Source organism: Vicia villosa, unplaced genomic scaffold (assembly GCF_029867415.1).
Source record: "Vicia villosa cultivar HV-30 ecotype Madison, WI unplaced genomic scaffold, Vvil1.0 ctg.000316F_1_1_1, whole genome shotgun sequence".
NCBI lineage: Eukaryota > Viridiplantae > Streptophyta > Magnoliopsida > Fabales > Fabaceae > Vicia > Vicia villosa.
In genome coordinates, this window is record NW_026705137.1 from 371780 (window position 1) to 443868 (window position 72089).

A 72089-nucleotide genomic window follows, 5' to 3' on the forward strand; every position below is an offset into this window, starting at 1 on the left:
AGAACAGGTTGAGCAAGAAGTTCTATTTTATGAAGAAACATGTTAAGATGAAAGATTTCATCATCTGGAGCAACATGTCGGACAAGATGTCCTATGTAGAGTCATTTGACATCGTGACTGTTTAGGCTAGGCTGTTGGATAGGTTCAAGATTTAACCGATGTAGAATATTCTGGGAATATTATGCAGTCCTATGTGACGCTGATTTTAAAGATCTAGAATATTCAAGTCAGAATCAAGAAGAATATGCACTTTCTAACTATGGAGATAAATTAGGAAGGTTATGATTGAAGACCTATTTTTATGCAGAAGTTTCTACAAATTTGTAGCACCTGATATGCTGTGATTTGAAGCCCAAAACCAGTTGGGAAAAATGTTATAAATAGAAGCATTGTAACCTAGGAAAGGAGCCAGTCGAAGATGTAAAAGTTTCATATTATTAGGGTTGAGTTTGTAAGCCACTCGCTAGGAGAGTTAGTATGTGTGAGCCTCTCGAATATAATATTGATATGAGAGTAGGACTGATGTTATAGAGTTGTAATTCTCTATTATTGTTCTTAATCGAAGCTCTTAAGCAAAATCAAGTATTCTTGATTAAGAGGTTCTTAATCTAGTATTTCTTGTAATTGAATAACTGCAGTGATTGGAAGTGAGAGGGATTTCTCATATCTAGGAGGTTTCTAGGTAGAAGTTGCATTGGGTAGGGATTAAGTAAGAAGTTGTAAACCAGAGGTTGTTTAGCTTCAAATTGATACTGCTAATAGTGAATCATCTTCTTGGTTTGGTAGCTCCCAAAGTAGGTATTGTTGTACACCGAACTGGGTTAACAATTCTGGTGTGTTATTTACTTTTCAGTATTGTGTATGTACATTTATATCTTTCTTATGTGTTTTGTTCATATCAGATGTCTCGACATGTCATAGAACATCTGAAGTCTGATATACCAGAATTTCAATGTAAATTGTGCACAACAATCAATTCGTAAATGACATCAACAACTTCAATAATCACATCATTACTTTCTTGTATCAAAACAAATAATAGTTCTTTAAGAAAAATAATAGTTGTAACCTGCACCGGAAAGAAAACGAGATATGGCAGTTAAACACCGTGTTAGTTGGTGAACCTCTTTAAAGTTGGAAGGGCTCCTAATGCCGATGATGGTATGACACTTATCTTGATTAGCCTTTATACCTTTCTTGGTTAACATAAAACCTATAAACTTGCCCGTTTGTACACCAAATGATCACTTATATGAACTTGGGCGTATGTTGGAGTTCATGATTGACTCCATGTTCTCTTTCATATCCGTTGTACTCCATCAGATCACTATTATAAGCAAAAAGTTACCTTAAAATTTGGTCACTATCATAAGCAAAACTTATTAACTTTCAAACTAATTAATGTTTCTATTACTAGTACACCGGTAATTTAATTCAATAACATTTAATGTTGATAGTTGATTCATCAAATATAACTAAAGATATTATAGTAAATATTATTTGATTGTACATGAAATCAAGAAAGTTAATTATACTTAAGTAACTTTTTAATTAGTGTGAAAGTAGTTTTTTTCTTATAATTGTGACTAGGGGAGTATGGCTCTTCCCTTCTTAGGTTTATACTATCATGTCATGGATGTAGACTTCCAAGTTACACCACATTTGTTTTAAGAATACCTCGTCCATGAGTCTTTGATAGATGGCACTTGCGTTCTTAAACCCAAAGATCATGATGTTATATTAATAGTTTTTCTGATAGGACATGAATATTATCTTGGGCGCGTTGAGTGGATCCATGTTGATCTGATTGTAGCTAGAATTGACATCCATAAAACTTAATGTTTTATATTATGAGAATATGTCAATTAGACAATCTATGTTGGGTACGGGATATGGATCTTTGAAGCACACAACATTATGGTCAGTGAAGTTGATGCAGATGCGCCATTTTTTATGACTTCCTTATAAACACTATGTTAGCTAGCCAAGATGTGTATTTTACCTGAGTTATAAAACTTACACTTGTCAACTTCTAAACTTCTTCATCAAAGGTCGTTCTCTTCTCATGGCCTACTTTAAATTTCTCAGAGACACTAGTTTCATAGTGGGATTAATGGCGAGCTAATGGCTTACTACTCTTGTATCTATTCCTGGCATATCAGAGGGTGCCCAGGCTAATATTTATTGGTTTCCATTCAGAATCAAGAAATTACACCTCCTTCTTAACTTGTGTACTTAAACCTTCTTAAGCCATCAATAATATTTCCTCTTCCTCATCAAACCAACATTCATTTTGATAATTTCCTAATCTGTGTCATGTATAGCATTCGACATGATCGTTGTTTTGCCTTCCACGCTACAACAAATAACGCTTTTCATGACGAAGCTTTCACATCATCCAAAAAAAATTGAGGTTTTATTCCGTGTCATATATCTATATAACTTGTTACCTCGATTTTTATAAACACCGAGGAGATATCCCATTCTGGGTAAACAATTCGATATTCTGCGAAGATTTGTTACATACAATGTATTTTTAATATTTTGGGTAAACAGTGTAACCATTTTTTAAAAACAAAATTTAATTTACTCTAACCCCTCGATTTTATTGAAAACCGAGATGATAGTTAAGTGTTTCTTTTACTATTTTCATTCAACGACCTTAAACAAATCTTTATAAATAATAAAAGTGCAGAAACTGATGTTCGAACTCATGACATAATAAACCTTTACCTTGGTGTTTTAAAAATCGAGATATTAAATTATTACTTTTCATAACGCCCTCTGTTATCTCGATTCTTTTGCCGAGGTAAAATGCATTTTACATCCGACGTTAGAAACGTTTTTTTAGTAGTGCCACAGCCTCATTCTCTTAAGTTTGTGTGAATGCTACAACAACCATTTACTCTACCATAATTCAAAATCTTTAGGGCTTTCTCCTTCTCTTTGTGACCCCTCATTTGCTTCTCTTTACAACCCATCAATCGACAATATTGTGACATCATTGGTTTCTTCAATGGAGCACTCCACATAGTTGAATTTTGACATCATCTGATAGAAGAGTATAATAGTTATTATCTATTATTATTGTTATTGGATTTTAGTTGTATTTGGGTCTTTATAGTTGTTGGGCTTTTAAGTTTAATATCCATTTAGAGTAGTATATAATGTAGTCTCATAGAGACATTGAGGAGGAATAAAAAGAAATCAAGTTTATGTTTATCTTTTATTTTATTTACTCATTTTAGTGTTCTTCCCCTTTTCTAGTAGAAACCCTAGATTATTAGTTTGGTAGGAAAATCTTCCTATCAATTGGTGCTTTCATTTCGATCTCATTCCTGCTAAATGGGGTTCTGGCGTAATTTTTATGGAGTAGAAGAATCATCTTGCTGGATCTTTTCAATTGAAAAATATTTTAGAGTCAACAATATTGTGGAGGATGAGGAGAAAATGAAGGTAGTTGCAATGGCAATGAGAGGATGTGCTCTTAAATGGTGGCTATGGAGGATTCAACCTCATCCATCAATGTCTTGGAATACTTTCACAGAAATATTTTTTTGGCATTTTAAACCCAAATGGAGACATTTTTTCATGGAAGTAGATGAGGAAATAGAAGAGGAGGAGGAGGAACTAGATCTGGTTATCGAAACAGAACCACCAAAACCCCCAGACACCTCAACGAACACGATTTTAAAACCACCCGATAACCCAAAATCCCCACCTCAAACGTTGTTGTCGCTGTCGACACCATTGCAGTCCACACCTCCACCCTCGGCGCCATTTCCACCAGCTAAACTTCCTACTTTGCAAACCTCATCTAGACAGCTACGACCATTAAAATATTCAACTATAGTTTCATCTTTGTCACCACTGCCGAAAACACCATTGAAAGCTCCCGAAATCGTCTTACATCAGTCAACGCCGCTGAAACCACCACCTCAATTTAAGGATGGAGTGTTTCATGTTGATGCTAATTTTGCGATTCCGCCAAAACCACCAGATCAGATTGTTGCTGGGTTTTTATGTTGTGGCGAGAGTGAATTCCAAAGGTACACAAATAATCTGTTCTTAATTTTCGCCCATAAACTGTTTGTTAAAATACCCTTGACACCAACTTATGTGAACACCACTCTCTTACAAGAATTGAAAACAACAATTGTTGAGGGAGATGTGGAGAAGTTTTTGCTTTCAAGAAATGAAGCGTTGACGATATGGAAGAGGGTAGGGGAAGCAATTACGGGTATTTTCATGGAGTTGGAGAATCTGATTCGACGAGATCCGGCTAAGGCGGGAGTTCCAGGTGGCGTACTTCACCCGATCACCCGTTACGTGATAAATTACCTTCGTGCTGCGTGTCGGTCACAACAGACATTAGAGCAAGTGTTTACGGACTATGGACATCCATTAAAGGAGTTTCCTAAGATTGATGATAGAATGCATTCATCCCCCCCTTTATCAGTGCAAATGGATTGGATTATGGAGCTATTAGAAAGCAATTTGGAAGCCAAATCCAGAATCTATAAGGACCCTGCTTTGTGCTATGTTTTCTTGATAAATAACTGCAAGTACATTGTTCAAAAGGCTGAAGATAGTGAGTTAGGAGCACTTTTAGGAGATGATTTGATCAAAAAACACACTGCGAAAATTCGGCAGTACCATATGCAGTATCAGAGAAGCTCATGGAATAAGGTGTTTGGGTTTCTAAAATTGGAGAACAGTGGCTCAGTGCCACCTAATGCCATCGCAAAGTCTATTAAAGAGAAGCTGAAATCGTTCAACACAGCGTTTGATGAGTTATGCAGAGTTCAATCTTCATGGTTTATCTTTGATAAACAGCTTAAGGAAGAAATAAGAATTTCCATTGAGAAACTGTTGTTACCAGCTTATAGAAAATTCATTGGTAGGTTTCAGAGTCTTGCTGAAGTTGTTAGACATTTGACGCAAGAATGCCGGTGGGAAATCTACAGATTTTTGCTGGAAGACATAATGGATGCTGAAGCTTATCGAATGCTACGCGAATTATTTTCGAGACCACACACTGACAACATGAAGATCATCAAGGCTTTAATTTATTCACATGAAGACAATTTCCCTCTATATGATGGTGTTTCAAAGAAAAGGGGTAGCCTTGAGGCACTTAGGAGAAATAATGTATTATTTCTGTTTTCAGGCCTGGAGCTTTCAATAGATGAGCTTCTAATACTTGAACAGATCTACAATGAATTTTCTGTTATGATTGTCCAGTCTAAACAGTGGGATCCAGGAGTGGAAGAAGAAAACTGGATTTAGCAATTTGGTTTTACAACCTTGAGGACAAGGTTGTTTTGAAGGGGTTGGCAATGATAGAAGAGTATAATAGTTATTATCTATTATTATTGTTATTGGATTTTAGTTGTATTTGGGTCTTTATAGTTGTTGGGCTTTTAAGTTTAATATCCATTTAGAGTAGTATATAATGTAGTCTCATAGAGACATTGAGGAGGAATAAAAAGAAATCAAGTTTATGTTTATCTTTTATTTTATTTACTCATTTTAGTGTTCTTCCCCTTTTCTAGTAGAAACCCTAGATTATTAGTTTGGTAGGAAAATCTTCCTATCACATAACTATTAATCTCATAATTTGAGAGGTATGAAAATATTATGTAAAAAAAATGCTTATAATGAGAGCAGCATCGCACATTTTTGCAACTTGAAAATTGCAAGAAATCATCCTAATTTTTAGCCACATTCATGCATGTTTAATACAAATAAAAGAAGAGGTATTAGTTGGGAATAAATGTATTATAATTGCTAATACCATGAAATAACATAAGTTCTTAGTAAAGAATATCTAGATAGACAAATCGGGTTACATTTGTATGTTCAGCTTACTCATTCATTCAAGCCCTCCAAAATCTTAATGGGCCTTTCAATTACTATATAAAGTCCAACAAAAAAAACATTTCCTTAATATCACAAACATCTTTTAACCAAAATATCCAATTAAAAACCAAACTATATAAAAACCACACCACATATTTATCTTATCATCATCACATTTCTTCACCAAAAGTAACAACACTTAGCTCCACTATTATCATCAGTAATGTGTTCATCTGTTACTAATGTCTTTGAGACTGGCAAATACACCACTCAGCTACAAACTGTTGATTCTTGTTCATATAAACAACATGGTACAATTTTAATTAACTCTTCTAGTTCTATTATAAGATCTAGTTTAATTATAGTTTAATTTTATGTTTTCTTTTGGTATAAATTTTTTCTCCTAGTTCATGTGTACTAATTTTTTGTATACATGTTAATCAGCTCCACCACCAAAATCTCTTTTGATTGCAACTCCTATTGAAGGTGGAAAATTCCCAATTCTACTTTTTCTTCATGGATATGTTCTCTTAAACTCATTTTATTCTCAGCTTATTCAACATGTGGCTTCTCATGGCTTCATTGTCATTGCTCCTCAGGTTAGTTCCCATTGCACCTTTTGTTATAGTTTCAAAGATAGTAATTTTAAAGAAAATATTTTTTGCACTCTCAGTTGTATACAGTGGCTGGACCTGATATAAGTGATGAGATATATTCAGTAGCTGCAATAACAAATTGGCTATCAGAAGGACTTTGCAAGATTCTTCCACCAAACATAGAACCAAATTTTCAAAAGTTAGCCCTCGGGGGCCATAGTCGTGGCGGCAAGACATCATTTGCTATAGCTCTAAGAAAACTAAACATCACACCTGATCTAAAATTTTCAGCCATAATAGGAGTTGATCCGGTTGATGGAATGGATATAGGAAAGCAAACATCACCACCAGTTCTCACTTATGTTCCTCATTCATTCGATTTCGATATGGCAACATTGGTTATAGGTTCTGGTTTAGGTGATGTAAAAAGGAACCCTTTGTTCCCTCCTTGTGCACCTAAAGGTGTCAATCATGAGAATTTTTTTAGTGAATGTGACAAACCTTGTTGGTACTTTGTGGCTAAGGATTATGGTCATGTTGATATGTTGGATGATGATACTAAAGGAGTTAGAGGGAAAGCTAGTTATTGTTTGTGTAAGAATGGAGAATCTAGGAAGCCTATGAGGATGTTTGTTGGAGGAGTTATGGTTGCATTCTTGAAAGCTTACTTGAATGGTGATAATGGAGAGTTGTTGGCTATTAGAGACAAGAAGGTGAGTGTACCTGTTGAGATCAAATTTGATCATTATGTATGATAATTAGAAAGATGGGAAGTTTATGTTTTTGACATTTTGTTTTACTTGTAAGTCAAGTAATGACACAATAGCCATATCTATACATTTTACATGTACATGAACATATGTGTTTTCTTTTATAAATGTTTTATTTTATAAATGTACATTACAATAGGTATAAGAGGCCCACACAGGGCCAGGTTAAACATAGAAACTGCAATTTTTTTTTCTTTCCGGGGATCAAGTTTGTTACTGGTTTGTCCAAGATTCATCTTATATTCATGGATGAAATTGGTAACTTGAGCAATTTGTCATCTCAAAGTTCGATAGTCCCTATAATCATTGAGTCAAGTTGATGGAAAACTTGTTTTATTCCAAGAAGAATTGGAGTCTAATCGAACATGGAATCACGATTGCTTTGTCTGGTGCAACGTTGGAGCATTACATGTTGGTTGATGATAGCATGCTCAAAGATTTGAAGGTCAAGAATGTCTCTTTTCACACTATAACATTTTTCCTCTTTGACAATAATTATTCACACGCTTGAAAATAATTCATGTTCGATAAACATAAAAAAAATACTCGAGAGTTCTTGCACAAGAAATATTAGAGCTTTACAAAGGTCAATAGTGCATATTTAATTTGCTTGGTCTTCCCAATGAAATTGAGATTCTTAGAATGAAGGAAGGTGAGAATATGGATCAAAATGTGAAAATTGAGAAAAGTTTTAGGTGGATGATGATAGAGAGTATTTTTGATATGGTAGAGATAAAGAAATGTTGAAGATAACCATCGCCTAAAATTTTTGATATGGTGATTATAGTATTTTCAATCAATTGATAGTTATTTGTAAAAAGTTAGCAATTCAAATATCTAGGTTAATATTTAATTGAGGTAGAGTTTTGCAAGTTTGTGTAAAAGAATATTTCAACGTAACTCAAAGTCACGTTTATATAAAGGAGACAATTAGGATTATTATCGATAGGTTGGCTACTATAATTTCCTCTATCTTTTCAACTCAACAAGGGGTTTCATTCATCAGAGACTAATATCTTATTGCATTTTCCTTACCTTTATCAATGTTATGTTACATGAAAAACTTTTGAGGAAATATGAACCTCAAGATTTATATTAAAAAGGTTTTTGATACCGTTGATTGAAAAGTTTTTTTTAATGGTCTTCAGTATTTGGCTTCAATCATACTTTTTGTTCATGGATTCTTACTATTCTTCAATCTGTCATACTTTCTATTTGTATTAATGCGAAGAATGCATGCTTTTCCCTTGCAAATGGGGTGTTAGTCAAGGTGATACATTGTCCCTTCTCTTATTTTTTTTTCTTTCAAAGGATGTGTTTAGTAGATGCATTACAAAATTGGTCAATGATGGAAAGTTGATTCTAATTAATAGCACAAGTGGGAGACGGGAGTCAAGTCCCTTCATGTGTGTTATATGCAGATATGTCATGATATTTTGCAAGGCTATTATCAATAATGTAAATAACCTCATTGACTTGTTCAACAAGTATGGTGCAATCTCAAGCAAACTTATTAATCCATCTAAATTCACTTTCATTGAAGGATCCATCAACCATAAAAGATTAAATATACTTTATGGGATCCATGGATTCAATGTTGGCATTTACACTTTTAATTATCATGTTGTTCCATTTTTAAAGGCTAGCCTATCTTCAACCTATTTCTGACAAGATCAAATTCAATTTGAGTGCTTGAAAGGCTTCTCTTCTTTCTCTTGCTGGAAGAGTTGAACTAGTCAAAGAGTCATTTAGGGCATGTTGATTTACTTTTTCCGTGTCTATTACTGGCATACCAGCCTCCTCAATATCATTGTCAAATGGATAAGGAATTTCATGTAGGCAACTAATATTAATAGTAGGAAAATTTTTATTGTGGCTTGACAAAAGGTTTGTATTCTTACTCTTGAAGGAATTTTGGGTATTAGATTCCTCAAAGACATCAATGAAACCAAAATGATTAAGTTTGGGGTGAGATATGATTAGTTCTCAAACCAAATGGTCTTGCTTTATTAGACCTAGAATCATTATGAAAATGTATTTTATTTAATACCGCATTCACTACTCTTTTAGAGGAGGAACTAAGAGAAATTTTTTCAGATATGAATGATAACTCTAGATGGTTTCTTGATGATGGGAGTTCTATTATTTTTAGTTTGATAAATGATTAGGGGTTTCTCTTTCTAATGACTCTAGTATCGTCCCCAATACTAAGGTGAGAAATTTCATATTCAATTATCAGTGATAAATTATCACTTCTATTATGCACATCATTCCTAGTCTTTGTAAATTGCTAAACAAAATAATTACTCCTAAGGTTAAATATTTTACAAACTTGTTTGACTTCATAGTTTGGATGACTCTCTCAATTTTAAAAAAGCTTATAAATTTCAAAGGTCTCTTGGTCAAATGTTTCCTTAGACCAAATAATTTCGCATAAAGATATCTTATCGTCTAAGTCTATCACTATAAGGAGACTATTTTAGAATAAATTACCTACTTAAGACAACTTGTGCTCTATAGGTTGTGCCATTGTTTCCAAATGTGATCTTTGTGATACTAGCCATGAATCATCTTTGCATCTTATATGCTTATGTACTTTTGTTGGCTACAAGATATCATTGTCATCCTTATTGACACAATTTCTATACACTATTATCTCATCTCTTATGACAAATCTTGGTTTGGCAAATGCAAACTTGTCATCTATACTCATTATAAATATATTTAACACTGCTAAGTTTTGTAGGAACAATTTCATATTTCAAGAGAAAAAATATATATTAGACATTTGATATTAAATCTATTATATCTAACATCTCCCTAAATGGAAATTATACAAACATTCATGTTTCTCCTAACATGGTATAATTTACGAAGATTCATTCTCTTAAGTTTCGTAAGATCAAAGAGATTTTGTGGCACCCTCCACAGGTACGGATTTTTTTGTCATCCCTATCCTCGAGCTCTTCAAAATAAATTGAGGAATATGATGTTATCTTTTTGTTAGCTGGATATTTTCGATGTGTTTTATGATCAGGTAAATAGTTGAATAAAATAAAAGTTGAAGTAACTTAAAGCTAGTTTTTTGACGTTTAGTTCAACAGATCTATATATGGTAGATTTGTTTCGACATATAAGCTTGCAAAAGGTTGATTAAAGTTCCTATAGATACAATCATGATGAGAGACTTAGTGAAATATTAAGTGAATTGATGATGAGTTCGACCAGAAGAAGGATGACTTAAAATCAGGCTAAATAAATGTTTTTTAGCATTATCAACTGGCGAAGAACATGTGGAAACGAGTTAGAGACAAGATGCATGCAGATGAAAACATGTTGATTTCTGAAGAAATGTCTGTTTAAAAGACAGATATTTTAATTTAGTGTAAATAGGGGGTTCTAACAATAGGATCCGTGCGTTCAATTGTATACAAACTCATATTACTCAAGTATCTATAAAGGAGGAGACTCTAAGATCTTTAGCAGCGACGATGCCAAGCGAAAGTTCACAACTTATATGAATAGTAGGGAGATTTTTTCTAAAAGGGATTTTTCTTTGGAATTCGATCATGAAACCCTAGAGCTACCGGCTAGCATTTAACCTTTGTAACATAATAAAATATATTATATTTTACTCCTCAGGTTTATTCCTATCATATGTTAACTTTTTATCCAAACACAAAGCAATTTTAACTTAATTAATTAATTAATTTTGAATATTTTTGTTGATATACTTGTAGTTGTAGTTATTTTGATTCATTGTATGCTGATGTAAGAGACTGTTTTTGTTGTATTTGACAGTGCCAAAGTTGTTGTTGACGACACAAATTGATAGAATACTGCTCGTGTCGGTAACAAAAACAAATTACCATGATGAAGTGGTGTATTTTTGTGAGAAATGCAGCAAGCATGTTCTCAATGCTCTCAAATTTTCACCAAGACAAGTAGTACGTTACCATCCCATATTCATGCATTTTGTATATATTAATGTACAGTTTTTTTTATTTAAAAGTTTTTTATTTTCAAATTAATTTTTAATCTATCTTACATTTTAAATTAATTTCTTTAAAATTATATTTTGGCCACTAAAAGACAGGAACAAATAGTGTTCTCCCTCCTTTTCAAATGGCTTGGATGCTCATGTGGTATTTTCTTTATTCTTATTTAATTTAATGAATAAGAAAAATTACAAAATTATTATTTTTTAATTATAAAAATAATTATGATATATTTTAAAACATTGTTTAAATGAAACTCTTATAGAACTAGGAATTAGTTAAATAATAAATGTCTAACATTTTAATGACCCAGACTGCTTTTCGGGATGATCGACTGATCCCACAAACCAACACGGGTCTTTTCAGCATGCTTTGACCTCACTCGCACGCTAAGTCAAGCACGCTTAACTGTGGAGTTCTTATTGAACGGACTCCCGAAAAGAAGATGCATCTTATTGGTATAGGTAGTACCCATCAATCCTTATAAGTCTTTCTTCAACCATGCAGTCCCATACCTGCACGGTTTTTCAGCATGCTTTGACCTCACTCGCACGCCAAGTCAAACACGCTTAACTGTGGAGTTCTTATTAAACGGGCTCCCGAAAAGAAGATGCATCTTGTTGGTATAGGTAGTACCCATCAATCCTTATAAGCCTTTCTTCAACCATGCAGTCCCATACCTGCACGGCTTTAGGATCCTCTCATTCCGATGTGGCGACCACCCTAGCCCCAATTGGCCCCAGGTGTTTCATGCGGTGCAACCACCCCTCGCCTTCGTTGGCCTCGGGTGTTACAAACATATAATTTTAGTGGAACAGATGAATTTTATATAATTAAGAGTGTGTTGCTTGAACTTTATTTATATACTTTAAAAAAAGTTGATAAGTAGGTACTGCGTGTATTTGGATAACAACAAATGGACATTTAAAGATGTTTGAAGGTTTATGGTAGGGTTAGATGAGTGTTAAATATGACGGATAACTCTTGGTTTCAATTGATAGGAACCATATAACAACCAAATATCTCTTTTTATATCATATGTCTCTTTTGAAACAAAAACCAGACATAGTTTGAGGTGGTTTCTTATACCATCTCATTGAGGGCATTGAAACTGTATTACATGTTTTGATTGATGGATGAGTTTGTCGAAATACCAACTGCACTATAATTTTAATGCAACTCTAAAGTTTAGCATTCCTTTAAAATGATTTTCTCATTATATAAAAAGCATTGTTACATGAGTGTATCAAAACAACTTAAAAATCAATTTCCAAAAGGAAAAACAAAAGTAATTTATATGATAGTTAACTAACATAAAACTGCTTTACAGTTCTTACAAAAACTCTGAAAAAACTCACCATATTATTTTCCATCAAAAGCCTTACCCAAAAGCAAAAGTGGAACAATCCATATCAATGATTTGCTATACCTCATAAACCTTAAAAAACTAAACAATCCCTTGGGATCCAATAAAAAAAAACCCATATTAATAAACAAAAGCACAAAAAAATTCAGGTTGTCTTTTTCTTTTACATCACACACACTAACACTAAAATGTGACTCTTTTCCTTTTTCCTTTTGACTGCCAAGTCCAAGATACTCTTTTTCTTTCCATATCAATGAAAGCATAAAATAACAACTAAGCTTCACATTCTTCACTTTAGTTCACATTACTTTACTTTCACATTCAAAAAAATATTACTAATTTAATACCAAGATTAAAGACACTCACCTCTATCTTCTAGCATAATAAATAACTAAAACTTTAATTTACCCTTTTTACAAATGGATCAAAAGATTTATACCATGTTCATAGTTAACATAAAGCCCTATAACATAACATGTTGTTCATAGTTACTTAACATGTTCTGTTTTTGTTGTTCCTTTCAGCAGATATTGATAGAAGCCTTGAAACACCTTGTGTCCACACATCATACTCTCTTTGATTTCGGCACTCAAACTCGACAATTCCCCGCATTATCGTTTTCAAACCAAAGTAACGACGATTCTCACCACCTTCTAGCAAATGACGGCCCGACCAAGCTGGCATATCCTTGATAACTCCAACTACAACATCTACAAAAATTTCAAAAACATCAAATCAGATTAAACCTATATTAGGTCTTTCTCGTATCAACTCGTCAAAGATCGAACGTGGATGGATCTAACCATGATAAAAGAATGAGTGTGAAGGTGGTTTTGATTAAAGAAGAATCCTTTTGATTTTATTCAAACTTTAAAGAATAAAGAGAATAACTTTCACAAATCCCTATATGAAACAAGACCCACCTCCAAATCAGTTAAAGAGAAGGAGACAAAGACAAAAGTTAATGAAAACTCACTCTTTTTCTTTTTTGTGATGGTCCCAGCAACATGTCTACTCTTCATCTTGAGCATAACCTGAAACAAAAAGAGGTTCTAAAGAGTTAACACATTTTGCAGATTTCTAGGAAACAAAACCAAGTTGATCCCTTAACATCATCTCATCGTACTAAGAGCCATCACTTTAGTCACTTCTTTCCACTATCAGATTCAAACTCATCATTGAAATTCTTATAATTGATGGCCAAATAATTGGTCGTAGTCAAGACCAAGATCCAAAGTTGCATTACATAATTCAAATGAAAAGAAAAACACATTAATATATATACCTGATTTGTTCTGTTTATATAAACTGACACAATTTTCCAATGGAGTTCACCTGCAAACAATTATCAAATCAAATCACTTTCCAACCTTTAATCATAAAAAGAAACATAAATAAACATAGAACATCAACTTATAATGAGATCATAATTCATAAATAACATATAAAACAGAATTTCAACAGCTATACTATAAAACGCTAGAAACAAACACCGAACATGACACTGATTCACAGACACGTGTCAGACACCAGACAAATTTTTAATGTGAAGTGTTGATGATACCTGTGCGTGTGCGTTTGAGAAGCTCGCAACCTCTGGCTAGCAATTCTCTACTACAAATGCCTAAGAAATTATCTTCTGGTGCAAGTTCGCCACTGAAGCTACTATTGGAGCTGCCATTACTGCCACTACCCCCACCGCCATTAACATTTCCATTTCCATTACCATTACCTAACAAATTCTTTTCGACAGGAATTACAGCTGCAATATTCCAGACTTCTTTAAGGGCCCTTGCTTTTAATGTTGCAGCCCCACGCAAAGCTATACAGATTCAATCCATAAACACCATAAATTAATCAACAACTATAAACAATGCAATCACAATTTATTTTTGCTTTTTTAGTTGAGTCATTTACATGAGTTATTTAACCAACATTCAAACTTCCTATCATAACTGCCTAATGATAACATCAAAGAATCATAAATTCATGATGTAGATTAAAGTTTAAAAAAACGGCCGCCACAAAACAGGATCTGAAGGTGTCGATATCAATACTGTTATTCACCGTTTTTATGATAATGTACAAATTGTAATTAATTCACACCTCAACAAGTGTACCGATAAAAATCGCTAAAATCTTTACGCGATCACAACACAACTATGACAATTATTTTATATAAAAGCTTTTTTTTCTATGAATTAATTTAACCTTTCACCAAAATACAAAATTAACCAACATTTCAATGTTTTTTCATTTTTTTTTATTAGTTAAAAAATCATAACCTTTTAGTAAAGATCAAACACCAATCTATAGATAAATTTAAAAAAAAATATTCAGACAGATTTTTTTGACTAATAAATTATTCATATAGTTTGCTAATAAAAAATGAAAAATTGTATTAAAATATAATAAAAACATAAATAAAAGAAGGAGAAAAATAGACTATTTTTAAAATATCATTGATTTTGTCATACTAAAAATTGAAAAATAAAATCATTAGACATGATATTGTGGCTGAAAAAAAAATCATTTTGTAAATTATTTGCATGCCAAAAATAAATAAATAATTAAATAAAAAAATAGAAAAGGAAAAAAAGTAATGCGCCGCATACCCGTTGCCGCAGCCGCCGTCAACGTCATAATATCGCCGGCAGACCTGACGTTCACTGCGGAGCTAACCACCGAGGCAAGATGATCGCGTTCAGCCCCCATAGCCTCCGCTGCCTCAACACACTGAGCAGCCACCAACGTCGCAGCCGACGCAACCGCCATGTCTGTCTTCGCCATATGTTCATCTTTCCTGGCTCCCGACGAGGCAGCCGTCGCGGCAGCGATGGCAGCAACAGCCGCTGCAACACCAGCAACCGAAACCGCCGCGTGAAGTTGAGCATTGTGGGCCCTCGTTTCTTCCTTTTTCTTCTCCTTCCTCTCCTTCAACCACCTCCCCACCGTCTTTCCGCCGCCACCTCCACCGCCGCCGGTGCCGGAAACTCTGTATGGATTATTCAAGCTGGCAATAATGCTGTTGTTGTTGTGGTTGTTGCTCGAACGGTTATACTGCAGAGAAGAATCAATGTAATGGGCCATCATCAATTTTAAAAATTATTAAAAAATCTATTTTTTTTGTAATTAAAATTTGTGGGTGTTTTTGTACTATGTTTTCTTAAGGTAAAGTTGTTACTAGTTTCTGAGATTCTGAACAAAGTAACAAACTTTGGATTGGTAAGGGGTCCATTAGCAATAAATGGAATAAAAGAGGGAGACATTTTAATTTTTTTTTATTTCCTTAATTGCTAAACAAGGAATATAAGGGTAGTTTTGGTTGGTGCTGTACTGCTGTTAACCAATTTTAACAAAGTTGTGGCTAGTCTTGTAAATTTTGTTGCAATAGAAACAAATGAGTGAGTGGTTTTTATATAAAGAGTACAGTACCTATAAAAGAGGGTCTATAACTAAAATATGCATTTTAAAGGCTTAATGAACAATATTCATTTACAAGTTTTCTTATTTTAAAAAAGAGCCTAATAATTTAAAATTGAATCAACAATAAAATAAATAAGTGTGACAATAAGAGAGATCGTCGCAGATTCAAATTCATCTGAATATTTCAATCAGATGTGCCCACAGAACTATCAATTAAAGTGACTTAATTAAATCAAATTTAGTACTAGTAATTTAATTAAGGGGTGATAGAAAAAACAAAAACTGTGCAACAAAAACAAAAGTAATAAAAAACAAAAAACAATTTTTAAAAAAATTGAAGTTATGTTTGGTTGTTTGTTTGCATCGAAGAGAGGAAAAAACAAAAGCAGATTACTACTGATTGCTGTCTCCGGGTGTCATCCAATTTTCGTTTGTTGGTAACAGTGAAAGCTGAAAACTCTGTATAGTGAAGATCAGTGTTCGTGTTTTGTACCCATAATAAACTTTTGTGAAAAACAAAAAACCAAACAAACTTGTCTGTTAAGGTTTTTAATGTCGAATTGAAGCCACCAGTGAAATTAATTACCTTGAAATCATCCATCTCAGAAGGTGAAACTGGTGGGCTATCTGTTAGAGATCCATTCAAAGGTCCACTGCTATGTGATAATCTTCCTGAGGTTCTTGGAGATACCTCTTGCTGAAAACAATTCCAAAAACAACAAGAAGCAATGTTAAACAATGAAAAACAAGAACAAAGGAAAAAACATAATTTGATAGTACTATGTTGCTACATACAGAGTGTGACATGATACGATCTAGAACCATTTGAGAAGTTTCTGAGGAAGCAAAAGAAAAAGGGTTGCCAGAAAAAGTAACATTAGACTCGTCGATTTCTCCAGCGAAATCTTCAAGTATAGCAGCATTTGAAGAACCGTTTGAGAGTTTGTTTGGAGGAGGGAGTTGAGCTGGTGAGAGAGCTTTGGAGACTTCCATGGCGGAAGCACTCCATGAACGGGACAAGAATTCCATAGGGTCACGAGGTGTTTCGGGTTGTTTCATGTTGTTGTTGGAGTGAAATTGGTCGGGTCTCCATTGTTGTTGTGAATTGGATTTGTTTTGTTTTTCCATTTTGGGTTTGATGCGTAGAAGATGAAAGAGTGGTTTGGTTTGATTGTGGTTTTAATAGGAAAAGTGTGGGGAATGGGGAATTGTTTCTAACCGTTGATCTTTTTATTGGATTAATCTACGATTAATGTTTCTCACTTGTAAGAAAAGTACTCCCTATGTCTTTTTAACAATTGTCTCTATTAGAAGAAAGAAAAAGGAAAAAAATGAAATTTAAAATAATATTTACGAATTCTTTTAATAATCATATCTTTTAAAAAAATTATTAAAAAATTAAATAAGTTTTTGGTCCCTATAAATATTGCAGTTTTATTTTTAGTTCCTCCTAAGTTTTGACAACGGTTTTAGCTGATTTTGGTAACGGTTTTTTTTGTAAAAATTGTTGTCTACAGGCAGGGAGGGGTTAAAAATGAAAACTACAATATTTATAGGGACCAAAAACTTATTTAATCCTTTAAAAAAAATACTTTTTCAAAAAAATTATTTGTATAACCAAATTTTGAGGTGCCCTAAGTGTAGGCGTCACCTCCCATGGCGTTATAGTATAAAATTTTGCACATATATGACACCCCATGGCACTTATGTTGTAGAGTTTTGTGCATAGGAGTCATATAGGATGACTAATATGCGTTATTTCATTTTCTATAAATATACCCCATTCATCCACCATTACTTACACATTTTCTCACATTCTCTCTCATTTATTTCTCACATTTTCTCTCATTCACCTTTTTCTCACATTTTCATGGCATCTCCCTATTTTTAAGAGAAATGAACATATTTGTTTCTCTGTTGTGATAACCTAAAATGCTTGGGTTAAATCACTTTGCCCTCTCCATGTCCTCGTAGTCGAGGAATTCACTACTGGGATAATTTTAGTAGGCCTTAGGAAGAAAGATCCATGTGCAATGATATAAGCCAATTGACTCAACTCTTAGGATATATATATATATATATATATATTTATGAAGTCGTCCGAAATAAGCCAAGAAGCCTTTTAAAATAGGGAAGAAGTCGTCAAATAACCGCCCAATTGGGATCGGTTTGTCTAAGATGAGCCATCCACCCACCATATGTGGCTGATGAGATGTCTCGTTAATAACCAGCTAAAGGAATTAGTCATAGTGAAAACCGCTCCCCACTATCTAAGAGTCATGTTTTCCCACATTTTAAGCGATTGATCGAAAAGATAGAAAAACTGAAAACAGATCCTCTCTTGTTTTCTTCCTTCAGTTTCTATTTAGTTTCTATCCTGCTCTAGATTCAAGGGTTGTTGAGCAAGAAAAGAATAATTACCTAATAGAGAGATAGGCATGGAACATAATCTAATGGTCAGAATTATAGCTGAACAAAAGGCAGTAGAAGAAAAGTTGTAGAGGATCCATATCCATAAAAACTAGCATTCTAACCATCCAGTCCTGGCCTAAGAAGCCTACTATATATACCTCATTCCTTAGATAAAAAAAGGAAATAAGATCTTTATAGAGAAAACCATATATAGAGCTTATCACAACTATGTGTGAGCTAACAGTAAACACATTCAAATATCACAAACTCTAGACAAGCCTACAAGCAGAAATACCTCCTCATTATACTTCTTAGCAACTATATTATGTGAGATTTTTAAATTTTAAGTAAAAATAGTAAAAATTAATTTTATTAAAAACTAAATTCTAAGTAAAAATACAGTATAAATGAAGTTTATAGAAAAACCAAAAAAAAAAATCATGATCATATATTAAAAATATCAAATCAAGAAAATCATTTTCAAAAGCACCTAAATTTTTTTTAAAAACCCTAAAATACTCTATATCCAAATTACCTTCTTAAAAACCCTAAATTTTTTAGAAGGATCAAGTCCAATGAAATGGCAAGAGCACATTTTTGCTGCGTTTTCAAGAAATACTGCAGGAAAATAGAAATGTACAGACAAAAGTGCATCATCGCCTTTCATTTGCCGATATCCTTTTAGAGAACTCAATAAATAACACAATTAAGTTGGAACTTTTTTTCTTTTAATATAAGGTATTTTACTTTTTCTTTAAATAGAATTACTTTAAAAAATAAAGTCCGTCATGGGTTGGTAAAATGGTAAACAAATGTAATTACATTTACGTCTTTGTGGTTTATAAATTTAAATAAAAATAGTTTTAACATGAGTAACATCAAATTCTTTTGCTAACATTTTTAATTGATTCGTTCTCCTAATTTTTAGTTTTGTTGCCAACCTTTTTTAATTGGTTTAACTTTTTAATTTTGTGTTTGGGATCTTCTTTTATTTTTGAATGAAAAGAAATGAAATGAAAAGAAAAAGTGTAGAGGTGAAAAATGTGTGATGAAGTTAAGAAATGAATGAGATACTTGATATTTGTCTTTTCGGTAACAAGTGTGAGAGTAGAAGATGAGGGTTTGTTAAGAGAGACGCATGAGACATCATTGTCCTTTGAGCATTATCCGTACGGTACGATTCGGCTGAGACTGCGCCTAAATGTTACTCTCTCCCTCAATCTCATCATAAATATTTTCTTATGGCAATTTTGTTGTTGTTTAACTCAGATTTCGAAGAAAACGATTGTTGGTAATTTGAAGACATGTTAGGTGATAAATAAATTGTAGCAGGTTATTTTTATCCTTCAATATTTAATTTAAATTTAACTACAATTCATATTTTTAATGGCAAATATATATAGAGAGAACGACGACAATGGCGGATTATAGATTCCGACACGGTGAAGTGAAAAGATCTGCAAAGTTAGCACTATAATGTTCAAGTAGGTATGTGATGAAGAAAAGTAAATTCAAATTGTGTTTGAAATCTGTCATGAATTTGATGCAACTATTCTGTTATAATAATAATGCAAGTGTGAGTAATGTGGAAATAGTCTCACATTGAATAGGAATGTGGTGACTTGAACATTTATAAGTGGGAGAATCCACTCACCTATCACCTTAAGGTTTTGGGTGAATAAGTGGTGTGTCTCTCACAAAGGTGTCTAGTCTTACACAATGTACTAATGCTCCCTAGTGAAAAACTTCTCCAACAAATGATATCATAGCTTTTGGTTCGAGAAAGGGACCGACTAACTTGTATCGAAATGCTCTAGAAGAAGTGTCTCGTTGCCCAAGAAGAGGTAACAACAGTACAAGTATAAGTGGGGGAGTATTGTAGACTCACACTTGAGGGGGAGTGTTAGAATAATAATGCAAGTGCGAGTAAGTGGAGAAATAGTCCCACAATGGATAGGAATGTGGTGACTTGAGAATATTCAAGCCTATTCGTCGTCTTTTTTCTTTAGCATTTCATATTACTATATTTGCAAAGTTAGTGCAATACGAGCAAGAAATCACAGAAAACTGTTCATAAATCTCAGAAGAATACACAATCTTCTTGGATGGATCCTGCTTATTCTTCCACTATTTATGCTTTTACTAAAACAAGTGGTCTTGGCGATACTTTTACTAGAGTTGGTCTATCTTCCGACTGAGGAATCTTGAGTCCCTCGGACAATGAAAGAATATGTGACAAGTATGATGGTTGCAACACTCACTTTTATGAGTGCATTTTTTCAACCATGGACCTTCGTCTTCCCTTTACTGCTTTTAAGCTTGAGGTTCTGAAACACTTTGATATGGCTCATTTGGAGCTTCATCCTTTTTGTTCGGCATGCATGAAAATTTACCATTATTGGTGTGAGTACATGAAAGGACAACCTTGTGTGATTTTCTTCTTTCATCTCTTTAAATGTTGTCGCGATTCGCCATCTCGGACCAAGTAGGGGTAGAGGAATACTCTACTTTAAATCGATTGTTCACGACTTTAGACATCTTCCGGAGCTTCAGTATTTTGAGGAGCAGCTCTTTGCGGTATCCCCCGTAAGCCCCGAAGCTCACGCTTCAATTTCAAAAAGCCCGACTAGTTAAGTTTATCAACAATCTGGGATATATAGGGAGAGCGACCCTAGAAACTGGGGTTGATAAGAACTGTTTAAAGCGCCTTATTGACGTCCAATTTTAAATAAGAGCATGCTCTTGGGAGGAGAGAAAAACCATTTTTGGTAAGCTTCGGGTCTTTTCAGGGTTTATGGTATTTTTAACTTGCATGTCTTTGATGTGTATATTTTACTTCTGAATGTGTGTAGAATGCATGGGTAATGAGTAGGAGTTTCATTTTCTGAAGCGCAACATATGGCTAGTTAAGAACGATGTTGTTGTATAAAATCTACTGACTTTACCGAATGCCCCCGACCTAGCTGCTCGCCTTCTATTGGCAGGGTTTAGCTCTCATTCTGTTGAGGGTCTTCAACCTCCTCCTTTAGACGAGGACTGCATTTACTTAGATAACCTTTCTAGGCCCATTTTAAAGGAAGAATTGGGTACTTTGGTCCGGTATACCCTGATGTGCCTCGGCTACCTTATCCCTTGGTGCATCTAGTTATTAGAACACTTTATGGTCTGACTGGTATCACGCTGAAAAGAAACAGATAAAGGATATCATCTGCGGCGTGAAGCTTCAGCGAAGTAGGTACCTGCATGAAGCAAAGAAAACTTCTACCTCTATTTCTAGGGTGAAGGATGTTTTGCTCCTTTTGAAGCTCGTTGGTTCTCTTTTTGACCAGGTGGCTCAACTGGTGAGGGTCGTGATAATGAAGGACGACCAAGCTCTGTTTGTTTTTCGAAGCAGTTTAGGCCCTACTCACAAAGAATTGGATTCCTTGTGTTCTCAAAATTCTTCGTTGACCCAACAACTGGCTAACTTTATGAGTTCCACCCTTGAGGCAGTTTTATAGTTCTTTGGAAATGCTTTGGACCAAGTGGAACACTTTCACCACCCTTTAATACTTTCCAGGTGGAAAATATGGACAGATCCAGCCATCAAAGATAGGAAGACCGTTTCTCTGTGGAAGTAGGCCTATCGGGGCCCTTGTCCACTTTTTTTGTGGTTCTGTTTGACAATAGCTTGTAATATAAAAGTATATAAAAATACTTCTTGTATTGAATTAAATGTTTTTTGTTACCTTCTTGAGGTGTATTTGCTTGATCATGAGTGCAAGGCTCGGGATCTTTATGAACTTACAAGGTCTTCCCTCGTAGTTAATTGAAAGCCACTATTTTAAGGCGTTCTGCATGATCCTGAGTGTGTAGCTTTGGATCTCTATGAACTTATGAGTGAAGGTGCGAGAAACACGAGAAATAGGGGGTTTGAGTTGGGTTACACAAAATATAACCTTTTTGCAACTCAAAATACAAGGTTAACAAGTGAATAAAAATAAATGACACAATTATTTTACCCTGATTCAATGTTAACGAAGTTACTCCAGTCCATCCGCCAAGGTAATTTTGTCTTATCAACAAGAACTTAATCCATTATAACCAAACAGATTATATACAACCTTAATGACCGTAGCCAATGTCTTCTTGAGACTTCTGACAAACTTGAGTCTCCCAAGGTATCAACCATAATAAGCTAATGATCTACCATGCCGACAACTCCAACAAGTTCAGCTGATCCTTATCGTGAAACCACTATGATTGCATCCAAAAGTCTTCTCGAGGCTTCTGACTAACACTTAGTCCCCTAAGGCATCTATCAACCAACGTTGATTACAAGTGTGTATAGAGAGATGCTTCTAATAAGCAGATTACACAATGTTTAAGTACAACAACATAAGACTTTTGAAAGAAAGATATGAACAAAAGCTCCTTACTAAAATACAAAACTATACAAAGATTTTCTCAAAAGAGTTTGTATAGCACTTTGGTGTAGTTTTGTAGAACTGGTTCGTTGATTTCAAATTCTTCCAATGACTTCCTTTATAGATAAGGATAGATTCGTTGGAGGGTAGAATAGGAAATACAATGTACAGTTGTAAATTCTCCAACGGTCATGGTGGGAATGGTAGATAACAAGTACAGGTTGGACTGTCGTTACGCCACCCTGTAACAGTAGATGTCAGCGTTTATATTAGTACTTTTATGCTCACCACCACACGCAAGTCATCCTTAATCTTCTAAGCATTCTGAGGATTCTGATTGTATGTTAATTGAAGCATGTTGTAGATGATCAGAACTTGAGTCTTCCGAACCTATGTCTTTGAGTCTTCAGAACCTGTTCAGTAGAACCTTGTCTTCAGAGTCTTCAGCATTTTGTCTTCATAAGAGATGTCTTTAGATCTTCCAAACTTGTTCAGCATAACCTTGTCTTCAACATCTTTAGAACATGGAGCACAAAAGCAAAGCTTTAGAAGGCCTACAAACTTCCTTGCAAAGTCATGATCAGAAGATCTTGTATTAACGTTCCTTAGAACCGTTGCAGAAGTAGCATTCCAAAATCTTGACGTCCATTGTAACACAACACTAGTATTCTTCCAGAGTGTTGAGTTCAGAACCCAATGATGTCACATGCCTTCTAACCAAAGTCATAACATGCAAGGAAAAATCCATACACTAGAAAGAAACTGTTAGTGTATACAATTTTTCTTTAAGATAACATGTAAAGTTATCATAAAAAATTAAGCCCAGATGCAGAACCAATCTTTTTCATACAATGAGGTCTTCCCCCAAAGTTCATTGTACGTCAATGTGACGATGAGAAAGGGTATACACGTTTTAATTCTTTTTGGTACTTATTTTGAGGCGTTTTATATGATCTTAATGCATAGCTTTGGATCCTTACGAAATTACAAGGTATTCTCTAAGTCTATTGGACGTCACTGGGGCCTTTCCCGTCTAAAGGTCGATTCCCCTTCCCTCTACCAGATGAAAACATGGCCATAGGTAGACATGTAACCAACCCAACGAAGCATTTGGAGTGGCTAGCTGTCATACGGGGGAGGGTTGTTATTGCATGTGGGGAATTAATTGCTTTAGCTGGACATACAAAGAGTTTCCTACAACACCCTTAAATTTATGTGAGGGATTGATTGCTTTAGCCAGATGTAGAAAATGTTTCTGACAGCACCCCTGACGTATTAGTTATTTTATACTTAAGTGTTTTGTTACAATTTTCTAGAAACTTGTTGTAGTCTTTAAGGTCTATGTTACAATTTTCAATATTATCATGTTCCTTGATTAGTTTAGCATTTAATTTAAACAATTTCTTGTATAATAGCTTTACTACCTCAGATTCATCTTCTTCGTGAGAGAATTTCAAGCAAACTTTTTCATCTTCTTTGTTGGAAGAAGATTCTTTGAAGACTCTACTAGAGGTTGATTCTGTGATATTTCTCCTTGAAGTTTAGCCTCTGAATATATTGCTCATTGAGACTTCATTCTCCTTTCTTATTTCAAAGATTCCACTAGATGAAACTTCTCCTCTTCTTGATGGAGTTTCTTGAAATTTCTGGTACATGCATAACACATGCTAACACACCTGTCTCACATGATATTAAGACAGATGTTACGACATCTGAGAACATATCAGACACATCGGACTGAAATTGATACTTAATTAAAATTTTCCAATGATAAATAACACATAGAAATGTTAACCCAGTTCAATGCAAACAACATATAATCTGGAGGTTACCAATCCAGGAAGGAAATCCACTATCAACAGTATTAGTTCAAAGCTAAACAGTCCCAGTTTACAACTTCTCGCCTAATCACTATCCAGTGCAACTTCTACCTAGAAATCGACATCTATATATGGGAAATTTCCATCCTTCTTCCTAAATCACCTCAGTGATATCTAACAGCCCCAATCCCAGTGACTGTATCAAGAACAACTCAATTTAGAAGATTATACTTCAAATACAAAATACTCAGTTTTGCTTAAAAGCTTCAATCAAGAACAATACTCAACTTAATGCCTAAAAGCTTAAGAGTGATAAAAAATAACTTGGCAAACAGTCAAGCAAAAAAAATAGTCTATCATACACTATCAAAAGATACGTGGGAAACTTGAGACACAAGAGACTCTCAAAACCTAAGCTTTCTAACGTTCCCCTAATTTTACAATTGTGAAACACTTGGTCATATTAGGTCTAGGGATCTCTTTAAGTTGTCTTCAGCAGTCTATGGGCTTCGAAACACTTTACTTGATCCATAAGCTGAAAGTTGCAACAAATCTGCAAAAAAATCTTTTTGAATCTTGAAAACAAATATTGTCTCAATCATCTAATTTTAGAAACTTTAATTCTGGTGGATATTTGATTTCTTTGTTCTAGATTAAATCTTCTTGATCTGCGTAAGTCACTGAGATATATCCAAAGGAAATATCAAAAAAATAAATTTAAAACAAATCAAATATGTCAAGATTTCAAACAACTTGTACTGATCTTTTGGTTCAGAATGTCACGACATGTTTTTAATGTAAGCTCATACTCAGTTGTATCAAGAGATCAAGATGCTATGACATCTCCCAAAATCATGGAGCTAACATTTCTCCTATGGATGTTGAATTTCCTAAGGATCGTTCAACCATCGAAATTGTACTTTCGAAGGAGAATGCTAGAGTTTATTCTTCTTCACAATAATTCTTTGATGAAGTTACTAGAGATTCTTGTAAGTTTGAACTAATGCCTCCATACTTTAATAGTTGAACCAGCTCATTCAGTTTCTCGATGATTTCTTCCTTTTTGAATTTTTCTTGAAAATCGTAAACATTCCCATCTATTAATTTAAGGGTTGGATCACTTTTTTTGTTCTAATTTGTAATTCGTATATATATATATATATATATATATATATATATATATATATATATATATATATATATATATATATATATATATATATATATATATATATATATATACACTACAAGAAAAAGGCTGTATAGCCACGTAATATAGTGACGTGAAAATCACGTGAGTAATAAAAGCTAGTTGCGACGTGAATATCACGTCTTTTGAATCATAAGGTAAATTGCATCTGTATTGATTTAGAACTCTGATTTATAGTCATCTGTATTTATATAATGTTAATTTCTGTATTTTTTTTTTTGGATTTTGAAGGGAGAAGAAGGAGAAGAAGTAGATTAGAGAAAACGTATGTTTTTTTCGAATTTTTTTTATTTGATTTTTGTTTAAATTTTTATAATTTAGGTCTGTTAGGTTTATTAGATTTTTATATGATATATTTATTATGAAAATTTTATTTTTATTTCTTATTTTGTTCATAAGCCAAACCATGATATACCCAAGACTAATTAAAACTATGAACCACCATATCCCAATTTGAGAAATCTTTTGTATGGAAGAAAAAGGTCTACTCCCTTCTAAGTTCATGATGTTCACTTCTTCTCTTTTGCTGTCATGCATATATAAAAATGTTGTATATATACACTACAAGTTTAAATAAAATATATATTATAAGTTTAAAAAATGAATATGTTATTTTTAACATTAGAAAATAGATTATTATATAACTTTAGAAAATAGTATATATATATATATATATATATATATATATATATATATATATATATATATATATATATATATATATATATATATATATATATATATATATATATATATATATATATATATATATATATATATATATATATATATAGTATTTTGTTTAAAACTGTTATTTATAACTTAAAAAAAAGATTACTATATATATATAGGTTTAAAAAATATTTATTATATGCTTATATGATTATATATGTTTATTTTATATGGTTATACATATTATGTATATTTTTAATAAAAAATTCCATTTTTTAAATAAAATATATATTATAAGTTTAAAAAATGAATATGTTATTTATAACTTTAGAAAATATATTATTATATAACTTTAAAGAATAGTATATATATATATATATATATATATATATATATATATATATATATATATATATATATATATATATATATATATATATATATATATATATATATATATATATATATATATATATATATATATATATATATATATATATATATATATATAGTATTTGGTTTAAAATTGTTATTTATAACTTAAAAAAAGATTATTATATAACTTTCAAAAAAGTATATATATATATATATATATATATATATATATATATATATATATATATATATATATATATATATATATATATATATATATATATAGTATTAAGTAGTATTTTGTTTAAAAATATTTATTATATGTATATATATATATATATATATATATATATATATATATATATATATATATATATATATATATATATATATATTATATAACTTAAAAATGATTATGTATGTTTATTTTATATGGTTATATATATTAGTTTGAAGTGTTATTTTGTTTTAAAAAAATAATATAATAGTAGGATAGTGTGAAGTAGTATATTTAATTTTATTAATTAATTTTAATATATTTAGTTTATTAATTTGATTATATATATATATATATATTTATATATATATATATATATATATATATATATATATATATATATATATATATATATATATATATATATATAATATTTGGTTTTAAAAAAAAAAAATAGTGACGTGATTTCCATGTCACTAAGTAGTGACATGTAAATCACGTCGCAACTTCACAAACATAAATGCGCTATACAACTCTCTAGGCAAATTTAGCGACGTGATTTGCATGCCACTAGATAGTGACATGGAAATCACGTCACTAATAAAGATGCTTTTACTGACTCACTACTGCTGCGCTTGCTCTGAATTGAAAAGCATTAAACTCTGGTCCAAATGTTGCGACGTGATTTTCACTTCACTAATTAGTGAAGTAAAAATCACGTCACTAAAAGTTGCCACCTTGCCTCCTGCGACGTGAATGACCACGTCGCAAATATTGATTTGTGAAGTGTTTTTTCTGTTTGTGGCGTGATAATCACGTCACTACTGAGTTCTTTTTTTGTAGTGATATGATTCAAACATTATTTCCAAAACTTCTAAAGGTTGAAAACCATTGACAAGAACTGATAAGGAATTGTTAAACACTAGGGCATTCATCCAATGAAGCCACTTTGAACCAAATTTCATTCTAGCCATTACATAATTAAGATAACTCCAAAAAACACAATCGAAGGTTTTTTGAAAATCCTTTTTCACCACGAAACATTTCTTCTTGAATCTTTTAAAAAAAAGCCAAAACCTCATTTAACACTAAAACCCCATCATGAATATGTCTATGGGCAAGAAAGCTGATTGAATTTTGGAGATCAATTTGTCCATCACATTCTTGAGCCTTGAAGCTAAAAGCTTGAAAAGTAACTTGTAAAGGGTGTTAATCATACTTATAGGCTCATATTCATGGAGGCTTTGAGGGTTGGAAGATTTGGGGATCAAGGAAAGAAAGGAGGCCGAGACAACCTTTGGAGTTCTAACTTTGTAATGGAATTCATTCACAAAGGCTATAACATCAAAGAATACGAATACAAATTCCCAACACTCCTTGAAAAAATTAAGATTAAAGTCGTATAGTGTTGATTTAGTATTGTGGTACTTTTCGTTTATCGTTTCCACAGGGATTATTGCGATATCACTGCCGTTCTATAGTTTATTTTGTCGTGAGTTAAAGTTATCATGGGGTTTGGTTTTGATTCTGGTAACATAATTTTTTTAATCTTAAGCAAGAAATGCTAAACTTGGTATGTGGTTTTAAAAGATGGTAAAAGAATGTCAAGATTAGATTTGTTTTTGATGATTTGCTTCTATCGTATTTTCTTGATCAAATACGTGAACTCATGAATGATACATATAATCACAATCCTCTCAATATGTTTCATGTCTAAACCATATTGTGAAATTTGCCATTTTGATCCTTAAATGATCTCTCAACCTAACTATCAAAATGACAACACTCAAAGCTTAATATAGGTAAATATCAACTCACAAAGCTATTTCTAAACTTTACTTGTTGATAGATAAAAAACCTAGGTCAAGACTTGAAAACATTTTCTCAAATAGAATACAAATCTCATCACTAAATAAACACAAGGTTTTTTACCATATATATATCATCACTTGTTCACATACAAAAGATCAAAAGAAATACAAACTAAAAGCAAATCATCTACCTCTAATCTTGACACCAAGAAGGTTTAGCCACCCATTTCCATGGTGACTTGAGTAACAAGCAAACTATCAAGCTTTATGAACATCAAGATGGAAGTCTCAAAGATTGATGGGTAAAAACTTGAATTCTACTAACAATGGAAGTTTTAGGGTTTTCTCACTCCAAATGGTATATTTTGGTTCAAGAGAGAGAAATTAAAGATGGAATGGTTCTCAAAATATCTAACAAGCACTATATAGCATGGCACATCAGCCCAGATTCGCCCGGCGGAAGAACAGCTTCGCCGGGCGAAACCCACTAAACAGGCCACGTGACCTCAAAAGTACACAAAAGAACCCCAAAATAAATATCTTCTTCCGCCCGGCGAGACAGATGCTCCGCCGGGCGCTCCAGAGCAGAAAGATGGCCAAAAATTGAGTTGCTTCGCCCCTGGCTCGCCTACCACTCGCCGGGCGGAGCTTCGCTTCCAAGCTATTCGCCGGGCGAAAACAAAAGGAACACTGACACCTTCAGAGTTGCCAAAATCCTCGATTCTTCGACTTTTTTCCCGATTTTTCTGAACATTTGCTATCACCAATAACTGAAACACTAGAAAATAGATCAAAATACCAAATATTTATATAAGACAAAAATCACTTATTTACATAAGCTATTCTTCTAAAAACATAGAAAAAGGGGTTAAAAAGTGCCTTAAAAACATACGAATAGAAACAACAAAAGACACTCAACATATAGTCTGAATCTTTTATCTAAAGCACAATTCCACACAATTTCCTTAACTTCCAAAAAAAAAAGAGAAATTCTTTGGCCACCTCCCTATCTTCTAGTCCACCTCCGGTGAAAACCCCATTATACCCCTGACTTCGGAAATGAACTTCCGAAATGCATGAAAAAGGTGTTTTCGGAAGTTCATCTCCGAAAGCGCCTTTTTTTTTGAAAAAAATGTCTTATTTCGGAAGTTCATTTCCGAAACTACAATTTCGGAAATGAACTTCCGAAATAAGACGCGTTCTGCAGATTAAGCAGAACTCTCCCCCTCCCCCAAATCATTTACCCTAATCATCATCAAACACTTCCATAGGCGAAATTTCTGCAGAAGCAAGTGTGAAGTAGCCAAACTCTTCTTCCAAACTCAACCAAACTCATCATTAAACACTAATTGGTAAGTTTATCATTGTTTTTTCAAGTTTTAGATCTATTTGATTAAACTATATTAGGGTGTTTAGAATCTGAAAAAATGACATTAAGATAGCTTAGTACTGATATTAGGATGTTTAGTAGGCAAAAAAATGGATTTGGTTTAGGTTTTTGGGTCTGCCATTGGAGGTTGCAGAGAAGCTCTGCGTGGGGGTGTTTCGGAAGTTCATTTCCGAAAACACCTCCATCCCAGTTTTCGGAAATGAACTTCCGAACTGTACCAGAAGTTCATTTTTTTTTTGTTTTTTCATTTGTCTCGCATATTAATCGATTTCGATTGTTTACAGGATCATGTCAGACCAGCCAGCACGCATCAGACAGGGGAGAGAGTCCCAGACTGCGTCGGCTAGACGCGAGCAGGCGGCGGTGCATCTGGCGTCGACCCAGGGACGGGGGCAGGGACGGGGACGCCGTGTCCGCGTTCCACAGGACTTGGTGGAGAGTTCATCTGCTTCAGGCTCTAGGAGTAGGCTGGCTCGGGTATCTTCTTCCCGCCAGCGAGAGGAGGAGGATGAGGATGAGGAGGAGGAGGAGGTCATACCGGATGTTGACCCTCCAGTCGGGGAGGAGGAGGAGCAGGAGGAGCAGGAGGTGGATAGCTTTCCGGGAGGGCCTTTTGACACTTCCCTGCTGATTCACTACCAGGATCACGTCGCTCGGCGGATCTGGGAGGGAGAGGTATTTTTTTTAACTTAGCCGTTTATTTGTCACCATTTTTTATAATTTTACCGTTTATTTCTCGCTTATTTGTTTTTTTTTGTAACAGGAGAGAGAGCCATTGAAAATGGTGAACCACTCCAGGAAGATTTTCGGTCTGTTTAAACCAGCAGCTCAGTGGTTTAACGACCATGTGCGAGGTTCAGGGCTTAGCGGGCTCTGCATGACCGGGTACACCACCATCAGCACCGGCATGCAGGGGGCATTTGTGGAGCGCTGGCACAAGGAGACGTCTTCTTTCCACTTGCCGGTGGGGGAGTTGACGATCACCTTGCATGACGTCCAGTGTCTTCTCCACCTGCCTATTAGGGGGCTGCTGTTGGACCACTCCCGGATCCAGAGGGTCGAGGCCATCGAGTGGATGATGCTTTATCTGGGCATGGAGGAGGAGGTTGCTCACTATGAGTGCGTCACGACATCTGGGCCTCACATCCGGTTCACCACACTGAGCGCTTATTTTGAGCACCACCTGGACGCGGCGGCCGATGCCGGGCAGGAGGGTGACGAGCTATTCACACAGTACCACCGCGACTGCGCTCTCCGGTGCTGGTACATGCATGTGGTAGGCGCTGCATGCTTTGTGGACAAGAGTGCCAGGTACGTCGACGTGGCCTACCTCCGCTATTTCATGGACCTGGATACCGTTCACCAGTGGAACTGGGGGTCAGCTACTCTGGCATATCTCTACCAGAAGCTGAATGAGGCCTCCAACTGGAGGACGAGGCAGTTGGTCGGATCCTGCACACTGCTTACGGTACGTTTTATTTTAATACATTATCGTATTTATTTATTTATATATGTTTCGTATTTAATTTTAATACATTATCTTGTTCCTGTTTCAGAGCTGGATCATCTCCTACTTCTCCCGCATCCACGACTTTCACATCGATCCTGCGTACGTGGACGCCATGCCCAGGGCCGCCAGATACGCTCTCCAGAGGGGGAACGATGCGGTGGGACCATACCGTCTGTACTTGGACCGCACGATGCACGACGACGTCACCTGGAGGCCGTTCGTCGACTACGCTCAGATTGTCCCCTTTGACGGCATTGCTCTATATTCAGGCTGGTTGGCATGCGGGACCGGCATCATGGTTCGATATCTCCCTGAGCGGTGCATGCGTCAGTTCGGATTCGTGCAGCGGATACCCAGGTCACCCTTTGAGGCTGCTCCCGACACTGTGACCCGAGTGCAGCTCACTGCCATATGGGCGGAGTGGCAGCAGCATGTGGTACCGCAGGAGTACCGTCTCACTCGGGTCACACAGGACTGGCACAGTGAGGAGGGGTACGTCACATGGTTCTACCGGGTGTCACATCCTCTTCTGAGACCCGACATTCCCGGCGCTCCTAGGCCAGCACACAAGGAGATCCTGGAGAACCAGCAGGCCGAGGATGATCACGCCATTGATCTCATGCCGATCTGCCAGCGGATATCGATGCTTGGGCGGGACGCGTTGGATCGAGGTATCGTGGAGCGGGGCGGTCCAGAGGCAGTCGCCGTGATGGAGATGATCGTCACTGATGCGGACCGTGCGGTGACATACAGGCGGCAGAGGAGGTCTCAGGGGGAGAGGTTTAGGCACACCCAGTAGTGGTCGGGTTTATATATTTTTTGTTATCGGATTGTATCTTTAGCACACTATTTTTATTTTTTTCGGTTTGTATATATTATTTTCATCGGATTAGTATTTTTTTTTGTTTATTTATCATATTAGTGTTTTCAGTATATCTATTGTTTATTTTATTTGCCGGTAACGTTTAATTAAAATGCGGTTGCGTTTAAGAAAAAACATAAAAAAAAACACAGTTTCTGCATAATTCGGAAATGAACTTCCGAATTCACCCCCCATGAGGTGTTTTCGGATGTTCATCTCCGAACGCACCCCCCATGAGGTGTTTTCGGAGATGAACTTCCGAATCAAGGAAATTTTTTTTAAAAAAAAGCGCTTCGGAAGTTCATTTCCGAAGCAGGGGTAGTTTGGGAATTTCGCTGGGGGTGACCCCCCATAGGGAGGTGGGTAAAGAAATTTAAAAAAAAAAACCTCGAAAACTACTTTCCCATCAACCAAAATACATTTGAATTGAACCCCCTCCAATACAGGTCTTGTTTGTCATTAAAAACAAATCTAAAGTTGCATAAAGTTAGAGATTTTTATCTCGTAATTTTTCTAAGGCAAAATTATACGCAGGGTCCTTTATCTTATTTTTTTGTAACAAGGTGGTCCTTTAAGTTTATTTCGCTACAAAGTGGTCCTTTATCTTAACTAACGTTTGCACCGTTTACCTTTTCCACAACCTCCGTTCCAAAAACGCTTAGGTGGCAGTAACCATTGCTGATGTGTCATTTAACTCTGGTGAACTAGTTATTTGTCACATGCCAAAATAGGATTATCCCTAATTTTCAGATTAAACCTAATTTCAAGTCGTGTGACTGAACCCAAAGCTTGAAGACGAAGACGACAAGCCACTGGAGACGAACACGAAGCGGCTTGGAGACGAACACGAAGCGGCTTGGAGACGAACACGAAGCGACTGGAGAATCATAACTCGTGTGAGCAAACGAAGCTGACCTAGGTAAGAAAGCTGCATTTCCAGTTTTTATTTTGTGTGTTTGGTTGTATGTTTAGGTGTAATGTTACGTTGATAGTAGCTTGATGTGTTGATGTTAGGGTTTGTTGTTTATTTGATTGTTGGGTCTGGAATTTCATACTGTTAACAGGTAATGGATGGGTTTAATGTTGATTTTCACCATGGGGGGTATTTTGATGGTGACAAATATGAAGGAGGGGAACTGACTAACTGGACGTGTGATGGTGATAGATGGAGTTACTTTGAGATCTTAGGGGTTGTGAAAGAGATGAAGTACGAAGGGGTCTTGGAGATGTGGTATGACTTTGCTGGAACATTGAAGCCGTTAGAAGATGACTTTGGTGCAATAGAAGCACTTAATTGGTCCAAGACTAATGGGAAGGTAAAAATATACATTGTCCACCCTATATCTCAACCTGAAATAATAGTGACCCCTGAGGAAGACCAAACTGAGGCCCAATTTGAGGCCCAAACTGAAACCCAACCTGAGGCCCAAAATGACAACCAAACTGAAACCCAACCTGAGGCTCAAAATGACAACCAAACTGAAACCCAACCTGAGGCCCAAAATGATGACCAACCTGAGGCCCAAAATGATGACCAACCTGAGGCCCAAAATGATGACCAACATGATGCCCAAGGTGATCCACAAGTTGATGTGCAACCTGAAATCCAAACTGATAACCAACCTGACAGTGATGATAGTGCATTGGGGCACAGGTTTGATGACTCAGATGATGAGGTCCTAAATGATGGATTTGATGAAGTATTGGTAGAAGAATGTGTTCAACCTGTAGATGAAATACTAGTAGATGAAACACCTGTAAGTAGAAAGAGGAAGGGTGGGAGACCCAAGACCAGTAAGAGAGCAGGTAGTTCCAAGAAACATAAGGGAAGACCAAAGAAAAAAAAAGTGTCTGAACTTGGTTCAAGGGAAGTAGATGTTGAACCACCGAGTGATGAGGATGTTCTTGAATTTGGAGTTAGGGAAAGGAGTACAGGTAAGAGGTCGTGTAATGGTTTGTCAGATTCTGACTATGTAACTGAAGAGCTAGAAAGTCAAGATGAAATGAGTAGTGATTATTCAGATGAGGGTGAGAAGGCTAAGCATCCATCATTTGTTGCACCTAAGAATTTTAATGACTATAAGTGGGTCTTAGGAACATTATTTTCAACAAAGGAGGAGTTTAAAGAAGCTGTTGCAAGTTATGCTGTCCACAATGGTAGGGATTTAAGGTTTGTCAAGAATGACAAAACAAGGGTAAGAGTGGGCTGCAAGGAAGGATGTGGTTGGGTTGCTTTGTGTTCTAAATTGTCTAATGACGATACATGGCAATTGAGAACATTAAATGACAAACACACTTGTAATAGAGAGTTCAATGTAAGGATGTTTAACACCAACTGGCTTGGAAAGAAGTTATACTCAACTGTTAGAATTAACCCTCATGTGAAGTTAACTGCTATATGTGAGAAAGTGCATGAGAAATGGAATGCTGGTATGAATAGGATGAAGGCTTATAGAGCAAGGAAGGCAGCACTCAACATTGTTGAAGGTTCATTCAAAGAGCAATATAGAAGACTATATGACTACACACATGAGCTGTTAAAGTCTAACCCAAACAGCACCATCAAATTGAATGTACAAGCAACTGAACATCAACCTGAAGAGCATGTTAGCAGACCACTACTTCCAAGCTTTCATAGGTTGTACATGTGTCTGGATGCTTGCAAGAAAAGTTTTCGTATTTGTAGACCAATAATTGGAGTTGATGGATGTTTTCTAAAGGGTAATTATGGAGGTCAGATACTTGCAGCAGTTGGTAGAGACCCCAATGATCAAATGTTGCCCATTGCAGTGGCTGTTGTTGAAGCCGAGACTAAAGACTCTTGGGCATGGTTCTTTGAACTACTTGTCCAAGACTTGGGGGGTCCAGAAATCTGCAAGAATATCACATTCATTTCAGATCAGCAGAAGGTAAATGTTTTTTTAATAAAGTCCTTAATGTTTTTAAGAATATCACATTCAGATCAGTTTTTATTCACATATAGGTCCATCTGCTTTTTAAAAACATTCAGATATGCAAGAATATCAAGTCCTTAATGTTTTTAAGAATATCACATTCATTTCAGATCTGTTTTTTATTCACATATAGGTCCCTCTGCTTTTTAAAAACATTCAGATCTGCAAGAATATCAAGTCCTTAATGTTTTTAAGTTGTCACATATAGGTCCCTCTGCTTTTTAAAATGTAACAAATGTGTTAGTTTTTTGATGTTTTTTATCTGCTTTTCAATTGCATTTAATTAACAGGGGCTGTTACCTGCACTAGAGGAGTTTTTACCTGGCGTTGACCAGAGATTTTGTGTAAGACATTTGTATAGTAACTTTAGAAAGAAGTTTCCAGGAAAGCAATTGAAGGAAATCATTTGGAGGGCAGCCAAGGCAACATACCCCCAAGCTTGGGAAAGGGAAATGAGGGAAATGAGGAAGGTTAATGAGGAGGCCTACAAACATTTGTTGAAGGTCCCCCCAAGATTTTGGAGTAAGTCTATGTTTAAGTATAGAACCAAAAGTGATGTGTTAGTCAACAATATGTCTGAGACCTTTAATAGTGTTATATTGGGTGCAAGACAAAAGCCTATTGTAACAATGTTAGAGGAAATCAGAGGGTACCTAATGGATAGATGGGCAACTAACCGGGCAAAGATAGAGGATTACAGTGAATCTGTATTACCAAGAATTAAGAAGGGACTTGAAAGAAGACAAGAAATATCAAGGTTCTTTATAGCAAGGTAATTTTTACCCTTTACTAAATATATGTTGATGATTTATTTAAGCTGATATGAGTAATTTGTTGTATAGGTTGTCAGGTGACATGATTTATGAAGTGAGGCATACAAATATGACTGGAGAGAAATACACAGTTGATCTAAAGAAGTTTGAGTGCTCTTGTAGGAGTTGGATGCTCACTAGCATTCCTTGCTATCATGCAATTAGTTGCATCCAAAGTAGATCCGAAAGCCCAACTGACTACATTCCCTCTTACTATAGGAAGGATACTTACCAGGATTGCTACCAACCATTGATTTATCCAACAAATGTGGAAAAATTATGGGAGTTGACACCATATCCTGATATACTTCCACCACCAACCAGAAGAGCACCAGGTAGGCCAAAAAGAAGGAGAAACAAGGATGCTGATGAAAAGAGGAATGATGCAACACATGTTTCAAGAAAGGGGTTGCCAAACAAGTGCAGAGTATGTGGTATGTCTGGACACAACAAAGCATCTTGTCCAGCTGCTCCAAGGCAATCCCAAACTGTCCCGAATGTGGAATCCCAAACTGCCACTAATGTTGAATCACAAACTGCAACCAATGTGGAATCACAGACTGTCCAATCTCAACCAATATCACAGACTGTCCAATCTCAACCAATCCAAAGAATGCAAACAAGACAGTCATCTCTAAGCCAGCCCCAAGTTGGTGAAGCCCCAACAACAAGAGTCCAGACACGACAAACCATCACAATTGCTCAGTTGCTTGCAATGAGAAGGGCAAGACAAGGATCAACTGCTGCATTTCAGCCACCAACAAGCCAGAGACCAAAGCTGGCCATAAAGAGAAAGGGAAAATAGATGATACTGCATTCTGTTGGATTGGTTTTACTGCATTTTGTTTATTTTGTGTTTTTTTGCATGCTGTACTGATGTAATCTTGTTGGATTGTTACTTTGTATTTTGGATCTGATGTTGATGTACTGCTGTAATCTTGCTGTACTCATGCTAGACCTTTAATTTTGAATATATGGTTCTTATTTTGGAGTTAGGTCCTAATATGGATCTAAAACATATCTGATTCTGCCTTTGTATTTTGAGTACTATATCAATGTACTATATCAATGTATTTTGAAGACATGGTTGTTTCAATCTATTAAGTTCTTCTTTAGGTTATTTTTTGAGGTACCAAATATATAAACAAAACCTGTAAATTATATTTAAGATTGTAACAAAACAAGACTATTTGTTTTAAATTTGTAACAACCAGGTCCTTCTACTTATATTGTAGTAACATAATTCGTACATTGGTCAATGCAGAATGTTATACAAATACAACATAAAATATGCAGAATTGATACAAATACAACACAAAATATGCAGAATTGATATAAATTAGCTTCATGTTTTACACTGCAGTACAATTTGGTTATTCATTCACCATTGCTTGATCAAAGTAAACATCAACCCTACAACAAGCATAACTAAAAACATAATGACATAGACTTGTAGCTTCATCATTTTTATGCAATTCTTCAGCATCTCATTGTCATCCTTTGCAGAGGCCCTTCTAAGCATCTTTATTTCTACATCTTTTTCTTCACATTTGGAACATTTGGAAATTACTGAAGCATGAATCCCTGGGTTGGTTTCATCATTGTAATGGTTCTCATACCACTCAAAAAAGTTGCACCCAACATTATCAGGTTCACTCTGTTAAAAAAACATTAACAAGTCAAGAAAATAAGTTAAATATGACTCAAGAAAATAAGTTAAACTTACCACAAAGTATCTACATCCCCAAAATAGCTTCCCAAGGTTCCTTCCTTTCTTCTTAACTGTTCTAACAACTGCTTTGGCTCCACACGAACAAGTGGGTGCAATTTCATATTGAGAAGCACCTGAAATGAATGTATTAGAGCTCTGACTTCTTCGATTTGGACCGCTGCTACCATATGAGGCCATTAATTGAATTTGGGGAAGTTAGGGTTCTAAGCAATTTGAAATTGGGGAGATTGAATACTATGTATTTCAGACCTAATATAGAATAAATATTATAATTAATGCTTATTCAGCACTGTTAAGTGACACATCAGCGCCGTTACTGCCACCTAAGCGTTTTTGGAACAGAGTTTGTAGAAAAGGTCAAACGTGCAAACGTTAGTTAAGATAAAGGACCACTTTGTAGCGAAATAAACTTAAAGGACCACCTTGTTACAAAAAAATAAGATAAAGGACCCTGCGTATAATTTTGCCTTTTTCTAAATATCATTGAAAATTTAACCATCTCCATTCTATTTTAAGTTTTGGTTTTTGAAATTTTTTTTAATTATTATTTTAATGTTCAAAGTAATACCAATTAGTGTTTTGTCAAAATTAAGTTAAATATTTCTTGTAGAAAGAAAAAAATGAAGTAGGATAATAAATAATTATAAATAAAATATAAATCATTTTTTAAAATTAACTGTTTAACAGTTAAACAACATTAAAAATCTGCTTGATATAAATTCAAAGCTGTCTTGATAACAATGTTAGTAACAACTAACCGTAATATTTATGTGACATCATATTACAATTTTCAATTTTTATTTAATATAATATTTAATTGAATATTAATATTATTCTCATGCTATCATTTAATTATTATTATTATTTTTTCCTAAATATTTTATGGCTATAATTATAAATATAATAATAATAATAATAATAATAATAATAATAATAATAATAATTGACATAATATTATAAACATAATATTAATATCATTCAATTTCTTTCACCTTTACATAAAGAATAAATAATAACTATAAATATAATAATAATAATAATAATGATAACAACAATAATATAAATAATAAATAATATACTATTTAACAATTGACACAATATTAATAATTAAAATTATAATAATAATAATAATATTGAGCCACAACAATAAAAAAATAACCATAATAATAATTGACATAATATTAATATTTAAAATAATAATAATAATAATAATAATAATAATAATAATAATAATAATAATAATAATAATAATAATAAATCACAGCTATAAAAGTAAATAACAATAATCAGGATTAAATTATACAAAATCATTTTAACAATCAAATTAATTTATGATAGAAAAAAAACAAAAAACACAATAAGATTATAGTATATATTTTTGGATTCAAAATATATTTAAAAATAGGTGAATCAATTTACAAAAATTGTAATATTTATAAATAAATAATTTATTTAAAAAATAAAAAATAATAATAATATAACGGACATGTTTACTTAGATGTAACCAGTTGTATTTTATTTTTTTAGAAAAGTGTTTAAATATGTCATGTAGCGTAAGTTCCAAAATGTTGGCATTAAAAGAAACAAAAGCACAAACATTACACAGTGATTCACCATTTCCACTAACCAATTAGCCATTTATAGCCCCACATATTTGACCACTGAAATATTCTCATGCCACTATTATATAAACATAGATATTTATCCAGCCATTTATGTAATTATTTTTTTGTTAAACATAATTAATCTTTTTATTTTTATAAAAAAAACATATAAACATTCATAAAAGTATCTTTCACTAAAAGTAAAATGTATTCTATGAAAATAAAAGAGTTAATGGAAATTAAATTTTCAATTATTTTGAAATTTTTTAGCAATAATTATTAAGTATTGTGAAAGTAAATTTATTTCTATTTATCAATTAAAACTATTGAAGACAATTGAGAGTATGAGTGTAAGTTTGGTTTTGCAATGATAGAAAAACAGACAAATCTATATATGAACTCATTTTTATATATATTTAAATACAATGTTTTTTTTTTGTTGAATTTTTTCAATTATATTTATAACTATATAAATAAAATATTTTTATATGATGTTGAATGCAATATTAATTTACTTTAAAAATAAATAAGTAGAATAACATGAGTTCAAATTCAATTCCAAATCTGCGTTTCTGCACTAAACTACACAGCTAATAATTTGATGACATTGAGATGTGTCAAAATCAATTTTGTTCTTATTCAAAAGTAAAAACAAATATACATATAAAATATAAATATTTTTTCTTATAATCAACACCAAAGGGAAGTATAATTTGGTTTGATATTTCATTGTCAACTGACATTAAAACTATCAAAATCGCATCCGAGACATGTTGCAGCAATACTCAAATTTAGGCAGAAAAGAAAGAAACAAAAGAAAACATTTTTCACAAAGTAGTAAAAGGACAAATCATAAAAAAGAAATACTATATCAGTGATTCAGTGATCAAGACTCAAGAATTGTTAAGGCAAAACGTATCTATCATGAGGGACTCTCTTGTAATTGTTGGATTTAGACAGAGAGTGAGAGCCACAATACAAACATCAACACCTGATGTACTGATTCACAGTATCACGCTTAGGTTACATATTGGACCCACGTTCATATATGAGAAGACAATGGCTACTTCATCGTTGTTTAAGATGGCTAGCGTGAGTTCCTAGTCTAATTCTCAATTTCTCGTATAGTTAGCATAGTGTAATGAACAATGATCTCACCACAAATACTTTGGTAAATTTGCATTTGAAATTACATAAATGATGAAAGGCTAATCCCGGAAATTAGAAAGGGTAGATACTCATCATCTTTGATAGAAATTTTAAATGATGAAACTTAGTGACTTATGAAATATGTAGTAGGGGACATATTACTTTGAAAATTTCTTTACCCACCTCCCTACGGGGGGTCACCTCCAGCGAAAACCCAAAACTGCCCCTGCTTCGGAAATGAACTTCCGAAGTTATTTTTTTTTTTGATTTTTTTTTTGACTTCGGAAATGCATCTCCGAAAACACCACTTTTTTGGTATTTTCGGAGATGCATCTCCGAAGTCATACAAAATTCAAAACCGTGAATATTTTCGGAAGTTCATTTCCGAAAATATTTCTGCATATACAAATTTCCCTCCTTCACTATTTCATCATTTTTCTCCAAAACTTCTCAAAACCCTCTCTAAAACCCAATCAATCTCCATCAATTTTTCGCCCTAAAATCAAGTTTCAAACCGTTGATCACGTTAAAGGGAGCATAGAAAGCTACAATTTCAGGTAAACATCTCTCATTTCATCCCCTATTTCACTACATTGATTCAACAAATTTATGCTGAAAACTGATATGGTTCGGAAGTTCATTTCCGAAATATATCACCTAATAAATTTCGGAAATGAACTTCCGAAATATGCCCTGGCAGTTAAAAAAAAACAGTTTTGGCCAATTTTGCTAATTTTTGCATTTGTTAGGTATGGTGCATCCGGACAACAATGTGCAAGACGATGGAGTATTAAATCCGGAAATTGTCAACGTTAATAACATCCGGTTATTGATGTTACTCCCATGATCAATGCGGTCGATGTTCGGCAACATTTTACAAATGATCGGAGTTTCGGTAGTCGAGAACAATTGATTGATTGGGTTCGGAAGGAAGCTAACAAACATGGATTTGGAATTGTTATTTTAAGGTCGGAGAACGGAAATAGTAGGCGGAAAGCTTTCGTTGTTTTGAATTGCGAACGGGGTGGTAGATATGTACAATCAAACCGGGTGCTAAAACACGAGGACACGGGATCGAGAAAGTGCGGGTGTCCGTTTAAGTTGCGTGCCACTCAGAGGGTTGATGATTTGTGGCGGTTAACCGTAATTTGTGGAATGCATAATCATGCCTTGGATGTCAAGTTACACGGGCATCCAATGGCGTGTCGTTTGTCCCGCGAAGAGAGAAATGTGATATCGGACCTAACGATAGTCAAAGTGGCGCCTCGCAACATACTTGCCGATTTGAAGCGTAAGAAACCGGATAGCGTTTCAAATATCAAGCAACTTTACAATGAACGGCACAATCTCAAGGTTTTGAATATGGGCCCTCGGTCGGAAATGCAACAACTTTTGAAACTTCTAGGCGATAACAATTATGTTTCAAGCTTCCGAACCTCCGAGGACAAAGTTACCGTGCGTGATATTTTTTGGACTCATCCCGAAAGTATCAAATTGTTCAACACATTTCCAACCGTTCTAGTCATGGATTCGACGTACAAGACAAACAAGTATAGGCTTCCTCTTCTAGAGATCGTCGGTGTGACCTCGACGGACAAGACTTATTCGGTGGGGTTTGCTTTTTTGGAGTGTGAAAAAGAAGAAAACTTTACGTGGGCCTTGGGAATTTGCAAGTCTTTGTTAGTTGATCAAGAGATTATGCCAAACATCATTGTCACCGATCGAGACAATGCTTTGATGAATGCGGTCGATACCTTCTTCCCGACATCGACCGCGTTACTTTGCCGGTATCACATAACTTGCAACGTGAGAAGCAAGTTGAAACCCGCGGTTGGGACAAAAGATAGGCCGGATGAAAACGGTAAAGTTGTCAAAGCCGATGTTGTGGTTGAAAGGATAATGTCGGCATGGAAGGAAATTTTGGATGCACACTCCGAAGAGGTGTATACCGAGAAATTGGTACACTTTAGGTCTTTGTGTGGTTCCATTAGGACATTTTGTCATTACGTCGAATCCACCATTCTTGACAAAGTTAGAGAAAAAGTCGTGTGCGCTTGGACAAATCGAGTTAGACATCTTGGTTGCACCACGACTAACCGTGTTGAATCCGCACATGCGGTCTTCAAGAGGTGGTTGGGTGATAGCAAGGGAGATTTGTGTCGGGGATGGGACACCGTGAACCAAATGCTTGAAAATCAACACAATGAAATTCAAACATCGTTCGGTCGGAGCAAGACGGTTATGGAACACCGGTATAAGGGCCAAATTCTATTCTCCCAATTGATTTACAACATATCTCGAACGGGTTTGAATTTTTTGTTTCATGAAGCTAAGCGGTCGGAGACCACGGGGCCCGATAGTTCATTATGTGGGTGCACCATTAGAAAGACATACGGCCTTCCATGTGCTTGTATACTTGCAAAAAAGAAGAAGTTGAATTCACCAATACGCATGGATGAGGTAGCTGACCATTGGAAGAAGCTTTGTTTTGATGATTTTGACCCGCCGAAAGAAAATGACTCCAAAATCACCATCTCCGACGAGTTGGAAGTGATAATGGAGAAGTTTGCTAAAGCGGACGACACAACAAAAATGCACATAAAAGAACAATTGCGAAAGATCGCATTTCCGGAGACCACCGATTTGAAACCGCCATCTCAACCGGTTAAAACGAAAGGTGCACCGAAAAAGTCCAAAATTACACAAGATGACACGTCAACAAAACGATCTCCTTCCTACTTTGAACATGTTGATGCATCGTTCCCGGAAATTCATGAGACACCGAAGTCTAAGTGTAGTGGTAACAAAGGAGCCCGTATTTCGAAGCCACCTCGTACACCGCCGATCAAAAAATCACCAATTGTCTACATTGATGAGATGCCACTTTTTATGCACAAATATATCGATAACATCGTTGATGTTGGAGGCGACGGCAATTGTGGATATCGGGCCGTTGCGGGTTTGCTCGGTAAAGGGGAAAATAATCACACTTTAGTCCGACGGGAACTCATTGCGGAGTTGACTTCGTATCGGGACATCTACGGCCGACTATATGAAAATCAAGAAAAGTTTGCAAAAATTCATGATGCACTTGTTCCATCACTTACCGGTATCGCTCCGGTTTCGAAGTGGATGTCATTCCCCGATATGGGTCATCTAATAGCAAGTGCGTATGATATGGTGTGTATCGATTTGACGAGGTTTGGACTAAGTGAGACTTTCTTTCCACTTCATAGTCGACCGCCGTTGGACGCGTCGGGCCGCATCATATGCATCGGGTATCTACGATCGCGGCACTTCGTTCAAGTGTTTTTGAAACCGGGTTGTCCTATACCGGCTACTTCTTGTCAATGGACGGCACATCGTTCAAATGAGGCGGAGACTTGGCCGGATCCGTTCGTTTCGAGGATGGCGGAGTTTGAAGAAATGATGAGCAAAGAGCGCGAGCAAAATAGAGAGCGGTCGAAGAACGTGCCTATTTTGGACTTAGGATCCACCGATTGGTTCGGTGAATTTTAGTTCGTTCCGGATCGTTTTTGTTTGTAACGATCATTTTTTGTATGTATTGTTGTTTATCATGTAAAATCGGACCGATTCAATACATATATAATATAAGTATGTTTTATGTTGTCATTGCCTATTTTATGCCTATTTTGTATGCTTTTGATATTGTTTACACAAAACAGAATGCAATGCACAAAATGCAAAATTCACCTCTGTTTCTGCATAATTCGGAAATGAACTTCCGAAATATACATGTCTGGAGCCTATTTTCGGAAGTTCATTTCCGAAATGTCCCCTGAGGCAGGATAAGGTTTGTTGAGCCATCAATGCTCCAATAAGTCTATAAATACTACACACTCTTCTTCATCCTCTTCACACCACAAAACACAAATGACACAAACCTACCCCCACCTAGCATTCGTCTACTTTGAAACCGGCTACCCGATGCCGTTCCAATTTCGCTTCTCGCGCGACACGCCGTTTGCGGAATTGATACCGTCGCTCAACACGCTTTTGCGCTATCCCTAGAATCGAAAGGTTGTCAAGCTCAAGTACCGCTCGCCATCGCTTAACGACGAGGGAGGCATTAAGTTCACACCTTTTGAGATCAAGAACGACGAAGATTTAGCGGTTATGTGGACAACGTTCGACCGATTTTCTTCGAAAGGCCCGATCGAGTTGGACGCCAAACTTCAAAGATCGGCGGACGACGTTATCAAAATGTTGACTCATCCCCACCTACCCGTGTTCAACAATATGTAACTTTAATTTTCAGTAATATTATCGTTGTAATCTTCACCCGATTAAATAAAGCGAATCGTTGTTGTTTTTCATTTTTCTTCTGTCCAGACATAAATTCGGAGGTTCATTTCCGAATTCCATCATGGGGGGTGAGTTCGGAGATGAACTTCCGAAACACCACATTTTCTGAAAATGTAACTTTATTTCGGAGATGCATCTCCGGAATCAATATTTTATATTAAAAAAAACACGTTTTCGGAAGTTCATTTCCGAAAACACCTTTTTTTCAAAAAAAAGTACCGTTTCGGAAATGAACTTCCGAAACAAGGGGTAATGTTGTAAATTCACCAGGGGTGAGCAAGAAGGTTAGGAGGTGGGTGAAGAAATTTTCATTACTTTTTAGATTTATTGAGTTATTAGCTAAGACATGTTTTGGTCATAAGAAAAATGACCAAAACTTGGAGGACATTTTTTATTAACGAAATTAAAACTATTTTTTTCTTCTTTTAAATGTCAAAAACAAGAGTTTAAATTAAAGTCAGACAATATTAAGGTGTATGAGTGGGGATGAGGAAAAAATTATATGTGTGCGCGTGTATATGTGAACTTGACTAGAGTTTTTCTACTAGTGAGATTGATGATCGCAGGTTTTACTGTGAGACCGACAACTCTCAAAGTTGCTTCAAGTAAAGTGGTCAAACATGAAAAAGTGTGTTATGACGATCAATATGCTTTCAGACCGTTTGTCTTTGACATTTTTAGTTTCCTAACACTAAAGGCAGTGGATCTTTTACAGAGAACTCAAAGGCTCATGCAAATCAATGTTGTGCCTCATAGGTCATTAAATATCAATTTTAAGAGTATTAGTTTTGTCATTAAAAAATAGCAACACAACTTATTGTATGTTTGTCTTCTAATTCTCTCTACCTATCTATCTATCTATCTCTCTCTCTCTCTCTCTCTCTCTCTCTATATATATATATATATATATATATATATATATATATATATATATATATATATAAAATAAATAAAAGTCATTTTCTCATAAAATGTGTAATCTCTGACAAGGATAAAAGTACCCAAAAAATAAAAGGATTTAATGAACAAAGAGTCTCAATAAAAGAAAGGTTGAAAACTTTGTGGATTTTATACACCACCAATTTGGGCTTATAGGATTCTACACCACTAAAACAGGAACCTCCATGACAAAAGCTGAAGAAGAAGAGCTGGTCACCGTATTTCAAAAAATATATCAATTTGTTTTCCTAGACCCCTTATATGTTATGGTCTCGCCATCAATTCCTCAATGAAGAAAATAACACAGATAAAACGTAAGGTAGGTGAGAAAAAATGGATGGCCATTGATGAAGAAGTCACAAAACTAAATAAAGTCGATTTTATAATCGAAATTAAGTTTCCAGCTTGAATGACGAACGTAATGTTGGTTTGAGAGGCATCTAGTAAATGGAGAATATATGTGGATTTCACTTATTTAAATCTAGTGTACCCTAAATACCTTTACCCTTGCCAAACATTGATGTATAAATTGACGATGTATACATTGACGAATCAGCAAGTTACAAGACTTTAAGCTTCATGGATGCATTCTTTTGCTACAACCAGATTAAGATGGACATCATTGATGCGCCTAAGACCACATTCATGTCCAACAACTACAACCATTACTATGAAGTCATGTCTTTCGGCGTTAAAAATCTATGTGCCACGTACTAGAGGCTGATGGATATCGTTTTCTCAAGTAAAATAGAGCTCAACCTTGAAGTCTATATAGACAACATGGTCATGAAGACCTCAAAGGAAGGAAATCATTGTAACAACCTATAAGACATCCTGGCCTTAGTCAGGTAGTATAACATACATTTGAAAATCTCTAAATGCTCCTTCGGGGTCCAAGAGGGAAAGTTTCTAGGTTTCATGTGTGGAACCATGTTTTGCAGACTACTTCTAGCTGACAAATCTTTAATAAAGACAACAAATTTTTATGATTATAACTAATGATGACAACTAATATCTTTAATCAAGAAAGTATCTTCAAAGAAAAACTCTAACAAGACTTGAAGTACGTGAAAATCTGTCTTTACACGTCTAAGTGAACATATTGTAAAGCATAAGGGCATTCTCGTAAAAGTACATGGCTAAATCACACATATAAACTTGTTTTCAAACTTATTTTCCCAAGTAAACTTTTTCAAAAATGACTTGAAGCCATGCCAAATGACTTTTGTGAGTGAGGATGATTTTGTAATTACGGAAAGGGTATAATTAGAATGGTAAAATTCACCAACGGAATCTGTTGTATACACCTTAGTTACATACTGTCCAATTGGGGATTATTTACGGTTCGAAGCTAAACCTGATAAAAGCTTAGGTTTGGGGATTGTGTGATCTGTCCTAGGTTTTGGTTGAAGATTAGTCATTGTTAAAATATTCATTGGTTCTTGGTTAGCCTGGTTAAAACCAAGATAGGTTGAAGATTAGTCTAGCATTAAAATCTTCATAGGTTAGAGATCATCCCGGTCAAAATCTCGAAAATAGTTTGGTTTGTCCTGGAAAAACTAACGGTATTAAGATCAAATACTTTAGAACTTGAAGACTAACTGCTCCAATGTCCTTGTTTGCGGAAAGGAGACTAACTTCTTTAATCTACCATTGAGAAGGAAGATTGACCACTTCACTCTCAATAATATATTGAAGAAAAGACACAAACACCCATTTCCATCATCTTGTAACATTTGTTTGAAGATCAACCATCATTTATTTGTATAAGGGGGTTTGTGAATCTTTCCTACTAAAAGCTCTTAACTATTATTGGAAACTCTCAAGACTAATTCTTGAGGACAAGACTAAGTCATTTTTTACTTAACCTGCATAATTATTGGTGTTCTTCTTTCCTTAAGTATTTAATTTCTGCAATTTACTTTTTGTTATTTACTTTCCGTTGCTTAGTTCTTGAAAATGTTTTTAAACTTTAATTTGACTTGCCAAAAGTTTTTAAAATCAAGTTTTTCCAAACCACACAATTCACCCTCTTCTTGTGTGTGAAGTCTCAAGTCCAAAATAGAGTATACTTTGTACTTAATTGAGGGGAGTTTAAATACTTCAAACACATATGTGTTGTCATCATCAACACCTTCCTTGAGATATATGTTGTCATCATCAAAAAGTGGAAGAATGTGGAACCTTGTTTTCCAGGCTACTTCTAGGTGACATATCTTTAATAAAGACAACACCTTTTGATGATGACAACTAATGACAAGTCAAGTATAAGAGGCTAAAGAGGTTAAAGATGCAAACCAAATAATTAGGGTTTTATGGACTTGACTCTTTAATGATGGCAACCAAATGGAATCTAACTCAAGCCTTACCTCAAGTAAACTCAAGCAAGTATCTTCAAAGAAAATATATGACAAAACTTGAATTATGGGAAAGCTTGCCTCGACTCGTATGAATGAACATATTGTAAACCATAAGAGAATTCTCGTAAAAGTACATGGCTAAATCACACACATAAACTTGTTTTCAAACTTATTTTTTCAAGTAAAATTTTTCAAAATGACTTAACTCCATGCCAGATGAGTTAGAAGCTATCATAAAAGCTCTAGGAGAATTTTGGTTTCTACCAATCAATTGGCACTCTTCCAATCAACTGGAATAATTCAAAAATGCATGCTACGAGATTAGGACAACATCTTACATTATCCCATGACTAAATATCTTTCCTTTCCTTTTTAAGTTTGATAATCGATTAACTTAGGGTTAGGAATCGATTGGTACATATTGTCAATCAATTGGCAAGTCATAAAAAGCCTTAAAATCATTTCCTTTTTTTGTCAGCCTTTAGCATATAAATAAAAGTCCATTTCCACTCTTTTTCTCATCCAGAAATGTAATTTTCAGTTCTCCCCCCTTTCTCTCACTAAAAATCTTTTTGTTTACTTCCTCACACTAAAAGTTTAGCCGAAGTGCTTTTAGAGAAAGTTCTATTGTGAGTGAGAAAAGTATAATTTTAGAACGGTAGTTTTATAAGTTTACCAAGGAAGTTTTGTTTATACCTTGGTTGAACATTTTATCCACTTAAGGATTGTTTGTTAGAGATCAAAGCTAAACTTATAAAAAGCTTAGGTTTGGGATTTGTGTGACCAAGTCTCTTATTTAGGTTCGAGATAAATCCATTGTAAAATCTCACAGGTTCTTGGTTAGTCTGTGATATAACCAAATTTAAGTTACAACTTAGCCTGGTTTGTGTTAAAAGCTTGTATCAGTTTGAGATCAACCCGATGGTAAAATCTTACAGATTATTGGTTTTTCAGGTATAAAACCAAGGTTTAGGTTCGAGAGCACATCCCGGTATTAAAAGCTCCCAAAGTTCATTTAGGAGACATACACCTAAGTCAAGTAAGTTATTATTTCAAGGTAGTAGGTATGTGCCTGCTAGTGAGTTGCAAAGCATCCATAACCCATATTTCGTGCATGCAATTTAATTAGTGGTTCACAATGTTTGCGCCTTCCAAAGACAAACTCATCAAAATAAAGCATTAAATGCTTCATGTGCTTCCCATGCTTGAGAGACTCTCCCTATAAACCTCGCTTGAGGGACTCATCCTTCAAGCACAACTTATGAGGTTTACCCATCAAGTCCTGCTTGAGGGACTCACCTTCCAAGTCTCGCATAAGGGACTCACCATTCAAGCCTCGCTTGAGTGGCTTATCCTTCAAGTCTTGCTTAAGTGATTCTCCCTCTAAGCCTTGCCTAAGAGACTCACTTCTCCAATTCTCACCTAGAAAAAAGGATTATCTTTCATATAGCTGAAATCACTTCGCCCCTCCAATGCCTTATGTTGGAGAGACTGTGGACTAAGATGATTTTGATTGGGTATTGGAAAAGATTAACATAGCTCAAACATCCCAAGAACATTGTAAGAGGTCAAAGGGAAAATTGGATGGACGTGACATGTTAGATCATGAGATTTCTCGAACTGGACCATCTGTCTTAGGACATGGGCGCCCGTCCCAAACCGATATTATTGAGTTAAAACTATACTAGTACGTGTTGGACTATGTATGCCTAAATGAGTCGTCATTGCCACTACTCAAAGGAAGAAACATCTCCTCTTATTAATAGGGAAGAACCAAGTTTTCACATTTCCACATTCTAGCAAAACAGTTGGAATGGAATTGGTTCTTCACCCATAACTTTACCCATGAGTTAAGTTTATAAAAATCCCAAAAGCTTTTTTGCACTTTGTAACGTAAGCAGGGTTCACACTATTGTATTTATCACAAGTATAATGGCGGAAGAATATGTCAAAAATAAGATAGGTAGACGTGATTAAATAGAAGGAAAACATGATCCCATTGAATAAATGTTGGTAGGAGGCTTGAAAAGTTAATGGCCCATATAAACAATGTTTGGTTGTGGTTGGTCTCTTTCTTCTCTATCAAGGTGTGACATTGAATCTGATCCAAATTTTTTATACGCTATAGAATATATAGCAATGATACTATGTACATTTGCTTAGGAATGTAGTACAGGGTCTATGCTAGGGTTAAAGTAAGATTTGCTCACTTAGACATTTTTTTATTTCTATTAAAGAGACGTGGATTATGTTTTAATGTAAGATGGTTGTGTAACTTATTTTGTTTGACTTTTGAGGACAAGATTTGATGAGTTCTCTAAGAGATTCTTCACGCTAATATTGACTCGGACAACCCTTCATAGAAGGTGGATAGAGATTCTTCACGCTAATATTGACTCAGACAATCCTTCATAAAAGGTGGATAGAGATTCTTCAGACTAATATTGACTTAGGCTGAATCTTATTGCAATGTGTTGAAATACTCCTTATACTCTCCATCAATATACTTTTTTTCATAAAAAAAATCAACATTAAATGCTTCTTTGACACCCAAACTTACACTTACACGGTATGTTATACCATAAATAAATATTTTTAATTTTTCTAATAAATTTTTCTCCTACATTAGAATCTGTGCAAAGCTGAATCCATTGTATTCTTACGGTGAAAATTGGATAGGTGTAGAAATCTTGTGTAAGTATAGCACAGCTATTTAAGATTCATGATTCATGTTTCTATATGCATGTAATATATCAATATAATTGTTAATATCATAATTTGTCTACAAGTAAACACACTAATAGTAATGTTATAATTTAAATTTATTTAAGAGGAAAATGGAATCAACCTTTTATTTGGAATAATGAAGTAAGAACTTTTTTAAAGAATACCTTTTTTTTTCCTTCTTTCCACTCTTTTTCATCTTACAAAATAACAGTAAAAAAACGTTAATTTATTCCTCTCCTTTTCCCTTATTTCTTCTTCTCAATGAATCAAACACAATGATAATTTTTAGTACCTGACCTCTACCTAACGCCAAGAACTAAGAATTCTGCATCCATACACTTTTTCAGGGAATTCTGTATGCTTACACTGACAAAACAAAGTACATGACTTGAATCCTTTTTTTTAGTCTTTGAACTTGAATGCAAATAAAAAGTACCATGATTAAAACAAGGGCCTTGTTATTGAATTCAAATTTCAGAAAACCACAAAAATTTGTACCAAAATGGAATCCTATTTAATTATCTACACACTCAACAACTACTATAGGTAGAGAGACATTTAGTCACATGAGTCAGAGTAGCTAGCAATATGAAAGATATATGATATTAATATAGTGATGGGTGCATTGCATGTAAGTTATATAGATTGGTCCCATGACAAAAAGAATTTGGTTTTCATCATTAATACACTAAGATACTACATTCAGCTAAAGAAAATGGTGGTGCATACAACACAACTTGTATTTTTTTACAATGGCCTTAAAGTTTTAAAATATAAAAAATTATTTGTAAAAATATATCCTGTTTTATTATTTAAAAATTAAAATTATATTAATAAATTATTAATAAATTAATATTAAATTAATATTATATTAATTAAGATTATATTAATAAATTAATTAATGATATGTATTGTTTGAATTAATTGAATGTGATCTGTTTGTTTAGAATCGAATATCTGACAATTATGTTTATTTATATTATATATTAATGTAAATAAATTATTGATCTTTATAAATAAATAATTTAAAAATAATTAAATTTGTTATTAATTAAAAGGGTTAATACCACTTTACCCCCCTGCCATATAGGCGTGTTTTGCTTGACCCCCTCTAAAAAAAAATTTATTGGACAAACCTTACCAAATAAAGATTTCAAAAAACTTGACCCTGGATCAAAATTCCAAGAGAATCTGCATACGTGGCATGCGCATGTGGCATTTTTTATTTTTAATTTTCACGTGGAATTTTGATTTTTTTTCAAAGTTTTTTTTTTATTATTTTTTTCCAAATTTATTTTTATTTTTATATTTTTTTTATTATTTTTTTCCAAATTTATTTTTATTTTTAAAATTTATTTTTATTATATATAAATCTGCAGGTATTTTTAAATCCGCAGCTATTTTAAAATCCGCAGGTATTATCAAATTCGCAGGTAAATCCGCAGGTAATTTTAAATCCGTAGGTAAATCCGCAGGTATTGTCAAATTCGTAGGTAAATCCGCAGGTATTTTTAAATTCGTATGTAAATTCGCGGGTATTGTCAAATTCGTAGGTAAATCCGCAGGTATTGTCAAATATTTTTTTAAAACCTAAAAAAAATTTTAAAAAAAAAATTAAAAAATAATAATTTTTTTTAAAAAAAAATTAATTAAAAAATTTTAAAAAAATAATTTCCACGTGGCAGTGCTGACTGTGCCACATCGCTTATGTGTTGTACAATCAGCACTACCAAAAATGTCACGTAGGCAGGATTCTAAGAATCTTGGCCAAAAAAATTGATCAGAGTCAAATTTGATGGAATCTTTATTTGGCAAAGTTTGTCCAATAAATTTTTTTTAGAGGGAGTAAAGCAAAACACGCTTATATGACAGGGGTAAAGTGGTATTAACCCTAATTAAAAATAGATACTAAAGAGAATCTATTAAACCAATTTAATAATTTTACTAAAATACTACTACTATGTAGATTAAAAATATTTATATTTTAAATTTGGTTTTAGATCTCTAACTTCATTGCCACTTCTTGCTAAATCCTTATTATGGCCTTTGAACCTTGATGGGACTTTCAACTGCATATTGTTTGATTAATTAATGTTTTTCTACTCAAAAGCCAATCAAATTACTTTGATTAATTAGTAATACTCTTGATCACATAGTCTTTGTTTAATTATTATCAAAATTGTGTGAGGTTTGTACAAGTGTTATGTCTTTTTCTATAATAATTATAGAGACTGCTAATGGTGGGCAGTGATGTAGTTTATAATGATGAGAAAGTTGGATATATAATTACATGGGGCATAGGTGCATTAACTAAGCAAACACAATGGATATTATTTTTTCTTTTTGTTTTTTATTCAAATTATCCAACTTAATTGAGTTATTCATGAATTTAAATTAAGTCTTTTAATTTGAATAAAGATATACTTACAATAAACTTCAGTTCACTTTTGACTTAATTCATTAAATATTAAGCAAACTAAATTAGAATATGTTTAATTATTAAGACTAATAATTGATCATTTGATGTGCTCCTATATCAGTCAATATTCAGGCCCACATGATTTGATATTCAACACTCATTGAATAGTTGAGCACTTAGTTTTTGTCCCTTCTCATCCAAATTAAAATTGAATAAGAACATGCACAAGATAAATAAAAAAGGACAAAAGTCCCACAATTGTGCTCACAATTTCCTTTTCAACAATTTTGTTTGGCCATTTTCTAAGGGTCAAAGCCAACTTAATAGATCATGGACTAATCTTGTTTTTCTTCTAATTATCCTTGTATTTGAATATAAGTCTTTTTTTTTCTTTTTTTATCCTCAAAAAAGTTTTTTTTATATAAAAAATCATCTCTAAATATAAGTCTCTTATTAAAAATTATCGAAATAAATAATTGTCTTTGAAGAAGTATAAGATGAAAAATTCTACTTAATATAAATTTTGTGACGGTAAAAATTGTGGCTAGATCTCTTATTTATTTTTTGTGACGGTTAAAATCGTGGCTTGATCTCTTATTTGTTTTTTTTTTTATTCATGACTAATTTGCATAAGTCTAAAACATAAACGATCATTGTGTCTAACATCATTATTGAAAGGTGGGGAGTGGTGGGGCAATTTATTGGGCAGAGAGACATTTTCGATCATTGCCCTATATGGATTGTGGTGGACAAGGAAGATTGGGGACCGAAACCGTTCAAATTTAATAACGAGTGGTTTCATCATAACGAGTTCATGAATTTTGTGAAGAAGGAATGGAATGAGATAGTCATTTACGGGAGGGGTGATTTCGTGCTAAAAGAGAAGTTGAGAATCTTGAAGAAGAAACTTAAGTGGTGGAACAAGAACGTTTTCGGCAAGGTGGAGTTAGAGATGGAAGAGGGAGTTAAAGAGATGAATGATCTTGATGAAGTGGAGGATATGAATGGGTCGGTGTTGGAGGATAGGAGGAAGGCTAGCAAAAAGTTTTGGGTTAATCTTAAAATCAAGGAGAACATGTTAATCCAAAAGGCCAAGTTGAAGTGGTTAAATGATGGAGATGTTAATTCCAAGTTTTTTCATTCTATCCTTAAGAGGAAAAACAATCGGAAACACATTGCTCCCTTATCTTCTTCTAGGGGACTCTTGAGTTCGGTCAAGGATGTGAAAGAGGAAGTTGAAGATCATTTTGCGGGGAAATTCAAAGAGGTTGAGACGGTTAGGCCTACTTTAGAAGGAGTTTTGTTTAAGAAATCGGGTGAGGAAGATAGGAGGAATTTAGAGTTACCTTTTGATGAATGGGAGATAAAAGAGGCGGTTTGGAATTGTGATGGATCGAAGAGTCCCGGCCCGGATGGGTTTTCTCTATTGTTTTTCAAGAGGTGTTGGCCCATTATATATGTTGATTTGATTTCTTGTCTTCAAGACTTCCATGTTGGCGCGGAACTATCCAAAGCTATAACGTCATCTTTCTTGACTTTGATACCCAAGCAAGATAACCCTTTGAAGTTAGATGACTATAGACCGATATGCTTGATTGGGTGTATTTATAAGATTATTTCCAAAGTTATGGCGGGGAGATTAAAGAAGGTGGTGGGAAAGATTATCTCCGATAGTCAAAATGCTTTTGTTCCCGGGAGACAACTTTTAGACGGTGTTTTAATAGCTAATGAGATGGTGGATTTAGCGACAAAGGAGAAGAAGAGTTGCTTACTCTGTAAAGTAGACTTCGAAAAAGCGTATGACAAGGTGAATTGGTCCTTTCTAAGATTCATGCTTATATCAATGGGTTTCGGGGAACGTTGGTTAAAGTGGATGAAAGCGATGATTTTCTCTAGTCATATGTCAGTTTTGGTTAACGGTAGTACTACGAAAGAATTTAAGGTGGAGAAAGGTTTGAGACAAGGAGATCTGTTATCTCCTTTTCCCTTTGTCATAATAGCGGAAGGTTTAAAAGGTTTGATCAACAAGGCGGTGGAGAATGGGAGCTATGCGGGATTCGCTTTTAATAGGGAGTGCTTTGTTGATGTCTTATAATTCGCGGATGACACCCTTTTGGTCGGCGACGGTAGTTGGAGCCATTTGAGGTCTATAAAAGTGGTGCTTAGGGGATTCGAACTTGTCTCGGGGTTAGACATCAATTTCCACAAGAGTAAACTAATTGGTTTAAACATTGACCCACGTTTTATGGACTTGGCCACAAATTTTCTTGCTTGTAGGAAGGAAGAAAGAGTTTTCAAATTTCTTGGTATCATGGTTGGTAGCAATCCTCGGAGAGTCGAGTCGTGGGATCCTTTGGTGAGTAACATTAGGAAGAGATTGGCTAGTTGGAAAGGGAGGCTCTTAAGCTTTGGAGGGTGGCTCACTCTTGTGAAATTGGTTTTTAGTAGCCTTGCTATATTTGCGCTCTCTTTTTACAAGGCTCCAAAGAAAGTGGTAAACGAGATAACTAAAATTCAAAGTAATTTTTTGTGGGGCGGTATTAGGGAGAAAAGGTGCATTCATTGGGCGTCTTGGGAGGCTTTATGTTTACCGATTGAAAGTGGCGGATTGGGGTGCAGTAGGATTGATAATTTTAATTCCGCTCTTCTTTGTAAATGGAAGTGGAGGATATTTGAACAACCAAATTCTCTGTGGTATAGAGTGTTGAAACATAGATACGGTGATTTGAGAATTCAGGCTGCCACCGGAGGAAATGCTACCAAAGGGAAAATTGCTTCCTCGACGTGGTAGGCGGATATTTTGGCGTTGGGCCCTCACATGGGCCTTGATTTTTTTAACCATAATTGTTTTTTCAGGTTAGGCAATGGATTTGGTATAGCCTTTTGGCTTTCGGATTGGCTGGGAAATGGTTGTTTGAAAGACTCGTTCCCTGCTCTCTTCGCAGCCTCTTCTTTTCAAAAAGCGTCGATTGCGGCCATGGGTGGTTGGAAGGACGGGAGGTGGATTTGGGGAAATCTTGGGCTGGCTGGCAGCGCTGTTCATGGTTCTGGTTTTGCTGCTGACAGCAACCAGCTGGAGCTTTTAATCGGTGTTGTGCAGCCCACGTCGGATCTTCACGATGCCATTGGTTGGAAGCACGGGCAGGGGGTATTTTCACGGTGTCTAGTATCTATAATTCTCTTCGTAGCAAGCGGATTCCTTTTGGTCCGGTTGAGAAAAACCATTCAGCTTTTACCAAAGTTTGGAAGGTGGGTGTTCCGATAAAGATCAAGGCTTTTGGATAGAGGTGTTTTATCAACAAAATTCTGACGAAAGATCAATTGGCTCATCGAGGTATAAATTTTTCTCCGAATGTTAATTGTGTTTTCTGCGAATGTTCTGTGGAAACAGCGCAACATGTTTTATTGCTATGCAATGGTGTGGATTTGGTTTGGAGAGATATTGCGGAATGGATCGGTTTGAAGGATTATAGGGAGCAGACTTTCAAGGGAAGTTTTATAAAATGGAGGCGTTTTAGTAAGGTTTCCAAGGTTAGGAAATGTAAGGAGGGAGTGGTGTGGTTGACAACTTGTTGGTATATTTGGTTGGTTAGGAACGACATTATTTTTAGAAATTAATCGTGGAATATTTCGGACATGGTGTGGGGTGTTAAAACTCTAGTGTGGAGATGGGCATTCATTGGGAAAATTATGAAATCCAATTGTAACTTTTACGAATTTTATAGGGATCTGTTAGCCTACTTATCATAAGTCTCAATTGGTTTGTAATTTTCTTTTTGACTCCTTTTGTTGTTGACGTTGGTTTCCTTTTGAGAATTGTGATTCTCCGTTTAATATATTCTTGCTTTTTGAAAAGAAAAAAAAAAGGATCATATTGAGTATTTATTGAAAAGACTATGTGCATCGTGCTAATCCAAATGCAAGGAATTAAAAAGAAATGCCATGATGAGATGGGACATAACTATGTGAGGAACAAAAGCAATATTACTAGAAAATTAGGGGTGTTTTCTTATAAAAAAACTCTCATTGCATGGATGAAAAATGATCATATTCGCATATTTGTTCAAATTTTCAAATATGGTTTTAGTGGAATATTTGATTATGAGCACTAACACAACTAATGTGTTAGACACTAAGGGATACTTAATTTGACTTAAAATGACACATCAATCACAAAGTGTTTCACTCTTGAGTTGAGGGGGGGCCATAAACAATATCCAGATTTTGAATGCAATTATTAATATCAATGTTATTCAAATCAAGTCTACAAAATTTATATAGCACTCACATGATTGGATAGGGGTGTAATCAAATATCATTTGGACTGGTTTTTGATCTAAAAAAAATATCCAAATTGGTGATATTTTTATCACCACCTAACGTAAAAGTTTAAATAAAATTTAGTTATGAAAATTTAGTAGAATTATATTTAGAAACTTAATAATGTGTAATAGGTTTTTTACTTGACCGCAAATGGATAGACATGTGGATTTGATATTTATTTGTGCCATATCTTGTAATTGTGACCATCTCATGTTTGGCTCAAAAAACAGCAGTTAGTTAATGTAACTACATCTTTGTATGCGGCTTTGCACATACTTTTATAACTCTTATGAATGATAACGAGTTTACATGGATTGATACTAGAACTACTTAGCATTAAAAATATACATATAAGTAGTAATATAAGTTGTAGCATGCACGTCCTTTTTTTTTTTTAATGATTTTTAACTTCATGGAAGATGTCTCATCTAAGTGAAGGGTGTTATGTAGTGATTTATTCCATAGTATAATATCTTGATCCCTCATATTATAGAGGATTAACATTGTGTTGATGAAAATTTCAAAGTGTAACCTTTTAATAAAATATTATAATTTTTCTTATTTCAAGGATAAAAAAGACTAATCAACGCTGTGTTGTTACCACGTTCATTTGACAATTAATTATGTTGATGTGTTATCCTATAACAATTTGTTACAATATTTTTTATTTTAATCTAGAAAAAAAATTAAAAGCCAAACTAATTTATTTTATTCAATAATGCAGAATTTGAATTTAAAAGTATGACTAATTTATTGATCCACTACATAATTCATGGATATGTTAGGAATTAAAATAGATACTTTTGCAGGGCAAATTTAGTGGAGGTGTCGAATCTTATGAAGATTCTTACTACTTATGGTGACGCGACAGGGCAAGTGATCTACCTAACTAAATCTGAAGTGTTTTTCAGTCGTAACTTAAGTGGGCCAGCTCAAGAGGATTTAGCCAAAGTGATGGGGGTACGATGTGTTTTGGGTACAGGGACTTACTTGGGTTTACCTTCCATGATCGGTAGGAGTAAGAAGGCGGTGTTCTCGTTTATTAAGGATCGGATATGAAAAAGAATAAATTCTTGGAGTGGTCGCGCTTTATCTAAAGTTGGGAAGGAGGTTATGATTAAATCAGTTCTTCAGTCGATTCCGGCCTACATTATGAGTGTCTATTTGATTCCGGATGGGGTTGTAAATGATATTGAAAAAATGCTTAATTCTTTTTGGTGGGGGGGGGGGGGGGGGTCGTAACAATAAAAGTATTCAGTGGTTAGCTTGGGAAAGGATGACTATGATGAAGAGTGAGGGAGGTATGGGGTTTAGAGACTTTAAAGCCTTTAATATGGCTATGGTAGCAAAACAAGGTTGGAATCTTTTGGCAAAGCCCAATTCTCTTGTGGCTAGAATCTTCAAAGCAAGATATTTTCCCAGGTCCTCGTTTTTTTATTCTAAGGTGGGTAACAATCCGAGTTTTGTTTGGCGGAGTTTGTGGAAAGCTAAGGATGTTCTTAAGCTTGGTAGTAGGTGGAGCATAGGAGAAGGAATTGGCATTAGGGTTATGAATGATCCGTGGCTCCGTGAGAAAGATAGTTGGTGGGTGCATGGTCCACAAGTGCAAGGTATGTATGATCTTTATGTTAAAGACCTCTTACTTACTGATGTCAAACAATGGGATGTGGGTAAGGTGAACTTTCTTTTTTACCGTGTGGGGGCTGAAGCTATTCTTAGAGTTCCCTTATTGGAGGAGGTTGTGGAGGACAGGTTGGTTTGGCAAGAGGAGCGGAATTGTGAGTATAGTGTGAAATCGGGATATAGACTTTGGAGAGGTGTGCAAAGTAATAGCCGACACTATGGTAGTGAGGGTAATTGGAAGAATCTGTGGAACATATCAGCGCCTTCGAGAGCTAAGCATTTGTTATGGAGGATTTGTAGAGGTTGCCTTCCGACTCGATCTAAATTACTACAACATCATGTTCAATATCCGTCTTTATGTTCTTGGTGTGAAATAGAAGATGAAGATGAATGGCACGTTTTTTTCGGTTGCGTTTCTACTTCTCAAAGTTGGCGGGCAACAGGTTTGTCATCTATAATCGATCCTCGAATACATACATTTCATGATGCTAAGTCTCTTATTTTTGACGTGTGTAGCCGAGAGGATCGTAGGGATGCCGGTAGATTTGATGTGTTGCTTGAGTCACTCTGGAAAAGCAGGAATAATGTGGTTCGGCAAGATGATCGAGAAGATGTTATAAGAATTGGTTTACAAGCCTATCACAACTGGTATGATTTGTATTTAGCTAGAAAGGAGCTTATTGAGTCTGCAACCAGTAATAATTCAGTTGATTGGATTCCATCTATGATTGATCAGGTGAAGTGTAATGTTGATGCAGGTTTTAATAATGTTGGTGGTACTACTAATAGAGGGTGGTGTTTTCGGGATCATTTGGGGAGATTTATCAGAGCCGGTGTAGCTTGGGATGTGGGTCTTTTTTCGGTCTTTGAAGCCGAAGCCATCGCTTTGAAGGAAGCTATCCATGATGCTATATCCCTCCACTTCTCTCATGTTACCTTTGAAAGTGATTGTCAATTTGTGGTCAATTCTGTTCAATCTAAACATGTTGGTACTTCCGAATTTAGTTTTATCGTTAAGTCTATTCAGAATATTTTATGTTCTTTTCCGAACTTTGAGGTAAAGTTCATTAAGCGCCAAGCGAATTCGGTTGCCCATAAGTTAGCTGAGGCGGCCAATTCTTGGGCTAGGCGTAGTTCCCTAATTATGATACCTCCTTGTATTGTTCCTTGTTTGATGAATGAAAGATGTTAAGTTTGTTCTTGTCAAAAAAAATAGATACTTTTGATATGCACACAATCACAACTTCCAATATCCAATTTTATTCTTCCAATTAAAAAATCACATATTTCTCAATGTCCATATTTACTGTTTCATCACTTTCCAACTTTTTATTTGGGAAAATGAAAAGAATGCACCCTTTGGTATTCAAGAGGCATATGTGAAAACAAAAAACCCTAAATCATTTCTTCTTCGCTTCATTTTCTCCGCTTCTTCCATTTTTCGCTTCCTCTCATCTCTACCTCTCAAACATCATCAGTATATTTTCCCCCGTATTTCATATTTTGCAATCAAGTTTAAAAACCCATGTTCGATTCTCACCTAATTTTTTTTATAGTTTTTTAATTCTATTTTTTAAAAACTTAACTAAAATACATTATAAAAACACCATTTATTTATTTTATTAAAAACTAACTAAAATGCATTATAAAAATAATTAATAACATTGAAAAAATTAAGACTAAATATAAAAACACCATAAATATAATTAACTAAAATACATTATAATTTAAAATTTGCATACCATTTATTTATTTTATTAAAAATTAACTAAAATACATTATAAAACTAATTAATAACATTGAAAAAATTAAGATTAAAAATTAAAATTAAACTAAATATAAAACACCATAAATATAATTAATAAAATAGAAAATATAATGATTACATTTTTTTATAAATTTAAATAATGAAATGTCAAATCTGTAGATAATTTCGCAGGAAACTTTCCTGCGGAATTACCTGCGAATTTTGTATTACAGCTTGGTGTTAATAAAAGTTGATAAACACAGGAAGATCCGCAGGAAAGTTTCCTGCGAAATTACCTGTGGATTTTATATTTTTGTTAAATATTTGGTTTAAAATACATTTTCCACAGTAAATTCCGCAGGTATTCCTGCGGAATTTGCTGCCAACGCTGGATCCGCAGGAAATTTATTTTATTTAATAAAGTCCCAGGAAAATCCGCAAGTATACCTGCGGAATATTTTTCGCAGGTAATACGAGTATTTCTAGTAGTGATAGTACATAAACGTACAAGATAACTTTTTTATTATACTGTGTTTGATGGTTAATGCACTAGACAATTGTTTTCTCGATTTTGCTTTATATGTCTAAGCACCAGATAAAATAATATAATTTTTACTATAATATTATTTATTGATATATATAATATAATATTTATGAATTAAAATACTAAATAATAAGGAGGAAAAAATGAAGAAATAGTTTCTTAACTGTACTTTATTTAATATGTTTATGCAGCAGACAAAATAATATAATTTTTTATATATTATTTTTTTTATTGATATAAAAAATAATAATATTTATAAATCAAAATATTAAATAATGAGAAGAGCGGAAAAATAATAAATAGAGTTTTTTCTCTACTTTGTTTGATATGTTCGATGAATCGAATATAAATAATATAATTTTGATTATAATATTTTTATTAATATATAAAATATTAATATTATATTTATAAATTCAAATATTAAATAATGAGAAAGAAGGTAAAAAAATAGTATTTTGATTTTTTCTTTATAATTTGTGCTTGGGACAAAAGTTGTCATATGGTTTAGTGGGGGACAATAATTCATGATTTTGTGCAATACATTGTCATATTTTTTTTGTCCAATACCATGATTTGTTTTTGCATCAAACCAGGGTAAAAAAAAAAGTTGTTATGTCCAATACATCTTTTTTTAGCAAATCAAATGCACCCTTTATGTCTTTTGATTATCACTATACTTTTTTATTGTGCAGAAAACGATCACTTTATAACTTTGTATTGTGCAACACTTAATAATTTATTCTTCTATTATTCATAATATGTGAATAATCAATGTTGTATTCTATTATTAATCATAATTATCATTTGTTTCTTATTAGATTATCAAAATTGAGTTTTTTTTTTAAAAAATATTGGAGTTTTATTTGTCACAAAATTTAATTTAATTTTTGTGTCAATACCAATTTACTAAGGAAATCTGCATTGTGCAACATTTAATAATTTTATTCTTTTATTATTCATAATAATCAATGTTGTCCTTTATTATTAATCATTATTATCATTTTTTTACAATATTTAAATTGAGTTTTTTTTTAAAAATTGGTGTTTTATAAACAATTAATTTAATTTTTAATTATTATCATTATATATTATTATCAAGCATATTAAATTTTATCTAAATTTAAAATTATTATTATTAGATTTATTTTTAAAAAAAACTTATTATATTTTTATTTAAAATTATTCAATGAAATATCAAATAATTTAAAATTTTAAAAATTTTATAGAGTTAAACCTCTATTAAGAATTTCTACTAGACAAAAGATAGAGAAAATATTCATTTAGAACTGAAATTTCAAAATAGAATAAAGTGTAGATATTTATTTAAAATTGAAATTTTACGGGGAGCTATCATATATTGTAGGTTTGTAAAGTTTTTAAATATGAATTAATAAGGATTTAAATTTGATATTTGACGGGAAGTTGTTATAAAGTTTAGGTTTGGAAAAATTGACTAATATCTAAAAAGTAATGTTATTTGAATTGGAAAAATGATTTTTTTTTCAAATAATGTAGTTTTACAATTAACTCATCTAGATTCAATTGAGTTTTGTTAACTCATCTGGATTCACATGTAGATGTAAACGTATTTATTAGATATTAACTGTAGACTATTCATTTTAATGTCCATCTTTTAAATACTTCTCTTGTTGCGATTTTAAATATTATTATTGTAAGTAATAATTGGTGCATATCACTAGCATATATTAGTAACTACTCCCTTCGTTTTTTATTATAAGTCGTTTTGGAAAAAAAATTGTATTTTAATATAAGTCGCTTTACAATTCCAATGAATAATTAATGTTATTTTTCCTATTATATCCTTAAATATTTATTATTCTCTCTCCTTTCAATTATATAAATTTATCTTCCACATGTCATTAATGAAGGATAATTTTGTAAAAACCTTCATAATTTCTCATTTTCATACAACAATTATTATTTTGCTTAATCTGTGTGAAAAGTCTAAAACGACTTATAATAAAACGGAGGGAGTATGTCAATGGTAACTAATTGATGAATGAATTCAAACTTTATAAATATTGGTTTGATAAGCATGTGATGTGAATCCAGATGGGACCCGTGCGATAGCACGGGTTTCTTACTAGTTTTAATTAAATCTTAGTCAAAACAATATTTTAATAGTAACTAATTAATATAATTTTAAAATAAATAAATAAAATATATAATTTGTTTGTTAAAATATCTTACATTATAATAATAATTATTTTTTAAATAAATAATAACTACAATAATCCCTTATATATATATATATATATATATATATATATATATATATATATATATATATATATATATATATATAAAGTAATTTAAGAAAAAAAAATTTATAAAAAAAATTGGGTTAATATTTTAGATGTAATGCATCAAACTGGTGTAGCAAGCTATATGAAGCAGTCCTAGAATAGATTAAAATTTAACATATAGAGACATTGGTGTAGCAAGCTATATGAACCAAAACCACTTGGTATATGTTAGAGGTCTATCATTCGCATTACACCCCCACAATTCTTGTTGTTGATGTTGTGGTGCGCTATTAGGTTGTGCGCGTGCATGGCTTTACTGATGAGTGCTCTAGAGATTTTGCCAAGATCTCATACGGCCCCACTTGACATTCATGTAGGTGATTTCATCAAGCTGCAAATCATACACCGCACATAAGGGATATGAAATTCATTAAAAGCTACAAAAGCTTATCCTCTCTTTAATGCAGTATATAGCACTTTATCACTCACACCATAAGAAAGAGACGAAGAAAAATTAATTAATTAATTTTTTATGCTAGCATAACTAACAAGCAACTAGTTTTTATCCATAGAAACCTTTTTCATGGGATCTCCAATCACAAAGGTTGGGTTCCCATCACTCGTTAGTTTCAATTAGCTTAAGTCTCATTCCCTTCAATGTGTCACAAATTACTTTCTTCCCCAGGGGCTTTGTTAGAGGGTCAGCTAAGTTTACTTCTGACTTCACATAATCGATTGATATTGTTCCATCTTTTAACAGATGTTTTACTATATTATGTCTCAATTAAATAGGTCTACTTTTACCATTGAATGACTTGTTCTTTGCCACGGCTATTGCCGATTGACAATCACAATGCAACGACACTAATGGAGTTGATTTTATTCCTAAAGGAATATTAGCTAAGAGGTTTCTTAACCACTCAGCTTCACTATCAGCCAATTCCATAGCTATGAACGGTCTAATTTCATAGTTGATCTAGCAATAATGGATTGTTTGACTACCAGCCAATTCCAGAGCTATGAACGATTTGATTCCATAGTTGATCTAGCAATAATGGATTGTTTGACTGATCTATGTAACATCCGTATTTTTCCTTAAATTAATTTAATTAGAATTTAAATTATTTATTGGAATTAATTGGATTTATGTAATTATGCGGTGATTGAAATAATAAAATTGGAATATGTAGTAATGGGCCAGTGTTGTAGTTAGTGAGAAAGGGGGTGCAAGAAATAAGGCCTTTACTAAAGCTATGTTGTGTTTTTCATAAAACAAGATTTTTGGAAGAAGAGAAACACAAGTGCATTTGGGAGAACACAGAGAACGTGAAAGTGCGACAGAGGAGAAGAAGAGGAAGAGAGCTTCAAGGATCCCAAACTCTAAGGTAAGGGGGGACTCTTCCGGTTAACCTCTATTATCGGGTCGTAGGCGTTAGGATTGAAATCGTATACTATTGATTCGATAGAGAATATGTTCTAGGTTGGGGTTTTGGTATTTAGGTTCAATTTTGTGATCTTTGTGTAATTACTTGTTGGTGGTGATTGTTGATGTTAAAAGTGTTGTTTGATTGATGATATAACTCATATTGCATGTGAAATCCCTCTGTTTTTCGTATACAATCGTATTGGTTCGATTGGGGGATGTTTGGGGGGATTCAAGGTGCTGAAAACTGGTTTTTGGGTTGCAGGTACGAAGTAATCGGTTACCGAAAGGGGTGTAATCGATTACCCATAGTAAAAACAGCAAATATGGGATTTTGAACTTCAGTAACCGATTACTGGTGTTTGGGTAATCGGTTACCGATGTACGTTTTTGAAAAATACTTATTTTTATAAAACTCATAACTTTTGATCCGTAAGTCCGTTTTGGGTGCCGTTCGAAGCGTTAGAAAGCTAACGGAATGCTCTTTATGATTAAAATAAATTAATTAGCACTAGATAATTTAATTATTGTGTGATTTTGAAAATGACATGTAATTGTATCTGTGTATGCCATGGATTAATGTTATTTAAGAATAACATGTATGGAGATTGTGTATTATGTACTAATTGTGATACATGGAATTGATGAATGATAATTTATATGTATTGTTGTGATTGTTACATGATGAATGTATGTTATACCAATGGTGGATAATTCAATATGTTGAATTGTGATGAATGTGCTAGACGTAGTATTATGATGATGTAAATCTCATGTTGTCGTTGTGTGGATTTGATGTACTTAGTACATAATTGTGGAATGTATTATTGTTGTATGCATTGTGTGATGAGTCGAGATATGATAATGTTGTTCATATGATTGAAGTGGCGATGTTGTGATAAGATCATTATAATATTGATAATGTGATCATGTGGTGATTGTTTTGATGTCTAATGATGTTATTGTGATTGAATGATGCATATATATAAACTAGGGGTGGCAAAACGGGCCGCCCGCCCCGCCCGCCGCCCGCCCCGCCTTATGCCCGCCAAAAAACAAGCGGGGCGGGCATGCCCGCCAAGTAAAATGGGCATCAAAATCATGCCCGCCCCGCCAAGATGGCGGGTTGGCGGGCGGCGGGCTTACCCGCCTATTTTTATTTATATTCTTTTAATAGATTTAATATGTTTTTTTACCTTTTAATTAAACTTTTCACTTATTTTTTAAAACAATTTTTTATAAAAGTAATTTTTTAACAAATTTACTCTAAAAAATATTACATATATTTATAAATAAATGTATAAAATAAACCATCAAGAATTGCAATTACTAGAATTAACTAAAAAAAGAGTGAGTTTTGGAGGAGGAGCGGGTTTTGGCGAGCGGCGGGCTTTGGCGGGGCGGGTTTTGGCGGGGCGGGCTTTGGCGAGCGGCGAGCGTAAAATCCCAACCCAACCCGCCAATTTTTGGCGGGTGCGCGGGCGGCCCGGCGGGCCCCGGCCCGTTTTGCCACCCCTAATATAAACATACTTGATGATGATGATGATGATGATGAAATGAGTATTAGATGATGTTACTCATTAGACTTGACGATGGTATAAGTATGTTCATGTATGTTTGCATTCATTCATGTTCATTGATGATACTGTATCCATAAGGGTGTGTTGGATCAGTGAAGGGCATGATTCCCATTGTGTGGAATCTGTGCTGGCAGGGCCGTATCTTGATGATGTTGGATCGGTCATGGGTTATTCCCATTTGATGATGTTGGTACCACATGCATAGTGTCAGTTGCATTCATATGCATGATTTTATAACATGATTGGAGGTTTTCCAGTGTTATAAATATTGATGATGTGTTGGTTGTTTATGATGATGAAACTTGCCTGAATATATGTTGATGTTGGGTGAATATTATATTGTTGATGTTTTGTCGTTTATGAACTGATAACATTGTTTAATTGTGAATGAGACTCACCCTTACTGTTGATCATTTTCAGATTGAGGATAGCGGCTGTTCGACTCGGTGAGGATTAGCTCATGAGTCAGTTGTTTAGTTAGCGTCAGGTGTCATGCTCTGATAGTTGTAACACTGGGGACGCGATGTTTAGAGTTTATGTTTTATAACTCTAGTTATGTTTTTAAGTTTGAAGGATTAGTTTGAAAGATGTTAAACTTAATCTGTTTGATTTAATTCCGCTGTGTTGACATGAATTGTTTTAATTAATGAGAATTTCCTCAGTGAATGCATGACATGACTGAACGATGTTTTTAATTTATTTTGAATTGTGACACCCTTTTTCATGTACTCTGAATAAACTTATTTAATTTTTCCGCGGGGTTTAGAAGGGTGTTACAATAGTGGTATCAGAGCAGGTCGGTCCGTCCGGCCAAATGTCGAGTCAGTTGAGTTGCACGACAGTTGAATACTGTCGGCATATTATCCCTTGGTATGCGACATGTGAGTGGATCACTGTCGGTACTTGGTTGTTTATTGCGGAATTTGGTTTGAAACAAGTGGGGGAGAAGCTTCGCTTCTCGGTTATGTTTCAGTTGTAAGACGATTGATTCAGTAGGATGTTGTTGGCAACAGTGCAAGAGTTGTTGGAGTTGTTGTTTTCCGAATCGAAGGTGACTTGAAATTAGGACTTGACTGGTAGTTAGGTTGGAATGTCTTGAAGGAAAATGATTAGAGGTAATTGATGATTATTTGTAGGAGAAGGAAATTAAGAAGTTGTAATGTATCAGCTCTGTTGATGGGCTGCGAAGTTGTCAGTTGAGTAGCCGTACGACTCGGAAGAGGTTCAGCTGCAAGTTTGCAAAGAGGATTGCTGTCGTAATGTTCCAGAAATCGCACTTCGGCGATGTGATGTGTTGCTCAAGTTATAAGAATGTTTGGAAGTGAAGAGATATGATAAGGGACTGTTTGGAACGTGATTGAGTTGAAGAGAATGAGTTTTGAAGTGAGATTTTCGTAAGCAAAACGCAGGAAAATTGTTGAATAGCTGCAAAACTTCGAAAATTCATAACTGGAGTTCTGGACATCCGATTTGAGTTCCGTTTGAAGTGTCGGAAAGCTAATGAGATTAACTTTGTTATAAAAATGGTTGCAGCAGCTGTAATATAATTAATTGTGACAGAATGACGTTGGAAAGATGTGAAGTTACGGTTACTCTTGTTCTTATAACTAGATTTCTTTATTGGTACTGCACGGGATGTCAGTGTCAGAGTGGAACGGATTGAAGGAATAATTAGAAGGTTTGTTGAGAATTAATTTTAAGAACTGAATGTACCATTTGAAAAGTTTTGGGAATACCGTATAGAGCGTCGCTGCATGATGTCGATGTTGCATTTTTGGATAACGATTGGAAAATTCATATCTTGAGTTCCGAGTGTCGGATTAATGTGTCGTTTGAACCTACGAAGAGGTGAAATTATGTTCTACCTTATGGGAGAGTTATAAATACAGTAGATTGATCCTATAAGGAGATATTGTGAAGTCGGTTAAGGAAGAGTGAAACTTGTTGAATAGGAATGCATACTACCGCAATCATTTGAAACGAAGTTGAGTGGAACATGGTTGATGAATAAGTTGATGAGATGTTCGGTAATAAAGATGATTTGAGTGCCGATGGATTTTAGTGAGAAGAGACTTAGTAGTAAAGATAAAATAAACTTTAGAACTCTTGGAGTCGTATTTGGGAGGCCAAAGTAACAACAAGTATAAAAGAAGAATTGTAGAGAACTTTTAACACCTATTGATGTGAGAAAGAATTTGTTGAGAGGTCGAGTGGAATGACATTGGGCGTGAAAGATGTCATGAAATTTAGAGTAAAACCACGAGTTATGAATTTTGTCGCGGTCTTTTGCTAAGAGGAGGATTTTGATTTGGAACGAGATGAATAGTAATGTACAAGTATATTAGTGATTATGAAGTTTGGAAGTACTTAACAAGTGTGTGATGCTAAGTGACTGTGAAGCGGATTGTGTAAAATGTTTGGACGTCGGTGTCTCACCGATAAGATCTAATAAGAGGGAAGTGCGCGAGTTGTAAAGACTCAAAGTGAATTATTGAACTATGATGATGTTGATGAGTTTGAGTGCAAACTCGAAAAGGACACTATTATGTAGTAACGACAGTTTATGCTTACATATGGTTGTCGGCTATCTATTGACAAATTGAGGACTTGATCACCCTTAATCTCTTGTTGATAGTAGAAGAAATCATATCGATAAGATAAGCTTGTTTTGTTACCTTAATGGTATATGTTGTGATGAATACTAAGCCGTGAGAATAATCACTCACCATGTTGTGTGAACTTATGAAGAAATGAATGTGAAAGAGTGCGACATATTGGACGATGACTTAAGACAGGTAATCGGAGTCGCACAATGAAAGTGTGATGTGGAGTAGTGTTATGGGTACTACTAGTAGACAGTGAGGAATTAATATGTCTGAAGCCTACGTAGAGAACATGAATTAATCTATATGTTGGATTTAGAATCTAGTGGATGTAAGGATGCCGTGCCGGAAGATTATGACTCTTTTGAATAATTTCCAAGATGATGAGTATGTTATTGTGGTTGTACGTAGTTAACGAGTATGTATTCGGCGAAGTTAAGACGGTGAGTTGATACCATATGGTACTATAATAATTTTGTGCTGTTATTGAGGTGATATTGTAGATTCCAGATATAATGAGGAATTATACTCTATGAAGGACGAAGTTGATTTGATTCTTAAAAGAGAGTGGGACTCAGTTTGAGCTATTTTGTAAGCAACAGTATATTGAGGCAGATGAGTGTAATTATAACTACTTGTGTGTGCTCGTTCCGATGGTTGGAATGTTTTAATAGATGTAGTAACTCAGGAATTTATTTTGAGTGCGTGCTAATATTGCTAAGTGGTAAATTAGTACCATGTATGGTAAAGGAAGATTTTAAACGAATGAGTAAAGAGAGTCGGAATTGGGTAAAACTCAGAAATCTAATTGGTAATGATAGTTGTAACGAGTAACCAGAGTAGTGCAGCGAAAACGGACTATAACGGGTTAGATAATTACTGATGTGACTCGAGAGGAGTCAGATAGTGGAAATTAAATGGTATAGGGATATGCTTATTGAGTTCTTGAAGGAAGCAGTTGGTGAAAATTTTTATCGTTCAGACGGGAAGGTATGTTTAAGGATGGTACGTTCGGTAGATGGAATGCATTACTGCAGTGTCGAACGGGTATAATCATGCTATGGATAAGGAATGATATTACACAAACGTGTGTAGCGAAAATCTATATTAGTGTTGAGTGACGACCTTATTGACAGATGCAGATAAGTTAATGTCATGATGACAGTGCTATTAAGTAGTGGAATATTGAGAAGGGCGGATAGGATTGTGGAAAGATCCTTATCCTAAATGAGGTTTTGATCCCGCTTTCTAAGATGGGATCGTAGTGCGTATGTATAATTTCTATGATGGAGAGGTTAAAGAAATACTACACATCTTACGGACGTGGACGTTGGTTTCTCTTTCGGTTTGAAAATGAATTTGATTTTGAGATGGTAAGATGAAGGATAGTGTACAACTATGAGTACGCGTTTGGTTGACTATTCATGTCTTATTCAGTCATTGGGCGTATTGTGTGGGTTGTACCTCAATTATTCCATTGTTGTTAACCTTTTGGAGGGATAACAAGTAGTACACCTTTGGAGGGTCATATGCGACGTAAGAGTTGAGATCGAAGGCATGAGACATGCTTTATGTTGTTTATGTCAGATGAATTTTGAGGATCGACTAGGGAAATGTTACCTGGGAATTGGAGAGTCAGACGAAGGACTCATATCCGAAACTTTTCATTTGAAGTATGTTTTCGAGGACGAAAACTCTTTTAGTGGGGGAGAGTTGTAACATCCGTATTTTTCCTTAAATTAATTTAATTAGAATTTAAATTATTTATTGGAATTAATTGGATTTATGTAATTATGCGGTGATTGAAATAATAAAATTGGAATATGTAGTAATGGGCCAGTGTTGTAGTTAGTGAGAAAGGGGGTGCAAGAAATAAGGCCTTTACTAAAGCTATGTTGTGTTTTTCATAAAACAAGATTTTTGGAAGAAGAGAAACACAAGTGCATTTGGGAGAACACAGAGAACGTGAAAGTGCGACAGAGGAGAAGAAGAGGAAGAGAGCTTCAAGGATCCCAAACTCTAAGGTAAGGGGGGACTCTTCCGGTTAACCTCTATTATCGGGTCGTAGGCGTTAGGATTGAAATCGTATACTATTGATTCGATAGAGAATATGTTCTAGGTTGGGGTTTTGGTATTTAGGTTCAATTTTGTGATCTTTGTGTAATTACTTGTTGGTGGTGATTGTTGATGTTAAAAGTGTTGTTTAATTGATGATATAACTCATATTGCATGTGAAATCCCTCTGTTTTTCGTA

The 72089-nt window shown here is 34.3% G+C and overlaps 4 protein-coding genes across 4 annotated transcripts; 2 read left to right on the forward strand and 2 right to left on the reverse strand.

Annotated features, from left to right (window-relative positions):
* Window positions 1–6014: 6014 nt before the first annotated feature.
* On the forward strand, window positions 6015–7898 carry LOC131626629 (chlorophyllase-2-like). The gene is made up of 3 exons (XM_058897464.1): window positions 6015–6173; window positions 6307–6461; window positions 6536–7898. The coding sequence occupies exons 1-3, from the start codon at window positions 6086–6088 to the stop codon at window positions 7211–7213; spliced, it is 921 nt and encodes a 306-aa protein (XP_058753447.1). The 5' UTR covers window positions 6015–6085; the 3' UTR covers window positions 7214–7898.
* Window positions 7899–12574: 4676 nt separating this feature from the next.
* LOC131626647 (VAN3-binding protein-like) lies at window positions 12575–17212 on the reverse strand. The gene is made up of 7 exons (XM_058897481.1): window positions 16814–17212; window positions 16605–16715; window positions 15208–15652; window positions 14157–14414; window positions 13878–13927; window positions 13569–13626; window positions 12575–13302 (listed from the first exon to the last, which is right to left on the reverse strand). Exons 1-7 carry the CDS (start codon window positions 17144–17146, stop codon window positions 13085–13087), a joined length of 1473 nt encoding a protein of 490 aa, XP_058753464.1. The 5' UTR covers window positions 17147–17212; the 3' UTR covers window positions 12575–13084.
* A 16043-nt stretch (window positions 17213–33255) lies between these two features.
* Window positions 33256–37274, forward strand: LOC131626637 (uncharacterized). The gene is made up of 4 exons (XM_058897472.1): window positions 33256–33622; window positions 33768–35612; window positions 35948–36429; window positions 36500–37274. The coding sequence occupies exons 2-4, from the start codon at window positions 33771–33773 to the stop codon at window positions 37272–37274; spliced, it is 3099 nt and encodes a 1032-aa protein (XP_058753455.1). The 5' UTR covers window positions 33256–33622; window positions 33768–33770.
* Window positions 37275–37850: 576 nt separating this feature from the next.
* Window positions 37851–38378, reverse strand: LOC131626638 (uncharacterized). The gene is made up of 2 exons (XM_058897473.1): window positions 38196–38378; window positions 37851–38126 (listed from the first exon to the last, which is right to left on the reverse strand). The coding sequence occupies exons 1-2, from the start codon at window positions 38376–38378 to the stop codon at window positions 37851–37853; spliced, it is 459 nt and encodes a 152-aa protein (XP_058753456.1).
* Window positions 38379–72089: the final 33711 nt, after the last annotated feature.

Bases quoted from the DNA above. Each gene is read 5' to 3' on its own strand.
- LOC131626629 (XM_058897464.1), top strand. From the start codon at position 6,086: ATGTGTTCATCTGTTACTAATGTCTTTGAGACTGGCAAATACACCACT. The intron at 6,174-6,306 runs GTACAATTTTAA...CATGTTAATCAG, and splicing joins TTGTTCATATAAACAACATG to CTCCACCACCAAAATCTCTT. The intron at 6,462-6,535 runs GTTAGTTCCCAT...TTGCACTCTCAG, and splicing joins TCATTGTCATTGCTCCTCAG to TTGTATACAGTGGCTGGACC.
- LOC131626647 (XM_058897481.1), bottom strand. From the start codon at position 17,146: ATGGAAAAACAAAACAAATCCAATTCACAACAACAATGGAGACCCGAC. The intron at 14,415-15,207 runs GTATGCGGCGCA...GAATCTGTATAG, and splicing joins GACGGCGGCTGCGGCAACGG to CTTTGCGTGGGGCTGCAACA. The intron at 13,627-13,877 runs GTATATATATTA...TTTTTGTTTCAG, and splicing joins ATATAAACAGAACAAATCAG to GTTATGCTCAAGATGAAGAG.
- LOC131626637 (XM_058897472.1), top strand. From the start codon at position 33,771: ATGGATGGGTTTAATGTTGATTTTCACCATGGGGGGTATTTTGATGGT. The intron at 35,613-35,947 runs GTAAATGTTTTT...TTTAATTAACAG, and splicing joins TCATTTCAGATCAGCAGAAG to GGGCTGTTACCTGCACTAGA. The intron at 36,430-36,499 runs GTAATTTTTACC...TTTGTTGTATAG, and splicing joins TCAAGGTTCTTTATAGCAAG to GTTGTCAGGTGACATGATTT.
- LOC131626638 (XM_058897473.1), bottom strand. From the start codon at position 38,378: ATGGCCTCATATGGTAGCAGCGGTCCAAATCGAAGAAGTCAGAGCTCT. The intron at 38,127-38,195 runs GTAAGTTTAACT...TTTTTTTAACAG, and splicing joins GGGGATGTAGATACTTTGTG to AGTGAACCTGATAATGTTGG.